The following is a 70,139-nucleotide window of genomic DNA, read 5'->3' on the forward strand; positions in this document are numbered from 1 at the left end:
AGGAAGTAAGTAAATGGGAGACGTAGACTTGCTGGGGTTCACTGACAAAGCTGATATCATTGGAGATAACCCACAAACTGCTGTCATTGATCCTGCTCAATATTTAACAGAATATAAACCAGTAAATAAAATATAAAACAATCTCACTTGAAATTCATTACATTAATTAACCTCGTTTTCATTACCGGTGACGTCAAGCTTAATTCGGTTGGCGAATAGTATATAATGAGTATCTGTAAAGGCCCAATCATGGATCATCAAATGATCTGGGATGTTGAATTCTTGCTTGTTTAATAACTTGAAATTCGAGTCAAATTCTGTAAACATGAGTAAAGAAATTACTTGGGGTGTGACAAGAAATATACAGTACAGACATAAAATTAGATTAATGGTATAAGCTTTACCATAAAACGTAAAATTGCTACGTGGCAGTAACATATCTTCTGCATTGCATGACACCGTAAGAAGTCTATTTCTTTGAGAGTCGAGTTTATAGTGAGACAGCAATCGCTTAGGTGGCATTTTAAACACTCCTGTGAACATTAGCATAGACCAAAATTCGTGAACCACTTCCTTAGTTTAAACATTATAATAATTCAAAACGCAAAATATTCCTACCATATAAAATGGGCCTCAACATCATCGCCGCTACGTCCCATACATCAGCGCTTTTATTCCCACCGTCCGGCAAAGAATCACAACCGTCCATCATGTCAAACCTCCCAACCGTATCCAACGTCCCGGATTCAATCTCATACGGGTCCCCACCTTCCCACAAGCACAACAACTTTCTACCCCACCTCAAAACACTTGTATTAGCCACATTTTTCATCACCTTTGTATTACCAATTTTCTTACCTCCTTTCAACACTGAAAACGGACCCCGATGAGTAAACCTCCATGAACGAGTCTCAGGATCATGCTCCTCTTCTTGTGCCTCCGTCTTAACGTACCTCGCCATGAACTTGACCTCTCCAGTAACGCCGTTAATGTCAAACGCTCGAAGGTAACCATGGCCATCAAGAGGGTGAACAGTGGAGCCGTGGTCGTCAGTAAACAGACCCGGACCGGCCAGATAGTACGTGCCGGAAGGAAAGTCAGTTGGAACTGAACCTTCAACGATACGAAGAGTGATGGGTTGGCTTGTTTCTGAGCGCTGTGACACAAACAAAAACTGGTAGTCCCAAAAGGCAGCAATAGAGTCGTCAACTTCAGGTGTTAAACTTGTTGAAACGAGGTTATCTGGTGTGGAAATTGATATAGCTCGTGGAATTTTAACTAAAGATGAAACTTGATGCGCCGTAGGGAGTGTTACCGGAAAAAGGAATTTTGTAGGAGTAAAACGACAGGGTATGGCCTGCATTTTCTGGCTATAATATAATATATGCTTTTGATGGTTTCGATTAATGAAGAAGCTGGGATATGGGTTAATATATAATACAAGAATGTTAATTAATTACTATGAGTAATCACCATTGATATTAGCGTTAATTACGGATTTGCCAGCAATGTCATGGTGGGACATACGTTGGATATGATCTGGAGGACACGAATTAAATTGCACAAAAAATGGCCGACATAAATTTTATTTAAAATCGTTTTGTTTTTAAATCTTATGACAAAAGTTTGTACCTTAAATATAAAAAATTTAAAACTCTAATGGCATCAGATACTACTTTTATCTTTAATTGATTGAGGTTATTTGAGTCAATTTACATATATCTTAACTAATATTTTAAGAGCTTGAAGTTAACAGTCGGGGGATCCTAAAACTAACAATTGAGTAATCTTTAGAGTGATCATCTCTATTAGCAACTAAGAGCAATCAAAGAGAATTAAACTCAATACCTTTAAGTAATAGTATATTTAAAAGTCTTTAGACGACCTCTTGGTCACCTAAGGGTAGGTTTGATTGTTTTTTCCTCTTTGTTGTGTTGCAGTTTCAAGTAATGAGCACTTGATGACTTGTAGTGGAGAATATAGGAATATCGCAAGTTGCAAAACAAATTGCTCCATTATTTATAAAATCAATGTAGAAAATCAGAATGGTATGACAAATTCGTGAATTAACATGTAATCATAGACGTGGAACTTTGTACTGATTAAATTAGAGTGATTGAATGAAATTTTGGGGTGACTTGGTGAGGTGTATCATGATTAAAATGGCACTTTGGTGGTTTAAGAATAACCGAAAGGCAATTGTGTGGTACACTAGTAATAATATTAAATGAATGGCACTAATAAAACAATGATTAGGAATTTGATACCAAGATTAGAGTTGTTGTGATACTGCCGGAATAACGACAAAAATGGGGCCAAATGTGTTCACATTCTTTAATGTGGCCGTCTATTGAGGAATCTGCTGAGCTCACCATCAAATCATTCTCCTATTGGACGGACAATAGTAGTTGTATAATATGAGCCCACAATAATCTCATATTATGCATGGTTTTCGGTTGAACTATATTGACATTTGACCGTGACCATATAGTAATTATTATTATTATTTCATCCATATTTTTCTCATTTACATTGCTTTGATGCTTGTTTTTGTTTTCTAATTAAGTATGATATTATTAAATTATAATTTGATCCACGATCAAGTGTATCACGAAATTGATATAATAATGAATATGCCATTGGAAAATACATTTCTTAATATTTTATTATTTGAATCAAAGTTATAGATTATTATTTATTGTAGAATATGGGGAATTAGCAAAAGTGAATATATGGTTAGGTATCAAAAGACCCCACCCTTGGGTAGTTTAGGTGATAGGTTGAATGCTAAAATATATGGTTAAGACGCATGGTCTTAGGTTCGAATTTTCATGGTTCTAAAGATTTAAGTTGATGATTATGATGTTGGGGTGCTATGTTAGTCATCTATAGGCAGTAGCGGATCCAGAAATTTCTTTTAGGGTGGGCCAAAATAAAAATTTATTATACGTTACTATTTTTGTCCATTAATATTTTTGTTAGGGTGGGCCAAAATATATAAATTATACATATTAATATTAAAAAAAAAATTTGAGGGTGGGCCATGACCCACCCAAAAAGTGGCTGGATCCGCCACTGTCTATAAGGATTAGTTAAGTTACGCACAAACTAAGCTAGACATCCTATTAAAAAAAAAATAATGTTAGGCGAACGAATGATATTTATGGAATTTGTGGGTGTTATAAGAATAGAATTTATTTTTAAAACCATAAAGTGGGGTGTATTAAAAAATGGGGTTTCTTTGATTTAATTGTGGGGGTGAATAGAGCCACTCAATTGGAAAATATTGGGCTACTTATGTCAGGCTGGGCTCATTCAAAACTAGGCCCATTAACAAATTCATCCATTGTAGTTGCTTATGCTTCACCTTCAAACTCTAGAACTTCCATACTTTTTATCTCATCTATATAGCCTCGTCCAAGTTAGAATTAGTAATAGTTGTTTTTATTTGTATTAATTTATGCATCTACAGCTTAACCTTACTAAAATAGGAACATCCCTCCGTGATATGGACGGACCTATACAGTCATGAATGGGGGCTGGTGACCCTGCTCAAAAATTAATTTTCATTAATTTGGTTTAGTTTACTTAATATACTTAAAAATAATTTTCTTGTATACTTTTCAGACTTGTAGTATTGTAATTCAGTTGAACATAAGTTGCATTAATTAAATACTCTAAAATTATTTAATTAGCAATTTAAAATTGAAGGTGAAAGCGCGAAACTCATGCCACGTTATTAATTACCTAAACTGACTCCTAACGGTACACTTTTCAAATTTAAATGTCGATGCAACTTGCGTCATTGCCACGCAACCACACAGCAAAGTCTATAACAATCCCCCCGCTCTCATTTCCCTCCACCCTTTCCCCTTTCAAAACACTGCCAGACCCATCTACCTCCATTCTCCCTCTCCCCTTTCAAAACAAACTCAGACAACTATGGAAGTCTTGCATCATAGTTTCGTGTCAGCAGGTTATGCATCGGTAATTTTCTTTTCCTTTTCTTCTTTAATTATCAAAGTGTTATCTCTATATTGAAAACAAAACAAAACCAAGTTTTTATCTGAAATTTTTTTACAAAATCAAATTAGGGTTTTTTTTTTTTTAATTCCAATTCTAAATCCCTTAATTCTGTAGCATTTCCGATTTGAACACGAATTGCTAATCGCTCTGTAATGCTGTAAGACAGACGCATGTGGAAATTTCTTGATTCTTCTCTCTCTTCTTCATTTTTTCTCACTTTAATGGTTGTTTACTACTGTGAATTTCTGAGTAAATTGCTGCTAGTTTGCTAAAATAAGACTAGACTCGAGTTGGTGAAAAGCATATTAACGGAGACAATCTCTTTGTCCTCTTGATTTTCATTGGAAAGACTTTAATGTTCAATCACAGTTCCTCTATAGCATCTTGAGAACATCTTCTTAGTCCCCACTAGAGCGGAGAGGTGGCTTGAATCTCGTGTTGCTGAACTGCGGTCTCTGAAATCTCTTTCTCACTGTCCTGATATGGAAAAGGAATTTTTTTTTTTTGGGTTCGTGTAAACTTACTTTACTCATGTAACGCAAATAACGTTTTGATTTTCATCAGTTTTAAAGTTGATGGTCCACGTTCTTTGTTCAGTTTTCAAATACTTCAGTTTTCAAGCGTTTGAGATTTATGGCAGCCATTAAGCATGCCATTAAAAGCTTGATGGAACTTGTTATATATATTATTTTGGTCCCTAAGCTCAAGAACTCGAATATACAGAAAAATACACAACATCAATAGAGTGTCTTGAGAGCTTAGAAGATCCAAAATACTGCTCGTGAGTTTGTTTCAATGGCTGGAGGTAATTCTTGATTCTTGGTTTTATTTAAGAATATTATATTCTTTGTATTTCTGTTTAAATTACGATAAATTCTTACAGTTGATATCAGAGCCTATAATACCTCTGTCTTGATGTTTTGCAAAAGAATTTTTTGAAGCTCTCTGTTCATGGTCGTTTGAATTTTTTTTAAAATCAAAGTTTGTCTTTTAGTTGTTTTTTAATGAAAATAAATGTACAAATCATTAGGAAATTAGATTTCTATCATTTCTGGGCTTTGAAACAATTATTTTGGAGTTTAAATAGTGGATTTCCACCTGGGTTTGGCTATTGGGTCATTTTCGGGTCAGGTATCCGGTTATAGGTCCGATCAAAGGTTGAAGACGCTATAGATGACATGTCATTTTTCCTTCAGTTTTGAAAACGACATGTCGCTTACTTTTCAATTAAAAAAAAAAAAAATTACTTGTCAATTAAAAAAAAAAAAAGTTTGATCTGGCGTTCTGAGACTTGAACCCGTGATCTCGTGTAAAGAGGTTTGCTACAAAGCCAAACAAGCAACTTAACATTCCTGTTATAAATAAAATTTATACTATTTCTAATTCTGCTCATTTTAATTATGCCTATTATATTAATTTTAGTTTAATTATGTCATTTTTTGGATAAGTTAAATTGTGCATAATCCTAAATTAATTATGCTCATATTTATCTTTCATGAGTTGATTATATCTTTCTACATGCAATTTTTGAATGATTATATATGGATAAAGACATAATATTAAATGTTATGCATAAATTATAGTTTTCATTATGCAATATTTTTATGCTTATGAGAATATTTTGTGCATAATAATAACATATTAGTATGTGATTATGTAATTCGTAATATTACACTAGTCTTTATGGGATTTAATATCTAGTGATCCATATAATTTTAAATTAATTGAATAGCCACAACATCTTAATTAATAAAATTATATATTATTATGGATCGCATAAAGAATATTAGACATTAATTGTAATTAATTATACTTAATATAATAAAATTTTTCCCACAGGAATTTTTATTATATTTATATTATTAATTAGGATAAAATATCAAGTTATTCATAATTTACCCACAGGAATTATGAATTTAGTAATAATTTGATAGTTTTATCATAAAGTTTAATCATAAATAATAAATGAATCTGCTTGATTAGAAATTTAGCCCACAGGCAATTTTTATGTCATTAGATTCAATTTTTTAAGCATGATTACATTGGTAAAGTATGATATTTTGTTTAGGCCTCAGTTTAAACATAAGCATGTAATCTATAATTTTATGCAGTCGTACAACCTGCAAATTTCTTTGATATTCGTTTTGATATCCCTGAACTTAAGGGAATAACTATAAGGTCTGGAAGGAGAGAGTTCTTCTTAATTTGGGTGGATAGACATAGACTATGCTATTAGGAAAGACGAACCACCACCACTCACTGATACTAGAACTGTACAAACATCATGCTTTATGAACAATGGGAGTGATCTAATCGTCTCAGTGCGATGTTCATTAAGACTAGAATCTCTGCTAGTATCCGTGGTTCTTTGATCAGCATGAAAGGTCAAGACTTTCTAAAAGCCATTGATGATCAATTTGTCACTTCAGACAAGGCACTAGCAAGCACCCTGATCATGATGCAACTTGCGTCATTGCCACGCACCACACAGCAAAGTCTATAACGTCCCCCCGCTCTCATTTCCCTCCACCCTTTCCCCTTTCAAAACACTGCCAGACCCATCTACCTCCATTCTCCCTCTCCCCTTTCAAAACAAACTCAGACACTATGGAAGTCTTCATATAGTTTCGTGTCATTCAGGTGGATGCATCGGTAATTTTCTTTTCCCTTTTCTTCTTTAATTATCAAAAGTGTTATCTCATATTGAAAACAAAACAAAAACCAAGTTTTTATCTGAAAATTTCTTTACAAATCAAATTAGGGATTTTTTTTTTTTTTTAGTCCCATTCTAAATCCCTTAATTCTGTAGCAATTTTCCGATTTGAACACGAATTGGTCTAATCGCTCTGTATATGCTTGAAAGACAGACGCATGTTGGAAATTTCTTGATCTCTTCTCTCTCTTCTTCATTATTTTTCTCAACTTTAATGGTTGTTTACTACTGTGAATTTCTGAGTAAATTGCTGCTAGTTGTCTAAAGTAAGACTAGACTCGAGTTGGTGAAAAGCATATTAATGGAGACAATTTTCTTTTTGTCCTCTGATTTTTCATTGGAAAGACTTTAATGGTACAATCAACAGGTCCTCTATAGCATCTTGAGAACATCTTCTTAGTCCCCACTAGAGCGGAGAGGTGGCTTGAATCTCGTGGTTGCTGATACTGCGGGTCTTATGAAATAATCTTTTCTCACTCTCCTGATATGTAAAAAGAATTTTTTGTTTGGGGTTCGGTGTTGTAAGATAGGTCTTGATCTTATTCTTTTTAATTTTTTATGAGATTTTACCAATTTGAATTTTTACTGCCGGTCATATTCTATGAGCTAGGTTGGAACTTGGAATCCTCAAGTGGACAAACAAGCTTTCTGCTGCAGGCCACCGGATTGGTCAAATGAATCATGTTTTGTTTATAACCTAGTAACCAGACACATCAGAGGTGATGCCTTTCACATAATTCTTTTCTTATTTTACAATGTTTGTTATTACATTATTATGCGAATAACAGAGGAAGTTGCAGTTTAGCTATAGTGTTGTAGGAGATGATGACATGATGTTAAGCACGGGAAAAAGAAAGCAACAACAGGAGTTAAAATGGGTGATTTGCTATCGATCATATTTGCATGTTGCAGCTTAGCCATTATGTTTGAGATGATGTTATTGATTCTATGTTCTTTCAGGGGATTTCAGAATTTGAAGCGTTTTAAGATCGATGGTCATCGCCACTCGCCAGCACATGTGAGAAGAACCTTTGCTAGCCATGAGTTAATTTTAACCTTAATTATACTACCATATTTAATTTAATTCAGAAGCTAGACAACTGCACTGCTTAATTTTTTTTTTTTTTTTTTTGGAACTTAAGTTGTATCCTTGATAGATATAAACTTGTGAAGATTTTGTTCGCTTTGTTTTACCTTAATCCATTTGAGGATCTTCAAGATTATTTGGGTGAGTTGATAAAGCTTCTATTTAAGTTTGAAAGTTATTGTGCTGGTTATCTTGGAAATATTTTGAGTTAATAACTTTACCTTGTTCTATTTTGTAGTATTTTTCGAAGTGGTTACATGCCCTGTAGGTGTCACAAGATGGTATCAGAGATTGCCAAATGCACACCGGAAAGTTCTCTGGACATGTGTTGGTAAGAAAGAACAACTACCTCGTCTGTGCAAGAAAATTAAATGACCATATGAAATAGAATTTCTCGTCATCTTATTTGATTTCTTGGACTTAGTATGTGGTTTTACAGATTAATAATAAAATATTGGAGGAATTAACTGTAAATTGTTTGAATTATGAATAACTTCGTCGCTGTTTATGGGAGTTCCAGCCTCTTTCATGGTTTACCATTCTAATACAAATGTTTATAATATCTCATTCTGTTCTTTCTGTTTTGTTTTCTTTTAAAAGATATATTTTTGTACTCCTTTTAGAATTTCAGACCAATAGGTTTGCAAAATTGAAGCACAGTCGTGGCCACTATTCAGGATAGAACTCTCAAGAAACCCCTCTGTTTTACGTAATTGGACTATTTTTATTTCGTTTGTTTATTTTTTTTTTTCATATTAGTGACGGGTTGGTTTTCTAATTTTCATTTTTATTTTTTAACGGTCCATTTCTGTAAAAATGATTTCAATTATAGTAGATGTGTCCGCCGGTTGGAATGGTGTTAAGGTATGTTTTTTATTTAAAGATGTGCCAGACATGAGCAGTTCAGTACCGGTGAATACAATTTCTTTCTTATTTTAAAGAAAATATTGTTTCTGTGTCCCGGTCTGAGTAAATTAAAAATTTTAATTTGAAAATTAGATTTCCATTACATTCCTATTTTATTTAGGGTTGATTTTAAAACCTTTACCACCGACATGGTAGTTTACGTGGCAACATAGCGTCTGACTCAACGGCTATAATATGCTGGAACTAAATTACACGAAACCGCTTTAGTTTTGAGTTCCATGTTTCAGTCATTCTCTCTTTAACAGGTAAAGAACTAAGAGGACAACCAAAGTATCCAAGTTCAGTTAGGAGACGGATAATAGAGATGAAATACAAGCAGAGGCTTCTAACAGCAGCAAAAATTATACTTGAAGAGGATGCACGTGGAGGACTCTCGTTTGGGAATTCTACCGACTTTGGCGTCACCGCCACGTTAAAACATCACCAAATGGAGGGAATTTGCTGGCTCATACGGAAATATCTTCTGGGGGTCAATGTTATTCTTGGTTAGGGTTTTCTTTTCAACTATGTTTTATTAAATGATTGTAAATTTTGAGTTTTACTCAACTCTTTTTACTGTATTTGCAGGAGATGAGGTATGAAATTCTATCTTGTTTACTAATTGGAGTAACATGCGTTTGCTATTCATAAGTAACATAACACCCAAGTTTCATATTCTACTATTTCAAAATTNAGCAGAGGCTTCTAACAGCAGCAAAAATTATACTTGAAGAGGATGCACGTGGAGGACTCTCGTTTGGGAATTCTACCGACTTTGGCGTCACCGCCACGTTAAAACATCACCAAATGGAGGGAATTTGCTGGCTCATACGGAGATATCTTCTGGGGGTCAATGTTATTCTTGGTTAGGGTTTTCTTTTCAACTATGTTTTATTAAATGATTGTAAATTTTGAGTTTTACTCAACTCTTTTTACTGTATTTGCAGGAGATGAGGTATGAAATTCTATCTTGTTTACTAATTGGAGTAACATGCGTTTGCTATTCATAAGTAACATAACACCCAAGTTTCATATTCTACTATTTCAAAATTTTTGAAATCGTCTGAGGTAATTTTTTACACGGTAGTTTCTTTTTGTTAATATCCTTATGAGTATTTTAAGCAGTGGCGTCTATAGAAATTAAAGAGTGAAATTATTTTGTTTTGTCTTGAATTCTTGATAAAATTTGAGTTGTACAGATTTTCGTTTTATTTGGCCTGATATTAGTTTTGTTTATCGTGGAAAATTCTTGAAGAATTATGGTAGAAATTCTACCTTCACAGTGACACTTGAATATGTGCACCTTGTTATTGTAGTCTACACCCACGAACTATCTTATATTCTTATTCGGTGCTTCCAGCCTCTTATCTGTTTTCATCTCCTTTGGGAATAATTGAAGACTGTTTTTATTTTATTGATCTTAACTGCCTTGCTTACAGTTTTTGAATCCCTGACAGATGGGACTTGGCAAGACTCTGCAAGCCATCTCTCTCTTGAGCTATTTGAAGATGAATCAGATGTCACTAGGGCCATTCTGTGAGTTAAAAAGCCTTTTATTCAATTTTGAGTCATGATACTTTTCATCTATGGAAATGGTTTCAGTGAATGGTTTTCCCTTCTTTTTTTCTGCAGTGGTTTTGTGTCCACTAAGTGTGACAGATGGTTGGGTGTTGGAGATGGCCAAATTCACGCCAAAACTTAAAGTTCTTAAATATGTGGGTGAGAAAGAGCACCGGCGCAGTATACGCAAAACAATGTATGAGCAAGTAAAAGAGAAGTCATCATCTGATGTGAGTTTTTATTTCTAGTATGTGTAAGATTAAAATTTTCTATGGATAGAATTATATCTTAAGTGTATTACGGAAACCTTTTCTCTTGTTGGTTCACAGGTGTTTATTATGGTCTACGCATTTCATTTGAGATATAAATATAAATGCTTTCCCTGACATCTTATGTCTGTTTTAATAGTTTATTGTAAGTTAAATTCTTTTGCAGGTATCATCATTGCCTTTTGATATATTGTTGACAACATATGACATAGTCTTGATGGATCAGGATTTTCTATCTCAAATACCTTGGCACTATGCCATAATTGATGAAGCCCAGAGACTTAAAAACCCTTCCAGTGTAAGTTTGAGATTCATATATTTAGCAACATATATTTTTGTGGTGGCAATTGTTTGCTGATAAAATTAATTTTACTTTTAGCAAATATAAGAGATGTTACTTACAAAAATCAAATTTAACAATTATAAAATGATGTAATGGTAGTAAGACAGCCGCATGTTCATAAATTCTTGATCTGTTCTCGCTATTCTTCTCTTTTCTTTTCTCAACTTTCCAGGGTGATTACTTGTGTGGATTCTGATTAAATTTCTGCTATTTGTCTAAAATAAGACTAGACCTGAGTAGGTGAAAAGTAATATTTTAATGCAAATTTTTTTCTCTATTTTCCTATGATTTTCTCATTCGAAAGATTTCAATGATTTAACCACAATAGGTTCTATATAAAGTCCTCAGAGAGCGCTTTGTCATGCCCAGAAGATTGTTGATGACTGGCACACCTATCCAAAATAATCTTTCCGAACTTTGGGCTTTAATGCATTTTTGTATGCCTTCAGTATTTGGGACACTGGAAGAGTTCCTTTCTACTTTTAATGAAGCAGGACATTCTTTATCAGGTTATTTTCTTATTTCGTGAATAGGCTGTACAACATTGATTAAAAATGTCCTTTTCTTTTCTCCAACTGTAATTCTGTTATGAATTATTTCTCTACTTGTGCTTCAGAAAAAAAACTTTATTATAACCCCAAGATGCAATTACAATTGGAAACAAGGCATCTTAAAATGAACTTATTGGCACAATTAGGTATTGGATACTGAAGTCAGAGTTCTATTAGATTGTTCATTATGTATTCTGCACCTTCATCTTGAAGCTCAAATTGGTAGATTGATGCGTATGCTTTTTAATCACTCTTCTTTCCTAAATTACCATCTTGAAGCTCAAAGTAATTACCATGTACTTTTTCCTTTTTATTCTGCTTCTTCTTAGGAAACTGGGCATTTGCACCTTTTTTGTGCCACAAAATCTGTGAATTATGTAGCATTATATTATTCACATTAAGACTTGGCCGCCTGATATCTGTTTGTCACTTTATTTATGTGACGAAAAGATCAGTGCTTGTGTAGTTTTCTATTTCTTTACTGTGTATTTATTTGTATAATTACTAAATCTCCATTTTTGTCTCCTATTATACTCATAATAACTGCTATCTTTGTAATTATTTAATGATTTTAAAATCAGCCAAGGAAGGTTTTAGGAGTTTGAAATGTATATTGCATGCCTTCATGCTTCGGCGAACAAAATCTAAACTAATTGAGTCTGGAAGTTTAAGGCTGCCACCTCTTACCGAGACAACAGTGTAGGCTTACTATCCTTTTTTGAATTTATACTCAAGTGTTTCCTCTTGGTTCCTGTTGTAACTACTTCTATACAGATTAAGCCATATTAGATTTCTGAGGACTTGGTCATTACAGGATGGTTCCTATGGTCTCATTGCAAAAGAAAGTGTATACTTCAATATTGAGGAAGGAGCTACCAAAACTTCTAGCATTGTCTTCTGGTGTTTCTAACCATCAGTCTTTACAGAATATAGTATGTCTTTGCTCCTCAAAATTTCCCTTGATGCCTTTTTCTTCATTGTCCTGCATATATTGCACTAAATGCTTTCTTCTCTTGGAAGACTTAAAGAGCAAACTATTATATTTCTAAGGAGAAGCTAGTTCGACTCAGGAAAAAATTATTTTCTCATTTTGAAGGAGGTTTATGTGCTTGATGACCTTAAGCCTAGATTCTTCCTCTGAAATATTTAGTTCCATATGGACTTTGGTGTAATTTAGATGACTATTCAATGGAAAATTTACTGAGTTGGTTCAGCCTAAAGACAATTATTATATGGTGAATGAAGGCAATGGATTGCACAACCTAAAGATATTCAATTTAATAAGGGAATCATGCAAATTCATTTGCATATCTTAAGTTTGAATAGCTGACTGAATTGTTGCCTCTTTTCACTGTTCTCCCTCATCACCTTATTTCTTATTGGATATACATGATGTTTTAATCATTAAATCTGCTTTCCTTTTCTAGGTAATACAACTGCGAAAGGCATGTAGTCATCCTTATCTCTTTCCTGGTATTGAGCCTGAACCATTTGAAGAAGGTGAACACCTGGTTCAGGTAGCCTTTTCATCTAGGTTTTTTAGACAAAGGATGATGAATGTGGAGTTGACATTTATCTGCTGCTTCTCTGAGTCTGCAAATTGTATCTTCCTTCTGCTGTATCAGATTGTTTCCTTCCAACCAAAATGCTGTTTTTATGACTTCTTGATCAGGCTAGCGGTAAACTTGTAATTTTGGACCAACTACTTGAAAAGTTGTATGCTTCTAAGCATCGTGTTCTTCTCTTTGCTCAGATGACCCATACACTTGATATTTTACAGGTTTGCTTTCTGAATCTTAATGATGTTTAAAATGTATGTCTTCAGCTTGAGTGCTGAAGTTGGTTGATTTTGACAACTATAGGCACTGCTTTTCACATGCAATGTAGGACTTTTTGGAGTTACGAAAATATTCGTATGAGCGTCTTGATGGATCAATTCGGGCTGAGGAGCGTTTTGCTGCTATAAGAAATTTCAGTGCTTCATCATCTACGGGGAGACTCAGTTCTGAAGCTGGTGGAAATAATGCTTTTGTTTTTATGATCTCTACAAGAGCTGGGGGAGTTGGTTTGAATCTCGTAGCTGCTGATACTGTGAGCGTTATGAAAATTCTCTATTAATTGATTATCTTCTGACCAGTGGAAGTTTTAATGTAGCTTCCAAGAAAGATTGTTTTTTTGCTCTAATATTAAAAGAAACATCTTTCTTTTTCTTTTTAATTTTTAATGACATTTGAATAATTTCAATTTTTTGTGCAGGTTATCTTCTACGAGCAAGATTGGAATCCTCAGGTGGACAAACAAGCTCTGCAGCGGGCACATCGGATTGGTCAAATGAATCATGTGTTGTCTATTAACCTTGTAACTAGACACAGTGTGGAGGAGGTGATGCTTCTTATATCAATTTTTTAATTTATTATTGCTGATACTGAATTGAAACATATTATTTAGGTTATTATGCGAAGAGCAGAGAGGAAGTTGCAGCTTAGCCATAATGTTGTAGGAGAAGATGTTGTGCACAGTGAAGAGAAAGAAAAAACAGGAGTTGAAACGGGTGATTTGCAATCTATTATATTTGGGTTACATATGTTTGATCCTAAAGAAATCAACAATGAAGAATCAGATGGCTTGAAGTTGTCTGAATTAAATACCATGGCAGAGAAGGTAATTGCAATGCGCCATGAACAAATACCAGTCAAGGCTGGCCAGAACTTCACAGTCAGTCCAGTGGATCTATTGGATGGAAGTGATCTTGGGCAGGGAAGTTCTGCTTCTGTGCATTTTGATCCTGGTCTTGATGAGGCTTCATATCTCTCATGGGTTGAAAAGTTGAAACAGGCATCACAAATAAGCAGTAATTCTCTTGTGGAGTTGGGAGGTAGAAGGAACTTACCTGATGATAAGGATTTGAAACTTGAAGCTGTGAGAAAGAAGATCGAAGAGAAGAAGTTGGCTAAATGGGAGGCCTGTGGATACCATTCATTGTCTGTTAAAGATCCTGTATCCCCAGCAGATGGTGATACACTTGCACGTTCAGGCTCTGTTCATTTTGTTTATGGAGATTGTACGGATCCTTCAAAAATTTGTCCATCTGAGCCTGCTGTTATATTCAGGTTATTCTGGTTCTTATTGTTATTATTAGTTAATTCTTCTAGTGAGAATGGTGGTTTTTCTTGTGCTGCTAAGAAGTTTAGTGGAATGTATATCTTACTGTCTTATATTCTATTTGTGGAAAAACTAGCACTGCTTGTGCATTCTTTCTCTACTTTGAATGGTATAATTGTATCTTTAAATATCTTATTAGTCGTGTTACTGAAGTTTTGTGCATGATTATATAAAGCCTGTTAAATTTTAATTTAATTTGTATCTCAGAAGCTGTAGGAGGAAAATCCTCTTAGATAATCTGCAAAACTGATTTGAAGTTGAAATTTTATCACTAGGCTCAACCCTATGAACTGTGAGTTGTTTTTCCGTTGAAACTGCCAAATACCAAATTTGGTGTCATTGTCATGAATTCTTTGTACATTGATTTTGCAGTTGTGTTGATAACTCTGGAAACTGGGGGAATGGAGGGATGTTTGATGCTTTGGTAAAACTTTCTACAAACGTTGCTGATGCATATCAGAGGGCTTCTGAATTTGGGGACCTTCATCTTGGTGATCTCCATCTTATAAGAATCAATGGTCTGCTATTTGTCCTGTTCTTTCTTATCATGTGTTATGTATTGTTTGCAGATAAATTGCTTTCTAGTGCACAATAAGACAGACTTATGAATTGTTCTATTTGTTTATCTTCTCTGTTCATTATCATATCTTTATCACTCATAACCATCACCTGTACCATGACTGCTTATGTTTGTTTTGAGGATGGTTTTGCTAATTGGTTTTGTTTGCTTATGTATATTATTTCTCCTACTTGTTTTTGTTTGCTTTATGTATATCATAGAGCAGTTATTAAGGGAATTAATACTTCTCCGGTAACAAGGGTGGTCAGTTTGGAACTCTTGCTGAAATTGATTGTCCTGGCTAGTCAATGTCATCTCAAACTAAGTCAAATGTCACTGAAATTTACAAGTTTCTTTTAGGATATCTCTTGTTTTCATCCCTTCTGCATATTCTAGCTACTGAAAAATTAAATTCCTAAATCAGATATTGAACTGAAAATGTTGTGTACAAAAAATTGTATTTGATGTTGGAAAAATAAGAATAAGGGAACTTGATTGGATGAAGATACTTTGGTTGGTCTGTTATAATTCTAGGGATTTTGTTTGAGAAATGCTTAAAACTAACCGGCTTCCTGCTGTTAAATGTAATCACTGAGAGTGATTTTCTTGAGTCTCTTTAGGAGAAGCTAAGCTTCATTTGAAGCATATGAGTACTTCAACTCATATGAGACATTTGCTCTAATTATTTTTGATGAGCTGAAATTGAAAATTTGTATTCTGACATTATGCACTTTTTTTATTCTGGTATTTGGAAATAGTATATTTCTTGCTGTCCTAACCATTTTATCACTAAATATCAACCATTTTGTTGCTATGTCTAGAGGGTTGTGATGAAGGTAGTACGAATAGTGCTCCTCAGTGGGTGGCTTTGGCTGTTGTACAAACATATAATCCTAGGCGTAAAGTCCCTCGGAGTGATATATCTATTCCTGACCTGGAATGTTGTTTATCAAAGGCGGCATTCTCAGCAGCTCAAAATTCTGGTTAGTCATTATGCACCTGTTTTAGTCTGATTTGAATTGAATATGTTTTTATTTATCTTGATGATAGATTAGATGGTCTAGTTTCTTCATGTTTTAATAACCAACTATAGCCTTCCTTTTTATATTGTCTTAATACTAAATTTCAGTGACAGATTTTCACTAGATGTCATTTGAGTAATTATATGACTGCTTTTAATGCAATATTTTATAAATATCTGTTTAGAAGCTTTCTATTACTCTTATATAACTATATGTTTCTTTGTCAATTTCCAAAAGCTTCAATCCACATGCCAAGAATTGGTTATCAAGATGGATCTGATCGATCGCAGTGGTACAGTGTGGAGCGGCTTCTACGAAAATATGCTTCTATTTATGCCATAAAGATTTTTGTGTATCTCTCTCTCTCTCTTTCTCTCTCTATATATATATGTGTGTGTGTGTGTGTGTGTGTGTATGGGCGCATATATAAATGGCACACTGATGCCCTTTTGTTTTTACACTTCTCAGATACTATTACCGGCAGCCCTCTTGAAGTTTGAGGTGGAACATCATTTTACAATGTCTAGGGGTGGTTGATAGTGTAAAATATGTTGTAGTTTTACTAATTCCTCTTTTCATAGCGCTTAGGAGCTATAACTCTAAGTAGCTTTTAACTTTTCTTATTTATAGTTTAGTCAAAGAGTTTTTGTTTGTTTTTATTTGTATTGATACCTTACTACCGAAAGAACGGCTCTCCCCTGTTGCGTATCATCTACAGGTTTCTGGTCAGTTCTTTCCTGTAGAGGTGTTACCTGAGATCTGATACAAGGTATTTGGAGTGCTCTCTACTAAAATATGCTTCCATTTATGTCATAAAATTTGTGTATATTTCTCTCCCTCTTCCTGTCTTTGTGTATGTTTGGGCACATATACAGATGGCACACTTATTTCCTTTTTTTCCACACTTATAAGAAAATAATACCCATGGTCATTTTGAAGTTTGAGGTGTATTTACTTTGTGTGGTGGTGTCTGTATACTACTCTTTTACACTAAACTATTGAGTTAGATGAGTTAGGCATATATCTTATTAGACTCAACACTCAAGTAGGATGTAATTGGCATATATCTTATCGTATTGTCTCCAGCAACGCAGTGTATTCTGTAAATTTAGATTGTATGCCGAAGGAATTGAGGCTTATTCGATGTTGTTGAAAGAAGTGAGCACAGAGGGTTCTTTGCCAAACCTTGCTATGTACTTGGAGCAGCCTAACTCAGTTTCCTCTCGTTTCTCAGTTCTCTCTCAGGTGTACCTCTTCAATTTTCTCCTTTTTTTGTCCTTTCTTTTCTCACTAACCAAACATTATCTTAACTTCTGCTGTTTATTATGATGGCGTTAAAATACTGTGAATATTACCTTAAACCTTTTCAGGTTTGCCTAAGACCTAAGTGATATAATTTAAGCCCTCTAATTTTGGATATAACTTTCCACTCCTTTCTTTATATACTTTTTTGAACCTTATTTCTTACAATACTTTAAGGATATTAAAATTTATTAAAAAAAAGAAAAGAAAAGAGAACCCATCTTCTAACACCACCTCTCACCCACATAGCCACCCGACTTGCGTACCCACGACAATCCCGTCCCAGCTGGCCAGCCCCACTACGTTGCAGTTGCACCCTTTTTCAACATCATGCAAATCCTCCCGCTCCTCTTGCCATGCTTGCCTCCATCTAACTCGAACCCATTCAACCGAAATCTCCCATCCACATTTAACCCAAAACCAATTAAAATTTAACTACATAATTAGATCTCACAAAATATTTTTATTAAGGCCAAACGTTAGGGGTGTTGGTAAATATTCCCAAAGAACAGTTATAAAGTCCTCTATATCATTTTTTTCGTAATATTCGAAATTTACTTAGAAGAACCATGTTTGATGTTGGAGAGACCATTTTCGAAGAAAATCCTTACAAAATTTAGATTAACTGTGTGAATGCTCAGGTTATGCAAACATAAAAGATTTAAGGTTCTAGAATCTGGACTAAATGTGGAGAAATGCAGAATTGATGGAGCTTAACTTCTTCCCTTATTAAATCTCTGTAGAAACCTGGATCCGGTAAATGGACTTTCACTTAAAGAACACTGCTCGTGATTATTCTCTCTTTATCAAATATAGGCTAATTAAACTCAAAACGCTCAAGGATCTATGATCTATCTTCACGATGACGAACACTTTGATGTCTGGCTATATCCATCCTAAATTTTGAGTGTAAATTTTTTGTATCTTAAATTATGTGGCGTTCATTAAAGACAATTGTTGTACGCAATGTGGTTAATTGTATAGGTTAGAAGATCGAATTATCCTAATGTTGACAAGAGGACAATGTATGAAACTACAGATATGCAAAGCTTTGGTTCCTTTGTAAACAAGATGAGAGAACTTTTGGTTGAAGCGAAAAAAGTTGGAGGATTGATTCCTGACACTTATACTCTGACCACAATAATAAGTCAAGCTAGATTCAGGTACACATATTATGTTCCGATAAGGGTTTGTGTCAGGGAGGAGACTTTGCCAGTTATTTGAAGAGCTATTAGAAATTTAGACTTGTTGTCCCAATTGTTTGAATATTTGCATTGAAAATGGGAAGATTAAGAAAGCACAGAGAAAATCTGAGGTATGAATCTTAGCCGTGACTGGTCAGTGCTTCTACAAAGATAGTTGTACATATTTGGTTTTGCTTTGAGGTTTTTATTTTATTTTATTATTTATTTATTTTTGTCTTCATCTCGGGAGATAAAAGCATGCACTTGGAGCCGTTGGTTTTCCGAAAAAATTGTATATTTGCTCATATTCTTTGAAAGGAGGTTTGCCGAGTAGTGAAAAGAAAGGAAAAGATTGTTTATCTCCGAAAAGCCTTCACACTTTAAACCCAAGTACCCAAATATTACCAACCTTGATAAACTATCATTTTTCTGTTTTCATGCTACTCTTCCTTGACACCAACCTCTCTCCAGAACACAAATAAGCTTCCATTTATATTCCCCTGTCCTCCATTAGCTTCTCATCCTCACCCAATTTCCCTCTTTAAGATGTCAAACACTCACAGTAATGGCACCTCTGGGCAGTGTTCTGCACAAGTCAGGCGGATTCCTACACCTGGGAAGGCAACTGTTCTTGCAATAGGGAAGGCCTTCCCTAGTCAACTTGTTCCTCAGGAATGCTTGGTTGAGGGTTACACTCGGGACACCAAATGTGATGATGTATCCATCAAGGAGAAATTGGAACGCTTGTGTAAGTGAATTTACTTCTACTCATACTCAACAAGTCAGTTAATTTTTTTTGCTTCTATTCATATTGAAACTGGACTCATTCTGTTTTTTTTTTTTTCTCTCCTTTGCTAGGTAAAACTACTACTGTGAAGACAAGATACACTGTCATGTCCAAGGAGATCCTTGACAAATATCCTGAACTTGTGACCGAGGGCTCACCAACTATTAAACAACGACTTGATATAGCAAACCCAGCTGTTGTAGAGATGGCCTTGGAAGCAAGTCTTGCTTGCATAAAGGAATGGGAAAGGCCTGTAGAAGACATCACTCATATTGTCTATGTTTCATCAAGTGAGATTCGCCTTCCCGGTGGTGATGTCTACCTTGCTAGCAAGCTTGGCCTTAGAAGCGATGTTGGCCGAGTAATGCTGTACTTTCTAGGCTGTTATGGTGGTGTCACTGGCCTCCGTGTTGCTAAAGATATAGCTGAAAATAATCCAGGAAGCCGTGTTTTGTTAACTACTTCTGAAACCACCATACTCGGTTTTCGTCCCCCAAATAAGGCTCGCCCTTATGATCTTGTTGGGGCAGCTCTCTTTGGTGATGGAGCTGCGGCTGTCATCATTGGAGCCGACCCGTTAACGGATAAAGAGTCTCCTTTCATGGAATTAAACTGCGCAGTTCAACAATTCCTGCCTGGGACACAAAACGTTATCGATGGGCGCCTTTCTGAAGAGGGGATAAACTTTAAGCTTGGCAGGGACCTACCCCAGAAGATTGAAGATAATATAGAAGAGTTCTGCAAGAAGTTGATGGCAAAAGCTGGTTTAAAGGAATTCAATGATCTGTTTTGGGCAGTCCATCCTGGTGGACCAGCAATTCTGAACCGCCTGGAAAACAAATTGAAATTAAACAATGAGAAGCTGGAGTATAGCAGGAAGGCTTTAATGGACTATGGAAATGTGAGTAGCAGCACTATTTTTTATGTTATGGATTATATGAGGGAGGAGTTGAAGAATAAACAGGTGAAAGTGGAAGAATGGGGACTTGGCTTAGCATTTGGGCCAGGCATTACATTCGAAGGCATTCTTCTTCGTAGCCTTTAATCAATATCATGTTGCAGTTAGCAGCTTTTCATTATCAACCTTCAATTACTGCCTCCATTTGGATTCAGTAATTCCGAAGATATAATATTCAAGAATTTCCATTTTAAGTTGAGCTTCCAACTTTTCTGCATTCGAGAAAGGCTAAAGCACCCTGCCCTGCAGCCAAAGCCGACTAGTTGTAATAAGTATATCCATTTTACTGAAATTTATAAGGGAAAAAGAAAAAGAAAAAAAATCAGTCAATTATGTTTACATTTCAACATTAGTAAGAACACTGTTGTCTTAGCCAAGGAGCAGCTATATACGTCATATAATTAAAATTTTTAAAATTATATTTTTATTTTATATATGCTGTGAATTTCAACTTAAAATCAATATAACTTTTTTTTTAATAATTGAGGTATTTGGGCGAGCATAAGCACACCACGTAAAATCAATATAATTTTTTTTAATAATTGAGGTATTTAAGCCAACATAAATGCACCACGACTAATCTTTAAAGGGGAATTAACTCGCAACAACCTATATGTTACATCATTTGCAGCTCTATTGATTCATCTTTATTGTTGGACTATTTATGAATGGGCAAATTTTAATAATATTGTGCCTAGGCGGAGAGAGTGTTTTTATTGGTACAAAATAACTTGGTAATAAAATATTTAAAAAAATAAAAATAAAAATAATTATTTTATTTAATTTATATAGTCCTATAATACGTAACACATGTCAAGCAAAACGTCATAGGCTTGCTTCTATATTGGTTAGTAGAGGTGGGCAAGGCCCCGTCCAGTCGGTCCCGGGCCTAGGCCCTCAAGGACCGGGCCCAAAATTTTGAAGGATCAGTATTGGGCCCATGAGTTTTTCTAGGGCTTGGACCGGTCCTAAGTCCAGTCATGGGCCCATAGAACTAGTCCTAGGACCGATCCTATGGACCTGAAATTTGTTTTTTATAATTTTTCTGTAAAATTATTTTTAACCTTTAAATTTATTATGTATTTCATATATTATAATGGGGTTTTGATATTTTTCAGGGGTTTGTGTAAGTTGAGGGTTTTAAAAATTAATGGGTCCAGGCCTGGAATCGGTCCCAGGCCCGGGTCCTTCTTCCTTGGGCCTGGTCCGGTCCCAGGACTTGGGCCGGGCCAAATTCCCTCGCCTATCGTTTACCTTCGATTGAAGTAAAGAATAATTTATTATTGGAATCTGTTCGTGTCTCTCTTTGAAAACGAATTTCGTGTTTATTGTCAGGCTTCTTTTTGTATCAGACACTTTAGGTAAGAATTTCACCTAAAGTTTCTAATTTAGGGTTTTTATTCTATCTTCAGTTCTTGCCAATTTTATCGTATCGATAACTATATCCATTGAATTTGTGAATGTTATGATTATTAACTGAAATTGTTCAATACGCGTTTTTTATTAAATGGAAGTAGAAATGGAAGAAAAGGCAATTTGATCTTTAAATATTGGCGTATCCAAATTTGCGTTTGAAGCATGACGGTTTTTACCAATTTACTTGCTTACTATTGCTTTTGTTTGTTAGAAAACTGATTTCAATGAGGGAAGCTGAAGCTGGAAGTCCTATGAGTAGAGAATCCAGCCGTCAATTGGTGGTATGTGTTTACTGGTACTGTGGTTAGGGTTTCCTTAATAGGTTTTATGAGATTTTAGTTGAAAGTGTAGTGCTAATTTTAGAATAAGCTGCTAATTTTGAGTTCAAAGGGTCGTGTGAATGTTGCATTGGTCAGTTACCTGGTCTTATCAGTTGTATTACTGGAGTGGTTGACTGATTGAAGCTGTTGCTTGGGAGAAGAGGAAGAAGCAAGTAAGATTTCGAGAAAACTGAAGGCAAACATATGAGAGGGAAATGGTGGAAACTGAAGGTGATGGGAGGAGCATGGATTTTCTAGCTATGATTTGAACACGATGTATGAGTATCTGTTAATGGACAGCTTTTAGTCACATATTAGGCAAAAGAGAAAGTGAATTGCACTTGATAGAGAAATATATGTTTAAGTAGAACCTATAAGATCGTTTTGAGTACCTACTATGGATATGTTTACTAGGTTTCTGTATTGTATGGCCCAAGAATATTGTTTATTGCACTTAGAAACACTTCCCTAGCATTGCTTTCTTTAATCATCTTCTTTGTTGTTGTAGGGATTATTTTTCAATTGAAATGATAATTTTTAAGGTTTTGATCATATACAACCTTTTGAAACTGCTTCCTTTTTGTCAGGGACAGAATGATAGTATTAGAAATGATGGACTCCTTCCTCAACTATTCACTTCTGTACCAGCTCTTAATGAAGCTGCTTCTTATCTTGCTCAAACAACCTCATTGATAACTGGCTGTTTCTCTGATTATTCTGGTGAGCTAAGAGTTTCTCCCATTCTCTTTTCTTCTTCCTTCCAAGTCAGTTTATATTATTGTGTTTATATGCTTGTTTGGTGTGGTTGGCTTGGTATTATCATTGATGTGACCATTACCATAGAGAATATTATACTTTCATAGTTTGTGTAATGACTGGACCTTGTATTTGAAGCTCATATAGAAGCTGAGGGACTTTTTATATACTCTTCTAATAATGAAGATCTTCCCTTTTCCCTCAAAAAGATTTTAGCTCTAAGTTTTCTCCCAAATTTAATGTTCTTGTTTTTGACTTGTTCATGATTACAATACCTACAGAAGCATTAACACTGTTGTATATATTCTCTAAGGATTTTTTTATTTTTTTATTTTTTTAATATCTTTCCAGTGGAACATTCTTCGGGAGATTCTGAGGATTCAATTAGACATGCCCAGGAACTGGTTACTTTTTCTTCTGGACAAACTGAGCAATCTCAGGAGTATTCGAGTAATATTCATTCAACTTCATCTGAACCATCTACTTCTGCAACTTCCCCTTTGCCTAATCCTGACGGTGTAACGGATTCTACTCATGTGCTTGTAGAATCAAATGATACTGGTCCGAATGGGATTTCAATTTTTAAAGGGTATGCATTGATTCTGTGGTATTAATGAATGTCTTTCACATTATGTAGCAAAAATGTATGAGATACCATGGGAAAATGATTTAAAGTTTAGTTCTTTGCTCTCCGTTCTAGTTCCTGTTATTGTTTCTGTTCCCATGATCCTTTCCTTTGTCACAATTTCGTAGTTGAAGATAATTTGAGTAAGAATAAGCAAAATTTATTTGTTACTTACCAGTAAACTTCTATCTAAAAGAAAATTGAATTTTTTTTTTTTTTTGGTGTCCATGACTGCTAAGTATTGATGCATAAGCTCTCTCAGTAAGGGCTACTTGACATAGGTGAATAAATCATCCTGTTTTTTTTTACCTGGAGTGGAAGTCATATGATGGTTACTTTCAGGCTTATTGAACGGGCACGGAGAACTGTTCATGGTTCTGCAGATGATATAGGATGGCTACAGCGTGATCCACAGATGCCTCCAGTTGAAGATGGAACGGAAAAGTTTTTGGAAATTCTTGACAATATCAGGTACTGGTAGCTTCTTTGCATCTTTCACATGCCTTTCTGTTCTTGACATGGATATGCAAATTGTTGATTTAATTGGTTTCCTCTATGTCAGGCATGGTCTGCACAAACTGCCAAACTCAATGGTCTACTTGTTAGTTCCAGGTAGCCATTGCAATTTACCTTTTTGAATTAGCATATTCATAAAATAAAAGTTGCAAAAATATCTTTTAAAGAATGTGGCAATCACCAAATTCATGATCTGCACAAGTTGGCCTTTTTGAGCTGCGAATTTTGACCCCATTGGATTCGTATGATAAAGGAGAGACTTTGGTGATCATGCCCCCGATTTTATTGTGGTATTTTTTAAGCATAGAATTGCACACAACTTCGTTCACCTATGTACTGGGTTCTTTTTATATTTGACAGGTCTGTTTAGCAATCATGGTCCACTTTATTTTGTTAATACAAAAATGAGTTTCTCAAAGATGGGTCTGGCCTGTCACATTGCCAAGATTCACAGCGAGGTAATTTTGGTTTATTTTGTATTGAATTCTATTGCTGTATATTAATATTTTATACTGAAAATAAAATGATATGTAATCAGGCTTCAGTTGAGAAAAATGCTAGAGAGATAAAAGAATACATTGAGGAAATCTATTGGGGTTCAAAGAAACGTGTTTTGCTTCTTGGACATAGCAAAGGGGGGGTAGATGCAGCTGCTGCATTATCATTGTATTGGCCTGACTTGAAAGATAAGGTTGCTGGGTTGGCATTAGCGCAGAGCCCATATGGTGGGAGCCCTATAGCTTCAGATATTTTACGAGAAGGACAACTTGGTGATTATGTCCATTTACGGAAACTTATGGAGATTCTGATCTGTAAAGTGATCAAGGTACATAAGTTGTTTGTTCATTTTAATTTTTGATTTTTGTGATTACATTTTTTTTTATTAATATTTTGCATGAAGATGATTGTCTCTTACTATATATATCTTTTTAGTGTCACAATTATTTTCTTTTCCTCCTTTTTTGGGGGTACATTTTGGAAATGAATCACCTGCTGTAGCAGAATGAATTTATTTCGTCCTCTGGAATGTGATGTTAATGGAACGCTTGGAGTTTAGTTTTTCAGTTGTGTCTGTCATATTTTCTTATTATCTGTAATTGTGAAGGGCGACTTGCAATCTTTAGAAGACTTGACTTACGAGAGGAGGAAGGAATTTTTGAGGAAACACCAACTACCAAGAGAACTTCCTGTCGTCTCATTTCATACGGAAGCTGGCATTACTCCTGCAGTTCTTGCCACATTATCTCATGTTGCTCATGCAGAGCTGCCCTCCCTATCAGCAGGCGAACCTGCAAAAGTTGCAGTGGTAATGCCCCTTGGTGCGGCAATGGCAGCATGTGCCCAGCTTTTACAGGTGAGGTATGGTGAGAAGAGTGATGGGCTTGTCACCTGTCGTGATGCGGAAGTACCTGGATCCATTGTAGTGCGGCCTAAACGTAAACTAGACCATGCTTGGATGGTTTATTCTTCATTGAATGATGATCCTTCTGAGGCAGATGCTTCCCAAGTTTGTGAGGCACTTTTGACTTTGCTTGTGGAAGTTGGGCAGAAAAAGAGGCATGAACTTGCAATGAAAGATGAATGACATGTATTATTCCATTCCACATCTCATGTTATCATGCCGTGGTGAACTGTTATAGTTATACCCTTTTCTATTTTATTATTCCATATTTTCTTTCCTTATCAACATGGCGTCATTTTTTATTGAATTGGACACTTTTTTGTGTGTATATAAATGGACTGCAGACGCTCAAGCTTAGAATGTAAAGATCAAAAAGAAATTTACTTTGAAACCAGCAATAATAATAATAAAAAGTCAAGAGATATAGACAGATGAAATTTTTGTTAATAAACTGGACGCCGGTTCTCTCTGTTCTTCATCTGTAGTAGCTTTCTGAACAATTTGTGAGATTCAGAATGGGACTTCATCGACTGCGATCAGTACTTTTTTTTTTTTTTTAATGGGGGTTGTTTGACAAGTTTACGTATTTTTTGATTAATTTTTTGAAATCTTGAAATCAATGATCGACTAAATCCTCCAATGATCACTTTTAATAGTAATCAAGAGTATGTCAAAATTCTTTAAGGAAAAATTATATGACAATGTATGTTCCAATATTGTCAGTACTTCGTCAAAATTCCTTAGGAAAAATTATATGACATGTATGTTCCAATACCATATAAATTCTTTTAAATGAGTTTAATAAATATTCTACTAATTTAAAACACATAAGTAAATAGGAGCTCGTGTACTGCACGTGGACTGCTCAAACCGACTACTCATTCTGCCGGTTTATATCAAACAAGGGAGAAACGACCTATCAAGTAGTTTAGAATTCCATGTGGGCCAAAACTTAAAATAACAAAAGAAAAGCCAATAAAATTTCAAGTCTGGAAAGAAAACAAAAGTCAAACCTAGGACTCCATAGTCCTTTCACTTCTTTTTCCAATGAAATTCCACCCGTCACTCAAATTCATACCCTGCCCGTGACACAATCACTAACCTGGATTCTTCCAACAAGTGTAACATTTTAATCCCCAAAATAACCTTAACATTTCACAAAATTCCAAGCTCCTTCTCACTACATTTTATTTCCATTTACGAGGTCCGTTTGCTTTTCTTTCTTCGAGTATTTGCAGAGACAGAGACAGAGAGATGGAGAGAGATCAGATGACTACATGCCTTGCTTAGAGATTGAAACTACAAAGAGATAGTGCCTAAAAACCTGTTGAATTAGGGTTTTTGAGTCCACAATAAACTTCTTTGTTGAGCTTTTGAATTAGGGTTTTGATAAATTGATTGTTTCAGGGTTTGGTGTAAAATACTTAGGGTTTTTATTTCAGTGTGCATTTGATTCAGTATTCATTTTTTGTACGGACTCTTAGTGGGTTCTAATGAAAGTGAGGCTATTATAAGGGTGGTCCTAGGGTTTGGTCTGGTTGTGTGTAGTTTCTATGGGGAGCACGGGTGAGCCAGACCGAAAGCGGCGTCACTTTACCTCCATATCACCAACGGCCGCTACCACGAAGAAGCACCCATTCTTTTCCTCTTCTGAGGACAAAAAGGTAGGATTTTTCAGTTTTTTTAACCTTTAATTTTGTGTGGTTTGCTTTGTAGTCGGTGTAATTTTGTTCTTTTGTCTTAAAATTTTGGTTTTTAAGCCTTTCTTGAAAGATTTTATTAGTTTGCGGATCTGGGGTTATTAGAACAAGAAATAAGTTCATATGTTGATTATTTGCATTATTGATCCGTTAAAATACCTATTTGTTGGCAGTTGAATGTTAGCGGTTGTACAATACATTTTTCATGTTGGAAAGACTCCTGTGGTATCAAATTTTCTCTGGGCTGTGAATTGAATGCTTGTTTTCAGTTTGACTGTAGCATTGTTTATTTACATTTAATGTAAGGATTGAATTTTGATTTGTTAAACCCCTGTTTTCATCAACTGGTATGTTCTGTTTAGCTACTCCAGACCATGGTGCATCTTGTATTCTTTTTTATATTTTAACGTGATGATATGCAGAGATATCTGGTCCAGCAATGTTGAATGAGTACCCAAACAGTTTGTAATTGCTGTGTACCTTTTTTCATGTTTTGCTTTTATTCTGTAGTATAATTGGTTGAATCTCTTGACTGTTTGATTCTTGGTTTGAAATGTAACTTCCTACTGTGCTTGCCACTTGTTGTTAGAATTCATTTAGTGTTCTTTGCTCTCGATCAACATAAGAGAAGCATTTCTTGACTGAGTATTTTGGCTATATTATAGAACATGTTTTTTTGAACCTGTTTTCCTTTACATAATGCAGATTGATACTGCAGTTCTTCACTTCCAAAATCAAAAGCTTGTACAGAAGTTAGAGGAGCAGAAGGTTGAGTATTCTGCTCTTGATAATAAGTTCACTCAACTGAAGGAGAGACAACAGCCTTATGATTCCACATTAGAGGTGGTGAATAGGTCTTGGGAAGAGGTAATGCCGGTCGTTGTCATTTCTTTTTTCTACTTTCAATGATTTATGTCATTTATATTTGTCAAAAAATTATATTAAGTTGATATGTAGAAAAGGAGGAAAAGAGAAGAGAAGAATTATGATAATTCTATGCGATATCTTTTACCTTTATTGTTACAGTGTTGTGTTTTGCTTAATGGGAAATTGAATTTTGCTTTTACAATAGCTGGTCACTGATCTGGAATCACGTTCCATCCAAGCAAGAGAGTCAAGAAGTGGACAAGATTTTAGATGTTTATCAATTACAGACGGTGAGTTTATGAAACATAGATGTCATTTTTATTTTTATCATTATTATTATTTCTTTCCTTATCATTTTCTGATGAACTGCTAATTTTCTATTGTCAGATGAGACACGTTATCCTGCAGAAGATGCTTTTCTTAGTCGACTTACGGAAACCGGTGCAACTGAAAGTTCCTCTTCTGATAACTGCCCTAGTCAGATGGAAGAAGATCGAGAAACTGCCTCTGAAAAGACTAGGAACATCTTATGTAATATGTTAGTTGCAGTTAACAGCCTTTGTCATCTGAAGGATGGACTATATGCTGCTGTTTTGAAAGAGGCTCCGGGGGATGGTTTGTATTGTTGCAAAATTCATATTGTGTAATATCAATTGTAAACTTTTCTTGCAAGATTTATCCCTCAGTTCCCATGTACATTGCTCTTTTGCTTAGGTTCATGCAGACAGAAATCATCTGTTGACTTACAGTCTGAAGTTAAAAATCTGAGATTAGAATTAAGTGATCTTCACTTGAAGCACAAATCGTTGGCTAGGAAATTGCAGAACCGTCAAGACATTGATGCAAAAAATAAAGCTGAGCTTAAACGTTTAAGAGGTAATTTTTTACGTGTGTTTCATCTAGTTGGTCACCAACATACGAACTTAGACCCGACACTGTTATATATGGAAACACATCATTCCTGTTTATGTATGTTATTGCACATTAAATATACATGAATAACTATCTTTTGTTGCTCATATTAATTAATTTCTATGCTTGGATTATAAGGTTCTATGATATAGATCACAACATGTTTCCTGAATTTTTAATGTGTCTGTATAGCCATTTTTCTTTCTTTGATGGTTTTGAGAACTATGTTTTCCATATATTTATTGGTATGTATTTTTTTCAATTTTTTCTTAAGCTTGGGAAATAGATGTTGAACTGATCAAGTTAAAGCCATTTTAAGTTTTGGTTTCTGTCTTTGTTCCCTTGAACCTGACTGACTATGTTTTGAATGTTCATCAATTTTCATGACATGAAAGGTTTGTGAATGATATGATTGGTTTTTTGTAAAGGCGAATTGGAGAGTGCGGTTACAGAATTAGAGGAAAGTAATTGTAAATTGGCAACTCTTAAAGCCGAAAGAGATGCAACGAAAGGGGCATTTTTCCCTGTTTTAAACCTAGGTAATAAGCTTCCTGGTGATAAGGTCAGAGATGAAGAAAGAGATGTGCGACATATGGAATCTTCTCTCAAAGAGCTAAGGGTAATTTATGAGTACTTTTTCTCTTTGGTTTATGCTTGAGAAAACCTCTCAAAGTAATTAACTTGGCCACTGCAGGACCAAGCTTCACATAGACTGTTAGAACTGAAAGGTCTTCATGATGAGAGAATAAAAATACTAGAGCAGTTATTTAAGTTGCAGGTTTGTTTTTTAGCTCTGAATGTAATTACTGGTTTTCTTATGAAGAACTTTTGAGATGCAGCTCTCCTTTTTGGTAATATGCATTGAACAAGAATATTTTATTGACAGAGCAAATTGAAGAGTGTGAAGTGTCTTACTTCTTCCCAAGCTTTCATATTGGTTAGAGATCAACTAGAGAATTCAAAATCTGAAGTTATCAAGTACCAGGCATTATTTGAGAAACTACAGGTTGTAACTGGTCGGTACTTTCATTTATGCCTTTTTCTATCCTTTTCTCATAGGACTTTGTTCTGATGCTGACTGTACCTTTTTCAATGGAAATTGTAGGTTGAGAAGGATAATCTTGCATGGAGGGAGATGGAATTGAATATGAAAAATGATTTGGTTGATGTTTTTCGAAGATCTTCGGCTGTTTCAGATTCAAGAATTGCTGATCTAAGGATGGAGATACAAAATCAAATTGATGAAAAACTCAGGACTGAGACAAGACTGGGAGAAGCATCAAGAGAACCTGGTAAGAAAACATGTGATGCTTTCCTTTGATTATGTAATCTTTGTTTTCTTATATCTTCTTTTATGTTTAATAACTAATTGAAATACTCTGCATTTTAGGAAGAAAAGAGATTATTGCAGAATTTAAAGCCCTGGTTTCTTCATTTCCTGAGGAAATGAGCTCTATGCAAAGTCAATTAAGTAAGTACAAAGAGACTGCTCTGGATATTCACACACTACGGGCAGATGTGCAGTCCCTTTCTAATGTACTTAATCGGAAGGTTGGTGAACCTGTATGTACTTTATTCTAAGATTCAATTGATAGACTTAAAAGCATTATTATAATATATTTTTTGGAACAGGTAAAAGAGTGTGAAAGTTTATATGCGAGATCAGCCAGCCAAGTTGCTGAAGTACATAAGTTGCAAGCTATGGTATACATATTTCTGTTTCTCCTTTTTCTTTTTTTTCTGTTTTTTTTAAACATCTGATTATATTCAGGGCATATATATTTGAAATGCAGTTGTGGAAAAACGTGTCCAGAAGTTTATGATATTTAGCTCTGAGAAGCTTTCATAAGTATGCCTTTTCAATATATTCATGCATCTGCTGTATAGATATGATATCGAATTTCTCAGTTATGTGATTGTCATCATTCAAATAACTGATTAAAGCATAGCAGAAAGGAGAAAATAATTGTGTAACAGCCATTATGGGTTGAATGAAACGCTATAGAACATTACGTATTGGATAATGAAAGAAAGTGGAAAATAGCTGGTCAAATGCTTAAATAGAGTATCTTCATTATGTTGTTTATTTGTTCAAATGAATATCTACATCTGTCACGTACTAGTGATATTTATTACTCCATCACTGTGTGTTTTCTTAGGGACAAATAAACCTATTTAGGAGACATGCAAGTAACTTGTGGCACTTAATTTTGTTTGTTTGGCTTCAACTTATAAATAAGACATCCTAATGGGATTGACCAAAATTAGAAAGGAGATCAAACAAAATGGGATGAAAAAATATTTTTTAATACCAAGTTAGCCAGCTAGATCTTAAATTTGTGTGAATGCCATGTATCCCTGCCGTCACATTAAAAACAAAAATTATGATTTTGGTTTCAATATTCATTTATGGAAGCTTCAGGAATTTATTACATTTTGTTAATTTCCCTATACTTAATTTAGTTGATTGCTGGTCCCGAATCGTCTATCTTTTTCATATCTAGTTTAATCAAGTTATGGTTCTTATGAAGTAAAATGATTTTCCCCTTCCCTATTCTTTGGCATTATTCATTTGGAGAGTTGTAAAATGAGAGAGCAGAGGTTAGCAACCGTCACCAAAATTTTGAAGGTTGTTATATGTTTGTTTAATGGATAGCTAGAGAAGGTTTAGGATGCTTCTTGACAGATATGGATGCATAGCATATTTTTGATTTTGTGTTCAGCATAACATGTGTTGGTTAGCATGTCTATTGCTACTTAAGTGGAGTAACAATATTGCAAGCGTTAATTTCACTGTTAAGTAATTTGTGAAATTTTTTTTTTTTTTTTTTTTTTTGGAGTGCAGGTTCAAGATTTGACAGACAGTAATCTGGAATTGAAATTGGTTTTGGATATGTATAGACGTGAATCCACAGATTCGAGGTTAGAGAACCTTAAAAAAAAATTATTCTTTTTGTTTTGAGAACAAAATGCAGCTAAATTTTAGATTATTGTATTTGATAAATCGAATGTTCTCTTTTCTTGCTTGTATTAGAGAAAATGCTTGTATTTGTTTTATGTGCTAGATGTTAAGTTAAATTCAGTTGCTTTTTCACAGTTCACTAAATTAATTATTGCAAGTGTTTTCCTTTTTCTTTTGTTGCACCTGCTATGTATTTCTGGCTTGTGCTTTCGTTCCTTGCTCCAATTGGGTTGTAGGACTGAATGGTGCATTTATTACTATGGTTTTCCCCAATTTAGCTCATTATCTTGTCATGAGGTTTACACAATGGTCAATACAGATGGTTGATGTGCACTCAAAATAATTTTGTCGCTCTTATGGATTTAATTTACAACTGCAGGGATGTCATGGAAGCTAGGGATTTGGAATACAAAGCATGGTCTCATGTTCAAAGTTTGAAATCCTCTCTTGATGAGCAAAACTTGGAATTACGAGTGAAGACAGCCAATGAAGCTGAGGCCATATCCCAGCAAAGGCTAGCCGCTGCAGAGGCTGAGATTGCTGACATGAGACAGAAGTTGGAGGCTTTTAAAAGGTTAACCATGGATGTAGTTCAGGAGAAGTGTACTCTTATTCTTTCAAATTATTTGATTATTTTTTAGATATTGATACGTAGCTGTTAATTTTTCAGGGAAATGGTTAGGCTTTCTGATGCCTTGAAATCCAAAAATGAAGAGATTGAAGCCTACTTGTCGGAAATAGAGGTTGCCTTCCTGTTATCTCTTGTAGCTTCATTCGTTTGTTCTATTGCAGAGTTTGTTTTAAGGGTGTTATTTTGGTTTTTTCTCAGACAATTGGACAGGTATATGATGACATGCAAACACAAAACCAACAACTGTTGCAGCAGATTACGGAAAGAGATGACTATAACATTAAGGTAATTAATCTGGCTCAACCCTTTTTGTATAATTTATTTTTCCCCGTAATGTTTGGCTTTAAATTGTAACAACAGTATTGTGTAAACCTGATTCAGTTAACACAATCATATTATATTTTTCTGATCTATATTGTACCTGTGGAGGAGTATAATACATTAAGATGGAGGGATTTTATTGGCAAATTTGAGCTGTTTCACTGGTAAGAATGGACGCCTTTTTTGGAGATAATACCCATTCTCTCTCTCCAGAGTATGTGGGCTAGGAAACTGTATGGCTTGGAAGCAATAGATCAGTCAATTATTGTGTTGAAATATAGGATTTTGAGAATTTTTTTTTTTCCTTTTGGTTCTTTTTTAATCTTTACTACTGTATTTGTGGACATTAATTATTATTTTCTTATGCTGTCTTCTTCTTATTCCCTTACTAGATACAGGCACCCCCTGTTCTTATAGTTTTACTTACTAATTACCAAAAAAATGGTTATATTTTGTATGATGTAAATAAATGCTCTTGCAGCTTTATGTTTTTTTCTTCTGTTGCTTCCCCAACACTTTGGATAATTTACACTACTGTATAATAGAGAAGAGTATATTCTAATGAAGGATGTATGCATTTAATGAATAAAAATGTACAATAATATTAAGTTTTTAAAAAGATATCTGCCTACATTCCATGTTTATCATATTTTCTTCTAAATTAATAACAGTTCCTGTGAAAGGTGAAATAATTTTCATCAAAAAATGTTTTGACAAATAAAACAAAGAGGGTTTCTGTCCAAGACTGGGTATGAGCAATAATATGTTATCATCTGAGTGCACTTAAGTGTATGTATATGTGTGCATTGATTAAACTGTCAAAGTTTTTAGGCAGTTCTATAATTTCTCCTTAGAAATTGATTTTGTAGACTCTTCCTTTTCAGCTTGTTTTAGAGGGTGTGAGAGCAAGACAAATGCAGGATGCTTTACTTATGGAAAAGCGTACCATGGAAAGGGAGATTCAGCGAGCGAATGCATCTTTTAATTTCTATGATATGAAAGCTGCAAGAATTGAAGACCAGGTGTGCCTTTATCTCTTTTAGAAATAGAATGCTGACTGTTGGAGAATTTAAAACTTAATGTTGTGGGTCCTTGCAGTTGAAATTTTGTGTAGATCAGGTTCAGAAACTTACGGAAGACAGATTTCAAAATTCGGTTACTTTGGAAAATACCCAAAAGAAATTGTTAGATGTTAGAAGATCATCTGTACAAGTGAGGGAGTCATTGGAAGAATCTCAATTGAAGGTTGATGATAATCGATTGGCTCTTATGAAGCAGCAGATAGAGTTAGAAAGAGAAAGGTAATGTATTTAGTCTTACTTTCCCTCAATTTTATGTGAACTGGATGAAATGGATTAATGTTTCTTGTATATCAGATATTCCAAGAAAAGAATAGAGGAGGAATTGGAAGTTGCCAGGAGAAAGGTTTTACGCCTTCAAGCCCCGACAGAGGGGTCCTCAATTGTAAAAGAGCTACGAGAGGAACTTAAAGAATACAGAGAAATACTCAAGTGCAGTGTTTGCCTTGAAAGGCCAAAAGAGGTACATGTGCTGTGCTTATATGTATGATTGAATGGAGTGGAGTTAGTTTGATGATTGAATATGAAGTTTTGCTTGTGAACAAAAGTTTGTTAGGTTTGTCATATGTACCAAGTTCCTTTGCGTAAGTGAACAATGTCGTGTGTTCACTATTATTCTTGATGGTTAGCAATATGTTGCAGCTTGTCGAACCTGTAGTTGAGCTATGCAACGCCAATGTGGTGACTCCATGTTAGTGGTGCCACATGTATGCCTTCAGGCATCAGGTGCTCCCATGGTTGACTTTTGTATTGTCAAATGAGATGCTGTGTGGAGTAGGCGGGCATGTTATTTAGATACTAAATGTGACAATCAGTTATTCCGAATTTCATCTGGAATAACTAAAGAAGAAGAAAAGAAATAAGCAAATACCAAGCAAATACTTCAGTTTGGACATACCATGTAGATAGCTATTTTAATTACTTTTTTCCTTGGAGCAATTGTTTTCTATCCTTCTTGTCACAGTACTAAGATATTTTCTACCTTCAGGTTGTCATTACAAAGTGCTACCACTTGTTCTGCAACCCTTGTGTACAGAGAGTTACCGAAAGTCGTCACCGCAAGTGTCCAATGTGTGCTGCAAGTTTCGGTCCTAACGATGTTAAACCTGTTTACATCTGATCTGCTGCTGCTCAATAACGTACTGTCCATCTTGAAGCACTTGTGACCTGGTTCCTTTAACTTGACATAAGGATGCCCAGAGGATTACATTTATTACTGTATTTGAGAATTGTGGAGGTAAAACAGATATCAACGGGGACCAGAGTGGCTTCTCCTGTCCACTTACTAGCTGGTCAAATCACCGTGGATTTGCTGGTTGGTTTTCTAGGTTGTTAATGTTGATTATTTGAGTTCACTGTATTTATTTTTTTCACCCTCTTCATTTCAGAGCCTCTGGAATCTTTCAATTTATTGTCTGCAGATTTCAGAATGATCCAATGCTATTTTCAAAGGTCATGGAGGTTGCATGACATTATTATGATTAAAAATTATGATGCTAGGCCTCAAAAAACCAAAAAAAAAAAAAAAAAAAAAAAGAGGCAACCGGGCACGGTGCGTAGGCAGTTGTTCTCTGATACTTAAATCAATGGGTTTGTCTTTTGAATGATAACATCTGGAGCATTAATGGAATTTTTGGAATGGTTAGATGTTTTAGTCATTTTCTGTTTATTTGTTGTTTGATAAGGGTAGTAATGTATATAGTAGTTGTTTGTGTCCAGATGGAATTCGAATTTGTTGGAAGATGTAATAGTTTTCGGAAGTGAATAATGATAATATAATGTTGAAACGAGTCCTTTAATAGTTTAATTGTCGCTTTTCTATTTAAGGGGTATTTTTGGGTTTTTCTCTCTTTTTATTGGCTTGTGTTAGAAAATGTCTTTATTTATGGAACCATGTACAATCGCAGTGAGGGAGCTGGTAAAACACCGCATTTGTTCCAGCATCATACTTTGATGGCCCGCAAACATATTCAAATTATACTTACTTCTATTTAATCATATTACTTTTGCAAGTGATTTGATTATTCCTCTTCGGTATCTCCTTCTCTCCAACCGAATCATATCATCTGACTGTATTTGTTAAGGTTTTTCAAAAGAAGCTTCTGCCGAACCGAGCGGATGCGTTATGGGTCTTAATCTCGCATATATCATAGCCTCCACATGGTTATAAATTAAGTTAGGGTTTTGGATTTTTGATGGATCATAAAATGGGGTCTTAACATTTTAATATTGTCAGATTGATCCCTGAAACACCTGTCATCTCCTAAATGTTACAAGGTAAAGTAAACATTATTGGGCCAACTTTCTGCTTTTGTCCCTCAAATTATTGGAGTTACAGTACAAACAAATTATAAGAGTCAATGAAAAGTGAGAACTGTTCCTTCTTCACGTTCCTCATGCTACTGAAAAGTGTTGTGGAACACTAGAAGTACGATAGGACAAAGTAAATTAAAGTAAAAGATTAATGGCCCATAAACCATTTTACATTTAAGTTGGGATGAAATATGTCTATATAAAATGTACAAACTTGCAAGGCCAGGGCAGAGTCAATTTGCCAGACTGCTTAAATTTCAGTCGGCCAAGTGCATGCCAAGCCAAAACTCAAAATATCGATTTTATTTTTAATGTGGTCCTTCAGGAATTCAACCCATATACAAAATTACAAATATATGTCTCTTCCGGGGAAGCAGCCAAGCGATTCCGAGCCAAACTGGCTTAAATTAATTGGAGCATTGAATTTGTGAAATGTTAGCATCTTCATAAATCGATAACTTAATTGTAATATGAGGTGTGAATAAATATACACGTGCTTAATTGTTTGGTTATTCAAACTTTGATGGGTTGGGTTGGGTTGGGTTGAGGGACATAGGATTCCTAGATTATGTGGTTGTAAAAGAAGCAGGGTTGTCATTTATTGTCATATTTCCATCAGACAAAAAAAGGAAAAAAAAAACAAATGGTATATGTGTTGTTTGCTCATTGAATTTAGATTAATTCGGGTATGAAATGTTACATAATGCATACATACATACATACATACATACATACATTTTAAGTCCAGTCTGTGTTTCAAAGTTGAGCACATGGAGCATGCATCATATTGGTTGGCCTCAGTGTCTTTATCCTTATAAGTATCTTCGCAACTTAACTTGTTTATATTACCATTACTTTTATTGTCGTCGTTATCATCATATTCAGTCTAAGATATAAGATTTATTTAATTAAATATCTATATGTTAATAATTACTGCACTTAAATTATTAATATTATTTATTGGGTTATTATAATATGAAGATGAGATGTTTCTAAAATAGAAGAAAGGAAAAAGGCAAAAGCATGAAATACATTACAAGAAGTATCTTATGATTTGAGCAAAAGCAATTGATGCATTTCTCGAGGTTCGGACCAAACCTTACAGCTATATAATAAAGAGATATAAACTTTTCTGTCTTTTTCTAATCCAAATAATGGCTTAATGACTAATTCTCATACTTTTAAAATACTATTTTTTTACCCAAAAAATATATTTTCTAACTAAAAAATATATAATAAAGAGATGTCGACTTTTCGATTTTTTCTCACCCAAATAATGACTTAATGACACGTTCTTATTTGTAAACTTTTAAAATATTATTTTTCTATCAAAAAAATATATTTTCTGATTCGGTGACAAACAATTAGCAAACTCAATCCATTATGTTGAAGCTTTTGAAAAGAGGAGACCGATGAATCTTTTGGTAATGGAATGTTAGATTTTGGTGATCGTGATTGGTCAAAATTTGACTTAGAATGGGTAATTGCGAAACCCTAATCACTCGATTGTTGGCGATTGATAGAGTCGATAGGAGTGAGGTTTGAGGGGTTTTGATGAGTGATGATTGAGAAAGAGAATAGTGATGATTTGGGGTCTCAACGGTACCTGAATTTGCTGGTGATTAGCGGGGTAGGTGGGCAAGTGGTAATTTCCAAAGTTTGTGGGTGGAAACGTCATGAAGCCATTATTTAGGTGGAAAAAAGTTGTTTTCTCTATAATAAATAATTAATTTTTAAACACACAAGTTAATTAACTAATCACTGATTACCCTATCAGACCCACCTCTTATCATTAGCTTCTTCATGTCTAATTCAGGCTCTGGAGATTGCTGAAACTGTGATCCCCTCATGTTACATGTTTCATTTCTCATTAATTAATCACCCCACTTAGAAAAGAATCACAGAGATTTGCTTGTCAATAAAGAGGTTGGATGATCTCTCTTAAGAGGGGTATTCAAGAAATCGTCAAAGATGATGAACCCATCAATCATTCAGAAATTTAAATATAGCCAATTATAAGTTAGCCCAACTATATATAGTATCATCACATGCAGTATTATCATTACTAAACCTGGATTCAACAAGTTATAGAAAGAAATGAATCTGAATTACTCCATTATTGAAGTACCAATCCAGATTCTTTTGGTTCAGCCAGCTGCTACCAGACAGTGAACATCAATTCTATGCTCTTCTATATCTTTACTAGTGTAACTTTTGCCATTGATTTACTTTATTCCAAAGAAATAAATGAGCTGTAAAAACTTTACAATGGTCTGGATATTGGCTTACAAACCTGATAACATGTGATCCACATGGAGAAAAGAAGAAAGAAGATGCAGACACTCCTAGATGTTTCTGCTATGACTAAATTTAACTTTGATATTAATAAATAAAGTATCGTTTTCAAGAGGTATAGCTCTCATTTTCTGTCGTTTTAAAAAATAAAAAAGTAAAGGTGAAGAAAATCTGGAATTCTTAATTATATAATTTTTACGAGATTCCAAAATCAACTACTCGTTCTTTGTCTCTTGTTTTGTCACGAACTTTTATAAGTTGCATTATTGTTGCTGTAAACCCAGAGCCAGATACAATAATCAAAGAGTTTGCGGACGGAGATGGGTTAGGTATAGGAAATGTATACGGACAAAGAGATTTGTCTCTTTCTAAAATGGTGTAGCCAATTAGTAATTGAAGAGTGGTGCTAAAACGATGGAGGAAAAGAAGAAGATAAAGTTAGATAACGATGGTGAGGTCACATATCACTAATACATAGTGGCTTTGAATAAGTGTATAATGAAGAAGAAGAGGAGGGCCCTTTTGCTTTGCTAAATGGCATATACATTTACTTAAGTGTTAGAAAAATTTATATAACTTAGGTCAGATTATATTGTCACCTTCTTTCAGTACTTACATGTGTGTCCAGACTGGATGGGAATCCAAATTAAATTTCTCTTCATCAATCATAAAGTATTCCACCACCGCCATCTTTCTTTATTTGCTCATACAATACACTAGAAGTTACAGTATTTTCTTCTACTTTTTTTTTATTTATGGTACAGACAGGCAATAAAGTGAAAGAGCTTGAGATCCCATTATCACCACCCAAAGGGCCAAAGATCTAGCTTTATATTTGAAGGTCAAATATTTCATGATAAAGTCTGTTTCATCAAAATGCGGCATCTAAGCTAAGATTTCTAGTAATTTACTAATTTAGCAAGCTGGTTAAGTTTAAGTCAACAGCTCAAAACCCCATGAAAAAGCTGTAAAAGAAATTCAAAGAAATTTAAGGAAGATTATACAAGATGATTTATTATGTATATATACTGCCTGATGATCATATATTTGTAATAATACATTGGAGTAAAAATCAATGAAGCAAAGGTAGAAATTAACAAACCAAATGTGATTCCAACTGGGTTTAATCTTTTTTCAGGTGTTAGCTACAGATTGAAAGACAGTGTTGTGACCAACTGTGGAAAGTCGGAACGAGATTTTTGTGTTGGTTTGAAAATATTAAACGGTTTCTCTCATTCTCTACTGATACTCCCACAAGAATGGTTCCTCAAGGCGGAACCCTGTATCGGCTGCACAAAGTTGCCATGTTGATGATGATAAGTAATTGCAAAATCCATCGCTACGATCAGAGCCATTGATGAAGAGATCAGGCAGGTCAAACAACGTGTCTTCGTCATCAGTAGAAGGAGAAACAGGAGGAAGCTGAGGTTGGCTCGGCTGGGCTTCACCTTGAGCTTCAATTTGAGTACATGAAGAGCTTGAGTCTTGAAATGTGAGGGCGGCTGCTTTGGCTGCGGCAGCTTGGATATCTTTGGGACAGGTGGTGAGTGGACGAGGAAGTTGATGAATAAATTCGGGGAAATTCAGAAAAGCTGAGCGGCCTTTGATAGCTAGAGCGGCAACATCATGTGCTCGAGCAGCCATTTCTGCAGTAGGGTAAGTTCCAAGCCATATTCTGGATTTCTTTCTTGGTTCCCGAATTTCAGAAACCCATTTGCCCCAACTACGCATACGTACTCCTCTGTAAGTGAGGTGTCTCCCGTTGTCATCACTCTTAAGTTTCTTGGTAGCTTCATGGCTGGTTTCATCATCTTCTGCTTTTCTCGAAGCTTTTTTAGCTACACAAGTTGATGAACTAGTTTTTGAATTGTGGTCTGAAAGTGAAGAAGTAATGGTGGATGAGGAAGAAGTGGAGGATGAAGTTGTGGTTGTGGTGGAAGATGATTTAAAGAAATTCTGTTGATGATTATGAGCATCAATATTGTTTATGTTGATATATTTTCCCATCATAGAGGTTGAGCTAATTTCTAGCTAAAGAAGAAGGTGGGTGCTTGGCACAAAAAAGAGAAGTGTTTGAGCTTTTATGATTCTCTTAGAAATTTTTATTTTTTTGAAAAAAAAAAAAAAAAATCAAATAATATATAAAGAAAAAGAAAAAGAAGGTAAAGAAACCTGTGGAGGGGGGGGGGTCCATAACACAAAGGAGAGGACTACGGTTCATCTAATTTGTTACCATGTGGAAAAAATTAAATAATTGATGCTTTGAGGACCATATCCTTACTCTCATTTCTTACTTACTTCGGTTTCGACTTTGGACTATTGTGCTTTCAAGGTAATATGTACCTGTGTATGTTTAAAGTGTACCCATCTATAGATGATGAATGATGTTACGTTTTTAGCGTATTTGACAGTAAATTTTGCATCATTTCTGATATTTTCTTCACCGGTTTGAAGAAATGGTAAGCCATTATGTGAGGTCACTCTCAAACCACCAAAAAATTCAAATGGAAATGGAAGGGCTCTGCCTCCTGTATCTGATCAATTTAACATACATGAATAATTCTCTTTTCTTTCTGTGCTTTGCTTTTGAATGGCTTTCAACTTACAAAAATCAAAGAATATTAGGCTGGTTGATGTGTCATCTTCAAGTTGAAAAAAACTAATGCATCAAACCTATCTGGTCTTTTGCTTCGGTTTCATCTGTCCCTACTTGTATAAATTTATTGATTTCTTAAGCGGTGAGTTCTGTTCTGTTGCTGAGTTCACCAAACACACACAGATAGTAAGGCTTCAATAATATAAAGGCAAAATGACCAATAGAAATCTTACTAATGCGATTAGGGAGACAAATCAAAGCAATAATTAAGTGTCAAATTAAACAAATATGAAGCAGCCATAGAAACTGAAGCATGTGGATTCTGTTATTAGAGAAGAATACAATTGATGTAACGCACAAACAGATCGATCTACATGTCATTAGCTGATATAATCATCATTAGTTGAAAGTTTAAAGGAGTATAAGACGATTGGGGAATTTTAATAATGTATTATTATCACAATCAGACAAACACATGGGGCACATGGCAGTGGCAGTAGGTCCGTAATACGCCAGATTTTCTACCCAGTGGGTCAACTACGCAGGCAATTTTAGTTTCCTTTTTTATTTCTCTCTAATCATTTAAATAATTACAACCTGCAAATTTTAGAAGTTAATCTACTGTCAACTGGGTTTGTCTTTACCCTGGAAACTTGTTTTATATGTCGTTGCACTGTAGGCTTGAATTTTTTTTCTTTTATCAATCTTATCATCGACCAAAATCACCCAGATTTCCTACTGGGTTTATTCATTAAATATGTTTAACCAATACCAAACTTCTGCTTAATGCAAGAATGGTTTGATTTGAGCAATAAATAATAATGAACCTCTGGCAGAGGGGCCACCTCAATTATATCTCTGTCTCTCAGCTCTAAATGATAAGCCGCTGGTTCTGATTTCACATTTCTGTGTTTGATAAAGAGTGCTGTATTTGTGTCAGCAGTTTACTTGTTATGAGCAAACCAGCTAAACCATTAATGCAATAGTTAATAGTTGGATATGTGTCATTAATGATGAAAGTTGCATATCGATAATTAAGACCTGGAAATATAAAGACTGAGGGCCATCTTAATTATATCTCTGTCACTTATTCAATCTTGAGTTGAGTGGTTAACAAGTGATCTGTCGTCGTGGTCCTAGACCTCCAGTTTCCATTTCCATTTCTTGTAACTTTCTATAATCAGTGTTGTCAGTCCCATTTCCATAAAATAATAATGTGAAGTTTCGCCTTTCAGTTTCAGATTTCATTGCTCCAGAGATCCTTCTTGGAAACTACACTGAAAAAGAGCTATTTATTTATTTCATAGCTCTAGAAATTTCAACTTTACTTTGAGTTTGGGCCATCCCATTCCCATATCTAACCTTCCAAATAATTTCGTGTATGTAATCTAATATTTTATTAGCTATTTGTTTGTGCCCTTTGCTTTGCTTTTATATATAAATTAATTTTATGGTCAAAAGAAGGAAAAAGGAAACAGTGATCTAACTAACTATGACTAGTTGAGACTTGAGAAGCACTTTAGAAGGATAATGGGCTAACTTTTAGAATAAATCTGCCTCAAATTATGTGCACTTTAATTTGTTTAGTTATAATCCAGAGTCTAATCAATTAAAGGGGCTAAAACGCAGGCTGAACTATCCCAAATCTGGAAACTAAACAAAAATTCTCTTTCTATTGATAATTAATGGTCAAATATAACAAACTTTTCTTTTGCTTGCATACAATGGAGTTTCTGTATCACTAATTCCTTTACTAATGGCGAAGAAAATATTATAAATCTGTACCAATTTGTTTCAGAATATTTAAAAATCTGTAGTTTGCTTCAGGTTTTCCTGGAGAAATTGTAGTTGGAAGTTGGAACAGTCATATAAACTCAACTTAAAATTAATTGGCTCCGTACAAGTAGGTTAAGTGTAGCGAGATTTTGAGGAGGCTGGAATGATCTACACGTCTCCAGCTTTCCAAATTGAGCTTGACATTTCCCTTAAATAATAATGGAGGTGATTATGACTTGATGATTCCACGTTTTTAGCAGGATTTCCATGACAAGTGATTGGTCAATTTATTTAAAAACCTCCTGATGACCAGTCTCCAGGCTTTTTTCAGTTATCCTATTCCATGTTATCTTCATATCAGGGTTACACCATTGGCTAATGCACTGGAGATATCTTAGGGTGTGTTTATTTTAGTATTTAGAATAGTATTTTTGAAATAGTAAAAGTTGGGTGAGAATAATGAGATAGGATTTGAAAATTAACAAAAATACCTCACAGGTTTGTTAATTTACTAAACACCTATGTAATAAAAACATTAAAAATTACAAAAACACCTCCATCCACCCATAAAATATCGACAGCTGGCTACCATAGCCGGAGGATGACAAGAGTCTCCGTATCGGAGCAAAACCGATTGGATATGGTCGATCGTGCGTCGAAATGACCTTTTCCAGCCAGATCCACTATGGATTTGGCCAGAAAAGGCCAAATCTGACCATTGATGGTCAGATTTGGCCACGTTTGGTCGTCAACGACCAAAGATATGACTGTCGTTGACAATTAGCTACAGCCAAAGATCTGGCCATCAACGACTAGATCTTTTGCTGTAAATCTACGGTAGATCTGGCCAAAAAAGGATATATCGGCACACTATCGACCAGATCCAACCTGTAGCGCGTTATTATACCAGATTCCGGCCACCTTTTGGAGGTAGTGGTCGGAATCTGGCAAATGTGGGTGGTGAGGGTGTTTTTGTCAATTTCTAAACTTTTTTTAGGGGGTGTTTAATTAAATTAACAAGCTTAGGGGATTTAAAAATAATTGAATAAAATATAATAGTATTTTCAGAATAAGGAAATAAATTTGTATTTTGAAAATAATAAGAATAGGATAGGGAAAAATATTAAAACAAACGAACCCTAGTTATTGGTATAGAAATTAGAAAGTTTTAATTAACTTTTCAATATTATATAATATGATAATAAATCGTGTTATGCATGGAATTATATTAGTTCAAATTCACAATCAAGATGAATTAGGAGACGATATGGTTGATTTCAATTAGAAGTAGGAGATTGATTGAGTGGCTTAAATGTCCACATCAAGAGTTTCGCATTTGCCCTCCATATTTGCTATAAACAATTTCTTGAATAAAACCCAGATGGGATGGGAAACATTTTTATATGAGTGTGTGTTCATATAATTGTTGTGTTGCGTGTCCAGATATGCCGAGTCAATATGAAAACCAACCTTCATAGTAGCCAAGGCTTGATTCAGTGGTTGGGTTTGAACACGATGGATAAATCAGGGTTTATGCCTAGTTATTTTTATTTATTTATTTATTTATTAATTAAAACTAAGACCAAGATTTTCTTTTTAAATTATAATATATAATTTGATAGAGACTGCTTAACCATCATATAACTGAAATTTCTCAAGGATGATAACTACTTGCAAGTTGAACATAACATTACTTGCAGTTGCCACACACAAACACAAGATCAGGTCTAAGTTGCAGGAAAACACTCTTAACAGTACTCACTGCTTGCAGGGGTTACACGTGTCCTTTTTCTTTTTAACTGTTTTACAGCTTAGCCTATTTAGAAAAATAAATAATGCTATATATACGGAAATTTTATACCGAATCTTTATACCGAAAGACATGGTAACCAGTCAGATGCGATCATGCTGGAGTCTTTCGTAATTAAATGATTGTCCAATATTTATGGACACCCACTCATACTTAATGGACTATCGTTCATATTATATGGACGAGTATCTATTTATTACAAAAGATAGGCGTCCGTCCGAAAGTTTTTAAATGAAAAATAATAAACACCTATCTATCTTATATGGACAAGAGTATATTTACTATAGATGGGAGTCCACATAAAATGGACATCCGTCCATACGCAAAGAAGCTTCCCTCAACTTCTTTGACTTTGACTTTGACTTGGACGCCCATACTAAATAATAGCATTTTTCTTTGCAAAACGTCTGCAAGCATGAGATCAGATTCATAAACTGCAGAAAGAGCACCAATCAAAGTTGTGTAAGCTGAAAAAGCAGGCCTCAATTTGAGTGTTGTTTGTTGAAAATGTCAGAGCAACTTTAACCGTTGAAAGAGTCTTCTTCAAGAATGACTCTTTACAGGTTTGGGAATACTTCCATGGAAAAAAAGTGAAGAACCAGCTGCCATGAAAATAAAGTGAAGAAACATGTGCTATTAAATAAAGAAATGGACGGGTGTCCATCTAAGAGGACGCCCGTCTAATAAATTTTCTTTTTAATTAAAATAATAGATGGATGTTCATCTAACAAGGACATCCATCCATTCATTAGGAAGGCGTCCATGATTTTTTGTTTTTAAATTTTTTTTAGTTTAAATTGTGGACAGACGTCCATATAATATGGATAGGAGTTCATTTAAAATAAATGATCGTCCAATAATAATAAACGTTTATCTATATTTGATGGACGACCGTTCATTCGCGAAAAATTTATTAACGTGCTACATGATTCGTCTAATTTAGTAAACATATCATTCGATGTAAAAATTCGGTGCAAAACATTGATATCCATATCATTTTTCTTTTTCTAAACGACTAAAAGTAAATACAAAATTAACAACATTTAACATTGATGTCCATATCATTTTTCTTTTTCTAAACGACTAAAAGTAAATACAAAATTAACAACATTTTATTGTTATCATCTCTCTTCTGAAAGAGCTGATTAGTAATGGAGGGAGAAAAGGACTGCATTCAAATCACCACCTTCAATTTTTAATCGATCTCCAAAACTATAAATCTTTTTTACAATATCACTTCCTACTATTTTATTTACCTTCTCAGTAGTTTTTTTTTTTTTTTCCCAATAACCAATCGAATTCAATACCTCTTAATAATAAACAACGAATTCCTATCGCCACCCAACTACCCCCAATGGTGGTTAATGGTTAGATCTAAAGCCAAAAAGATAAAAACCTAAATGCTGCATCCCAGAGGCCAGAAGATGGACGCATGTAAGTCAGAACCACAGATTTGAAACACATGACGCACCACAAGTAATTTTATAAGCAACAAAGCCTTTAATTTATAAATAACTATTTTTCCAACTTTGAGTTTTGATAACACTCAACCAATAAATATTATAGGTAACACAGCATCTGAATTTATATGTATTATCAAAAAAACACCTATATCACCTACTGAGAATGTGCTATGTCAATAACCTGTTTTTAGAATCAAACACAAAAATGCGGGGCAGAAACAATACATAATAATAGACACCAACTTCACCAAGGCAACTTAATAGAGCGCAGACAAAGACAACATGACAGCCTCTGCCACATCAGCAACCGGGGAATACGTATATTCTTGCCCTACTGCTGCGCACATTGAACTCGGGCATCGATGTTCATCATCTCATCATATGCCTCCTGTTGATGCTGATGCTGTTTCCGTCTCATCTCATCGTCAATGTTGACATGTGCAGGGTGGTCTCTTCACAATCATCCGCCCATATCTGACAATTGCTTGCTTGCTCTTGGGGGTAGTATAGTCTCCAAAGTCCGGCACTGATCTGGGGAAAGAATCCCCGACTCTGGAAATTCCACATTGAAATGGATGTAGAGTCTACCCTTCATGAAGGGCCTTTGGTGGTGGGGCATTCCCTCATCGTTAATTGCTTTGTATTGACCTGTATTAATAGTAATAATTACTAAGAGAACAATAAAATGTGATAGGAACAGAGAGTACCAAAACCATCAAAAAGGTTCCCAATAATACCAGGCTTAATGATCTCGCCAGGATTTGATTTGAAAGTAGCAGCGCCATCCAGATGGATCAAAGCAAACTGAAACCCGCAGAGAGCCTCAGTGAGACTAAGGGTGTGTTCTATACAGATCATCGAGCTTCCGCTTAAACTTGGGATGCTCCTTGTGTGCACTACAAACACTATGCCCCTGTAATTGTATCAGGCGCAAGGAGTGAAATGAAAAACATTAGAAAACAATTCAAAACAAGGGATACTCAAAAGCAATTTGGAATTAATGAATAAAATCAACATCTTCAAGCCAGGACCACTGAGTTAAGAAAAAAACACTGCCTGGACAATCTTAAAAAGGGATTAGGAGAGGAGGAAATAGAAAAGAGATACTCAAGCCTATATACCCACAATGTGCATCAGATAGCACGATTTAATAAAAGGCGAAATCAAGATTGCAATTAAAAGCCTCAACAAGAAGATACATTTAACATTTTTATGTATAGTTCATCAAAATTTAATTTAATATCTGACTTACAGCTTCATCAGCTTGCCCTCAAACACAATTTTTTGGCCATGTTGCATTCCTTTCTCCACATTCACTTCCAGCACCTTCTTTTCCTGAGAAACCTTACTTCCTTTGCATTGCTGGCATTTATCTCTTTCACTGATGACCTCACCTGCACCAAAGAGGAAAAGTTCAGAATAACAGACATTATCAAGCAATGAAATTATGAAAAAACAGCAACAAATATGTTATGGAAAAGCACCTGAGCCTCTGCACTCTGGACAGACATGTTGCATCTGTTGAATCATGCCCCATCCAATCTGTCGTGTTGTTATTTTCATTCCAGTACCTTGGCATCCATAGCATTTCCCAGAGGCCCCACTTTTTGAACCTTCCTGATATATATAAATTCCATAAGAGAAAACAATCAGTCTGTTCAAGCATTATGCACATTGTCGTAAAATATGAAGGCCTTTTAAGTCATTCAAAAAGTTGAAAGTCTACATGGCCCATGACATAAATATTTTAAAATCATAATTCACAAGAGTGCCAACAGCCACTTAAATCTTTTCCTAAAAATTAGGACTATAATGGTTCTCCAAAAATTTAATATGAATAAAAAATCATGAAATTAGTAAACACAGACAGAGAAGCATGCATTATGAAAAAATACCAGTGTTGCAAATCAAATATACAATGAAATGAAAAGTCCATACAGTAAACACCAGTAACATGGAACTGAAAAGAAAACCAATGGAATTAAATGGCTATAAAGAATACAGCATCAATACGTATGGTATCCAAGACAAGAATAAACACATCTACCGCATATCAAGAGGAAAGCTCAAAAAGACTTAAAAATGCGAACAGTATTGCGAGTCATGCTAAGTGAAAGATTAACAAATATATTTTTCAATCAAGCCAATATAAAACACAATAAACAAAACTCTCCTCTTCTAGTTCGAGTAAACAGCTAAATAAGAAGGACATACCCTTACACTTTAGGGCACAGAATATTCCTTGAAAGAGAAAGTTTCTTAGTTGCCCATTGTACAATTCCTCCAGAGACATTTCAGAGTATGCACAACATCTTCACCGCTTTTGCCTTCTTACTCTTGAGCTAACACGCCACAATACAGAATAATTATCTAAGAATTTTTTTCCAGAGAAAATATGAAGATACAGTAATAAATATTCAGCGAGCTGCCTCACCACCAAAGGCTCCTCCACCAAAAAAAGATTCAAATATATCAAATGGATTATGCGAAGGCCCAGCTCTCCCATTCCTTCTTTAAGAGCATCTTCACCATATTGACATAAATCTCTCTTTTCTCAGGATCGCTAAGAACCTCATACGCTTGAGCCAGCTCCTTGAACTGATTCAGAATACAGCAGATAATAATAGTTAAAAAGATTGCAACCCCTAGCACAGGTACAAGTCCATACCTACCCATTAAATATTTAATTTTTCATTCGCATAAGAACTTCTACTCATTAAGCTATCGAGGAAAACATTTTCTAACAAAGCAAATTATTGCAAACATTTATCTACAACCCACAATATTCATGCCCAAAACATCTAAATAGTCTTCTCCAAATCCGATAAAACACATTGTTATAAACACGATGCTCTACCACCAAGGCTTTCTGCATGGCATTATAAAAGATGCATAACCCATAGAATAACATGCAAGGAAAAACACATGGATTGCACCATCTCACCTTCTCAGGATCTCCACCCTTGTCCGGATGGTTCTTTATAGCAGCTTTTCTATATGCCTTCTTCAATTCATCTTGACTTGCACTTTTTGATACACCAAGAACCTCATAATATTTAGTGCTATCACTCTTCCTTGGAGCACGCCCAAACATGATTAAATCACCTCAGTAACACTGCATATTTAATATAGCACAAGTTAGCAAACTAAACATAAAATAATCTAGAAAGGCCCATATAAATATGTGTTCGTTGTATCTAAGTTAAAAGAAAGTTGATCCACAAGTTAACATGCTTTTTATAATTTTCTGCTTACACGGAGTTGGCGTCACAACAAACTAGCTATTTCCCAAGTTTTCTCTTTCTTTACGAAAGAACATATGAATGAAAATAAATCTATAAACAAACGATCGTCTTCATGCATCAAATATTCAACAATTTAAAAAAAAAAAAAAAAAAAAAAAAAAAAAATTCCTAAATCATCGATCCGACGAAACCCTAACATCAAATCGCATCCTAAATTCCAACCAAATTCACTAAAAGCAAGCAGAGTGACACAACTATCGCAATCATTACTTAAGAAGAGAAAAAGAAAACCCTAATTCAACATCTAACAAGATAAATCTAACTAAATAAATAAATAAAATAAAAATAACTTCCGTATAAATTTACAACATAAAATTCCAATCACTCATAGCAGTTAGAAAGAAAGAAATAAGAAAGATCTAAACATTACAGATCGAAACATGTAGATAGAGGATGTAAAACACTGAGTTGCCACAGAGATACTCAGAAAACAAAGATACTTACAACTAAAGAAGCTTGGGAGAGAGAAGAGGGAGTAATAAGAGACAAAAGCTTAAGAGGGGAGTCTAAGATCGTCCCTCAACTCTCTCTCTCTCTTCAAGTCCCAACTCTCAAGTCTCCTCACAAAGCGCAGAGAAAATTTGCGCTTCAACTTTGACGCCCTACCCTTAATATTAGTAATACTTTTGCCAGATATATGTTTCCTACTCCACTATGAATCATGCCAGTGGAATTAACATAGACCAATGGACCTTGTTAATGGGCTTGGAATTAGTAATTCCTTCGTCAGAAAGGAATAGATTAAAGTTACCTAGAGGTGACGAGGTCACGTGCCCCGAGGATGTAATCATCATTAAAGAAAAATCAGGGCTGTCGTCATAGATAGATATTGTGTCGTCCGATGTGAATATTGACGGTGGATATTCAAGATAACATATTGACGGATATTCTCGAGTTTTGGGTCTGGGCCTGTGAGTATAGTATACCAGTGTGGGTCAATGGTCATATAAGATGGCTAAAGAGCATACGGCGTCGTTGTTTTAATTTATTAGTTCATGTACAAAAATGTAAACGTAATCTTTGATATATAGCAGTTAATGCAGCATTGACTCACACGTGATCTAAATGAGTAAATGGACAATTAAGCAGTTACTTTACAACAGTTGAACAACTTGCACTAATCCAAAAACGCTGTAATCTTCAACTTTCCCGTTAAGTCATTTCTGAAAAGACATGATGATTGAAATCCCTGTGTTTATATACGCCCAACTTCATGCACGACTATTCAGCACACAGTTTTATCGTCCACAGTACAAAAAACACAGTCCTAATAGCTCTTTCTCGTCATGGACGCACTAGTAGGGCTATTCTTCCCCACCCTCTGGAGAGGGAACTAGCCAAGGGCTGAACCCAGTAGTGCATCAATGCCCAGATTAAACCCTTTTGCTAAAGAGTGGATCTGTGAATGATAGGGCACCCGAGGAAGATAGATGTTTGTTCCTGACATTTTCTAATGGATATCCCCTCACGAGAACCAAATCACCAGATTTTTCAATGAGTATATATATGTTACTCCTTTGAACTTTATTATTTTCAGTATATATGGTGTGCTTTAAGTGTGCTCAATGTTATTATCATGCGTCCAAATATTTCGCTTCATTTATATAATTAAGATTAACGGACATTATATATATTCAGTGTTTTGCATTTGCATGTATATTTTTCTTATATTATATTGTGTGTTCCTGATGATCAGCAAATATGGGCCATGCGTGGAAAGGGTGTACGTGCACTCGCCAGTTCCGAGAAATAGAACGCGCCCCCGTTATTTGGGAAGGTAGTATCAAAGTGTTTATATACCCGCCGCCATTTTGAGCGGACATAAGCAGACCAAGTTCACGGTCGATGGCAAGCCTCTTTGGTGCAAGAAATTCGAGGCCAAGAAGAAGGAAGACCATCACCATGGTTCCGAAACTAGCTTTACTTGTTTTTTCAGTTTTTCTGGAAATTGATCCAAGTATAACAATAAATCAATAAAGTATTACTGGATTGAGAAATCAATTAGATTGTTTACTTTTTAGATATAATCCTCGGATATTCAGATGGAAGTAATCAAATATCCCATTGGAGTTTGGAAGACTGGGACAAATGATTAATCAATAGAAATAGTTCTTTCTACCGCTCCACCCTTTCATATATGTCTTCTAACTTGAAATCTAGAAGTATATGATAGCCATTACAATAAATAAAATTGAAAGGAAATTAACTTATCCACTTATATTCAAATTAACATTTCATCTGATTCTTCCACTCAAGAACCAACTTTCCCAGTGCCTGAATAGAAGTTCCATCTTCCTGAGCGCCTTTGCAGCTGCATCTTTCAACTCTTTCATACGTCTGTCAATTTTATCTCCTTCTTCTCCTTCCATTAGTTCCTTCACAATTCTTGCAATCTCCTCACGAATCACTAATCCACTTTCATTCGGTTTTGGTCTCAACGCCTTTAATATCTTCTAACATCACAGCATTCAGTTTTTGTTCAGCAAAAAGTGGCCCAGCTATTAGTGGTACACCATTCACAACACTCTCTAGGATTGAATTCCAACCACAGTGGGTCAAGAATCCACCAGTGGAGCCATGGCAAAGCACTTGAACTTGAGGTGGCCAAGAAGATATTATAACCTCTCCCCTTGGTCTCTCGCGAAATCCCTTCGGTAAAAAATCAAAAGGGTCTTGCTTGCTCTGGACACCAAGATAGGTTGCGCTAGCAGATTGTCATTTGGGCTTCTTAAAAACATAGAAATCTTGTCACTCATCTCCAAACCCGAAGCTAGTTCATTTAATTGAGCGCGAGATAGAGTCCCACCACTTCAAAGGAAACGAATAAAACAGAACCACTCGGGTGATTGTCTAACCATGTTAAACAGTCGGACAGACCCATCATCGGGATCAATTGAAGCGGCCCGTGTGAGCGGCCAATCGGGTAAATGGGTGGCTTATGGGTTCATCATTTTCTGCCCAAGCTTTAAAGTTGCTTCCATGTCCATGAAAGTATTAACCACAATACCTTTAGCCGAACTATATCGTTTTGTGATATCAAGAAAACATCTGTATACTTCACTCGTTCGATCTTCAACTGCGTCCACAAGATCTTTTCCATGAACTGTACAGCCGGGAATTTCAATGGGTTCACGGAGGTCTCTATACTCGCATGAAACCATCTTATCCAGCTTTTGTATATAAAAAGCGAATGACAAAGTCATAGCACTTACTGGAATAAAAACATAAGGTGAAAGATTGAATTCTTGCAACATCAAATAAATCAGTGCCAAAATGGTCAACAACAAGAGCAACTAAACGAGTGGCTGTGATTAATGACTTTAACCATCTTCGTAAAGAAGGAGAGAGCGAGTCATTGCAAGTGCAACGAGGGTTGTGGTACTGGTGCTCTCCGGAAGGTCATCGAAAATAACAGGAGGAAGAAAGATGTGATTTATAGTGGCAGGAAGCGCTTCAAGAGTGGCTTTCATTGCGTTGATGGAGTCTCAGTAGTGGGAATAATGCATATAACATGAAAATCGTGAAGCTTAACTAGTTGCTTGGCGAACTCAATGATTGGGATGAGGTGACTTATACCTGGATTGTGTACGATAACAACATGAGATGTTTTTTCCATGGTTGATAGATGCTTCAGCGTTGGCTTTGTTGCAAAGAAATGCACTAGAACTGGAGGATAGATCCGTAAACGGTGTTTTAATTGAAAAGAAAGTCATAGTTTTGTTAAATACAAATGGATCATATTCAATCTTAGAGCAGTGGGCGATTCAGTAATTTTAAATTCTTATTTAATTACAGGGTTTGAAAATGGAATCCGTGTGCTACAATTATGTAACGACAATTTAATTATAAAAAAATTTAAGTTGCTCCAAAACATTCATATATAAAGGTTTAGGAAATTAGGTTAAAAGTAACGGGTACAGTTATCGCCACGACGTCCTCTTCCGTTTGGTTTACAGTGAGCTTTACGCCAATATCTCATTCTGACTTGTTGCACAGCCGGCGGCTTAATTATACTAAATTATTAATTAGAATAATATACACATACATCATTCTCATAAACATTACGTGGTAAGATATAATTGGATGAAAGTTTAATTTTAACTTTAAATTAGTCCATTATATCTTGCCACATAATGTTGTATGAGAAATATTGTATGAAAATATGTATGTGTAGTATTACTCAATTATTAATCAATCCATTACAACCAGTTTTTTATACTAGAGCTAGACCCTGTTAAAGGTCCGATCCTCTTGTCGGACGGTCCAACACGGATTTGACTAGTAACGTCATATGCTGTTAGCATGATGTAATAAAATTTTAAAACTTTAATAATTTAAATTTATAAAATAAATCCATTAGTTTTTTGACTCGATGGTTGAATGGCGGTTCGACATGTTCCCACTGATTCAATCCGAATCAATCTGGTCATGACTAAAATGAGGTTTAGCCATTTAGTGGACCGAATAGGAAATGACCGATCCGATATGGGGTTTAAAAACATGATTACAACTTATGGAGTCAGATTCTATTAGTTGACAAAACAAGGTTATATTTTCTCTCAAAACCATTGAATACATACATTAATTGTAATTATCATTATACTACAATTTAAATTAAAAAAGTAAATTGATATATGGTTATTGTTATTTTATTCTCCCGCTCAATGGTGTATAAGAATGTAGACAATTACAACGGACAAGAATCAGAATTGAAAATGAAAATGTGCAGGCAGACAACAAGCTTGTAGATCCAAAACCGATCAGACGCAATAATCCAATATCAAGAAGAAATACAAATACCTAAAAAATAATAAAATAAAGAAAGACCGTCTTTCATAATTGTATTAACGGTAGTTGTTATTTATTAGTAATGCCTGTCTGATTCTCCACTCAAATACCAATTTTGATAGTGCAGTTATGAAGATCCATCTTCCATTAAAGCCTTTGCAGCTGCATTCTTCAACCCTTCCATACGCTTCCGAATTTTATTCCCTTCATTTCCTTCCATTAATTCTTTAATAACTTTTGCGATTTCCTCTCGAACCACCAAGCCACTTTCATTAGGTTTGGTCTCAATGCCACTGAAAATCCTCAGTTAAAATTGCCAGCATCATTTTTTGTTCTGCATAAAGTGGCCAAGCAATTAGTGGTACACCATTAACAACACTCTCCAGAGTTGAATTCCAACCGCAATGCGATAGGAATCCGCCAGTTGAGCCATGGCTAAGAACTTGAGCCTGTGGTGCCCAAGAGGATACAACTAGACCTCTTCCTTTGGTCCTTTCCAAAAACCCATTTGGTAAGAAGTCAAAAGGGTCCTTTAGGGATTGGACACTGAAAAATGTTGCATCAGAAGATTCATCATTTGGGCTTTTTACAACCCATAAGAATCTTTGCTCACTCATCTCCAAACCATAAGCCAGTTCATTGAGTTGAGCATGAGACAGGGTTCCACCACTTCCAAACGAGACAAACACAACTGAGCCACTGGGCTGATTGTCTAACCATTTTAAACAATCAGACTCATACTCATTAGTGGGATCAATTGAATTGGTCCTGATGAGTGGCCCAATTGGATAAATAGGTGGTTTGCTGGGTTCTTCTTCTTGCAAAACTTTCAAAGCTCCAGTCTCCATTTCGGTAAATGTATTCACCACAATACCTTTGACCAAACCAAGTCGTTTTGTAATGTCAAGAAACAATCTGTAAGCGTCACTCTTTCGGTTTTGAAGCGCTTCTAGGAGATCCATTCCATGAAGTGGAATGCATCCAGGAATTTCAATGGGTTCGGGGTGGTCTCTAAACTCACATGAAACGATCTCATCAAGCTTCGGGAGATGAAAAAAGAGTGACAAAGACATGGCACTAGATGGGATGAAAAGGTAAGGCGCAAGATTATATTCCTTAGCAACATCAAGTGCATCAATGCTAAGAAGGTCAACAAAAAATGCAACCAATCTTGTATTCTTGATTAACGACTTTAAAACAACACGTAGAGAAGAAAGTGAACGATTTATCGAAAGGGCAATGAGCACTGGAATCTCGATGTCTTCATGCAGATCATCGAAACTTACTGGAGGAAGAAAAATTAGGTCTATTTTCTGAGGAAGGTCTTGGAGAGCAGCTTTCACGGCGTTGGGTGGAGACCCTATAGTAGGAATAATGCATGTGACATGAAAGTTGTGAAGATGAACTAGATGTTTAGCAAATTGGATGAATGGAATGAGGTGACCCATCCCTGGACTTGGTAGAATAACAACATTATGTGTTTGTGCCATGGTTGGCTGTTGTGAAAAAGTTTCAACACAGCAGAGTATTTAGCTCTTCTCATATTTTTTTGGTACGTGAACAATAAATAATACAACATGCTCTTCTCATATTTTTTTCGTACGTGAACAGTAAATATTACAACATGCTCTTCTTACGTTTTTTTCCTACGTGAACAGTAAATATTACAGCATGCTCTTCTTACGTTTTCGTACGTGAACAGTAAATAGTACAATTGTTGACACGTGATTTTGATACCAACTAAACGCACGTGTGAAATACTGAGTTTGCCCAAAAGACATACATGATTGGGGGATTGAGAATGTAAATAATGGCAAAATAATATTTAAAGTGGTTTGGATGCTTAACCAAACGAATCCTATATCCACTGATATTTTATTTATATTTGAGGGATCAGGTCGCAGACTAGTGAGCTGATGAGAGTACAACTGAGAGAGAGATAGAGAGATATTACAGAGAGAAAATAGCTAATCAAGTACAAATCCTCATTTGCGTCCCGTTATTCACCTACTCGCGCGATCTCCAGTCTTTGTGCAGGGATTGGACATGTGGACGTACTTCAGCCTTTCGTCAGTCTGGCATGCACCCACTACACTGACAAGAGCATGCTACTCACTGGTCACTTGCGTTGACTAGACTCTACGTCAACCCTATTTTTCTAGGTATAACAACAACATTTATACATACAGATCATTCTTCTCCACCGTTTGATCATTAACAACTAACTAAATTCAGTTCGTTTGATCTGCAACTTGCGTCTTCCCTTCCAGATCAACTTGTATTCTGTTTTGCAACATCCACCTGCATGCTGTTAGTTAAGGAAAATGATAGAGTTACTGAAAAGTTTACATCGAATTTGTACACCGAATGACGTGACAAAATCCTGACCGTTGATTAATATTTACTGATAATAAATCAATGATCAGGATTATGTCACGTCATTCGATGCATAAAACAGGCTGTTGACTTTTACTCTGAGCTACCACCGCTACAATATCAGAATAATTATCTAAGAATTTTTTTCCCAGAGAAAATATGAATGATACAGTAATAAATATTAGCGAGCTGCCTCACCACCAAAGGCTCCTCCACCAAAAAAAGATTCAAATATATCAAATGGATTATGCGAAGGCCAGCTCCTCCATTCCTTCTTTAAGAGCATCTTCACCATATTGATCATAAATCTCTCTTTTCTCAGGATCGCTAAGAACCTCATACGCTTGAGCCAGCTCCTTGAACTGATTCAGAATACAGCAGATAATAATAGTTAAAAAGATTGCAACCCCTAGCACAGGTACAAGTCCATACCTACCCACTTAAATATTTTAATTTTTATTGCATAAGAACTCTACTCATTAAGCATATCGAGGAAAACATTTCTAACAAAGCAAATTATTGCAAACATTCTTATCTACACCCCACAATATTCATGCCCAAAACATCTAAATAGTCTTCTCCAAATCGATAAAACACATTGTTATAACACGATGCTCTACCACCCAGGCTTTCGCATGGCATTATAAAGAGCATAACCCATAGAATAACATGCAAGGAAAAACACTGGATTGCACCATCTCACCTTCTCAGGATCTCCTGTCAGGATGGTTCTTTATAGCAGCTTTTCTATATGCCTTTCAATTCATCTTGACTTTCACTTTTTGATACACCAAGAAACTCATAATATTTAGTGCTATCACTCTTCCTTGGAGCACGCCCAAACATGATTAAATCACCTCAGTAACACTGCATATTTAATATAAGCACAAGTTAGCAAACTAAACTAAAAATAATCTAGAAAGGCCATATAAATATGTGTTCGTTGGATCTATAAGTTAAAAAGAAGTTGATCCACAAGTATAATGCTTTTTATTAATTTCTGCTTACAGGAGTTGGCGTCACAACAAACTAGCTATATTTCCAAGTTTTCTCTTTCTTTACGAAAGAACATATGAATGAAAATAAATCTATAAACAAACGATCGTCTTCATGCATCAAATATTCAACAATTTAAAAAAAAAAAAAAAAAAAAAAAAAAAAAATTCCAAATCATCGATCCGACGAAACCCTAACATCAAAACGCATCCTAAATTCCAACCAAATTCACTAAATGCAAGCAGAGTGACACAACTATCGCAATCAACTTAAGAAGGAAAAGAAAACCCTAATTTCAACATCTAACAAGATAAATCTAACTAAATAAATAAATAAATAAAATAACTCTCCGTATAAATTTAACACAAAATTCCACAATCATAGCAGTTAGAAAGAAAGAAATAAAAAGATCTAAACATTACAGATCGAAACATGTAGATAGGGATGTAAAACACGAGTTGCCACAGAGATACTCAGAAAACAAAGATACTTACAACTAAAGAAGCTTCGGGAGAGAGAAGAGGGAGTAATAGAGAGCAAAAGCTTAAGAGGGGGAGTCTAAGATCGTCCCTCAACTCTCTCTCTCTCTCTCAAGTCCAACTCTCAAGTCTCCTCACAAAGGCCAGAGAAAATTTGCTGCTCACCTTTGACGCCCTTTACCCTAATATTAGTATACTTTTGCCAGATATATGTTTCCTACTTCCACTATGACTCATTGCCACGTGGAATTAAAATAGACCAATGGACCTTGGTAATGGGCTGGAATTAGTAATTCCTTCGTCAGAAAGGAATAGATTAAAGTTACCTAGAGTGGACGAGGTCACGTGCCCCGAGGATGTAATCATCTCATTAAAGAAAAATCAGGGCTGTCGTATAGATAGATATTGTGTCGTCCGATGTGAATATTGACGGTGGATATTCAAGAAACATATTGACGGATATTCTCGAGTTTTGGGTCTGGGCCTGTGAGTATAGTATACCAGTGTGGGTCAATGGTCATATAAGATGGCTAAAGAGCTACGGCGTCGTTTGTTTTTTATTAGTTCAGTACAAACATGTAAACGTAATTTTGATATAACAGTTACATGCAGCATTGACTCACACGTGATCTAAATGAGTAAATGGACATATAAGCAGTTACTTTACAACAGTTGAACACTTGCACCTACTCAAAAACGCTGTAATCTTCAACTTTCCCGTTAAGTCATTTCTGAAAAGACATGATGATTGAAATCCTGTGTTTATATACGCCCCAACTTCATGCACGACTATTCAGCACACAGTTTTATCGTCCACAGTACAAAAAACACAGTCCTTAATAGCTCTTTCTCGTCATGGACGCACCTAGTAGGGCTATTCTTCCCCAACCCTTGGAGAGGGAACTAGCCAAAGGGCTGAACCCAGTAGTGCATCAATGCCCAGATTAAACCCTTTTGCTAAAGAGTGGAATCCGTGAATGATAGGGCACCCGAGGAAGATAGATGTTTGTTCCTGACATTTTCTAATGGATATCCTCACGGAGAAACAAATCACCAGATTTTTCAATGAGTATATATATGTTACTCCCTTTTGAACTTATTATTTTCAGTTCATATATGGGTGCTTTTAATGTGTGCTCAATGTTATATCATGCGTCCATATTTCGCTTCATTATATACTTAAGATATACGTACATTATTATATATATTCAGTGTTTTGCATTTGCATGTATATTTTTCTTATATTATATGTGTGTTCCTGATGATCAGCAAATATGGGCCATGCGTGGAAAGGGTGTACGTGCACTCGCCAGTTCCGAGAAATATGAACGCGCCCCGTTATTTGGGAAGGTAGTATTCAAAGTGTCTTTATACCCGCCGCCATTTTGAGCGGACATAAGCAGACCAAGTTCACGGTCGATGGCAAGCCTCTTTGGTGCAAGAAATTCGAGGGCAAGAAGAAGGAAGACCATCACCATGGTTCCGACAAATAGCTTTACTTGTTTTTTCAGTTTTTCTGGAAATTGACCAAGTATAACAATAAATCAATAAAGTATTCTACTGGATTGAGAAATCAATTAGATTGTTTATCTTTTTAGATATAATCCTTCGGATTATTCAGATGGAAGTAATCAAATATCCATTGGGAGTTTGGAAGACTGGGACAATGATTAATCAATAGAAATATGTTTTCTACCGCTCCACCCTTTTCATATATGTCTTCTAACTGAAATCTATAGAAGTATATGATATGCCATTACAATAAATAAATTGAAAGGAAATAACTTATCCACTTATATTCAAATTAACATTTCATCTGATTCTTCCACTCAAGAACCAACTTTCCCAGTGCCTGATAGAAGTTCCATCTTCCTTGAGCGCCTTTGCAGCTGCATCTTTAACTCTTTCATACGTCTGTCAATTTTATCCTTTTCTCTTCCATTAGTCCTCACAATTCTTGCAATCTCCTCAGAATCACTAATCCACTTTCATTCGGTTTTGGTCTCAACGCCACTTATATATTCTGATAACATCACAGCATTCAGTTTTTGTTCAGCAAAAAGTGGCCAAGCTATAGTGGTAACCATTCACAAAACTCTCTAGGATTGAATTCAACCACAGTGGGTCAAGAATCCACCAGTGGAGCCATGGCAAAGCACTTGAACTTGAGGTGCCCAAGAAGATATTACTAGACCCTCCCCTTGGTCCTCTCGCGAAATCCCTTCGGTAAAAAATCAAAAGGGTCTTGCTGCTCTGGACACAAGATAGGTTGCGCTAGCAGATTCGTCATTTGGGCTTCTAAAACCCATAGAAATCTTTGCTCACTATCTCCAAACCGAAGCTAGTTCATTTATGAGCGCGAGATAGAGTCCCACCACTTCCAAAGGAAACGAATAAAACAGAACCTGGCTGATTGTAAACATGGTAAACAGTCGGACATAGACCCATCATCGGGATCAATTGAAGCGGCCGTGTGAGCGGCCCAATCGGGTAAATGGGTGGCTTACTGGGTATCATTTTTGCCCAAGCTTTTAAAGCTCCTGCTCCATGTCCATGAAAGTATTAACCACAATACCTTTAGCCGAACTATATCGTTTTGTGATATCAAGAAACCATCTGTATACTTCACTCGTTCGATCTTCAACTGCGTCACAAGATCTTTCCATGAACTGGTATACAGCCGGGGATTTCAAGGGTTCACGGAGGTCTCTATACTCGCATGAAACCATCTTATCCAGCTTTTGTATATAAAAAGCGAATGACAAAGTCATAGCACTTACTGAATAAAAACATAAGGTGAAAGATGAATTCCTTTGCAACATCAAATAAATCTGTGCCAAAATGGTCAACAACAAGAGCAACTAACGAGTGGCTGTGATTAATGACTTTAACTCATCTCGTAAAGAAGGCAGAGAGGAGTCATTGCAAGTGCAACGAGGGTTGTGGTACTGGTGCTCTCCGGAAGGTCATCGAAACTAACAGGAGGAAGAAGATGTGATTTATAGTGGCAGGAAGCGCTTCAAGAGTGGCTTTCATTGCGTTTGATGGAGTTCAGTAGTGGGAATAATGCATATAACATGAAAATCGTGAAGCTTAACTGTTGCTTGGCGAACTCAATGATTGGGATGAGGTGACTTATACCTGGACTTGTACGATAACAACATGAGATGTTTTTTTCCATGGTTGATAGATGCTTCAGCGTGGCTTTGTTGCAAAGAAATGCACTAGAACTGGAGGATATGATCCGTAAACGGTGTTTTAATTGAAAAGAAAGTCATAGTTTTGTTAAATACAAATGGATCAATATATCTAGAGCAGTGGCGATTCAGTAATTTTAAATTCTTATATTACAGGGTTTGAAAATGGAATCCGTGTGCTACAAATGTAACGACAATTTAATTATAAAAAATTTAAGTTGCTCCAAAACATCATATATAAAGGTTTAGGAAATTAGGTTAAAAGTAACGGTAACGTTATCGCCATCCGACGTCCTCTTCCGTTTGGTTTACAGTGAGCTTTACGCCAATTTTATTCTGACTTCTGTTGCACAGCCGGCGGCTTAATTTATACTAAATATAATTAGAATAATACTACACATAAATCATTCTCATACAACATTACGTGGTAAGATATAATGGATGAAAGTTAATTTTAACTTTAAATTAGTCCATTAATCTTGCCACATAATGTTGTATGGAAATTGTATGAAAATAATGTAGTGTAGTATACTCAATTATATCAATCATTACAACCAGTTTTTTATACTAGAGCCTAGACCTGTTAAAGGTCCGATCCTCTTGTCGGACGGTCCAACCAACGGATTTGAATAGTAACGTCTACTGCTGAGCATGATGTAATAAAAATTTAAAACTTTAATAATTAAAATTTATAAAATAAATCCATTAGTTTTTTGACTCGATGGTTGAATGGCGGTTCGACATTGTTCCCACTGATTCAATCCCGAATCAATCTGGTCTAATGACAATGAGGTTTAGCCATTTAGTGGACCGGATAGGAAATGACCGACCGATAGGGTTTAAAACCATGATTACAATTATGGGTCAGATTTATTAGTTGACAAAACAAGGTTATATTTTCTCTCAAAACCATTGAATTACATACATTAATTGTAATTATCATTATACTACAATTTAAATTAAAAAAGTAAATTGATATATGTTTATTGTTATTTTATTCTCCCGCTCAATGGTGTATAAGAATGGAGACAATTACAACGGACAAGAATCAGAATTGAAAATGAAAATGTGCATGGCAGACAAAAAGCTTGTAGATCCAAAACCGATCAGACGCAATAATCCAATATCAAAGAAGAAATACAAATACCTAAAAAATAAATAAATAAAGAAAGACCGTCTTTCATAATTGTATTAACGGTAGTTGTTATTTATTAGTAATTGCCTGTCTGATTCTCACTCAAATACCAATTTGATAGTGCAGTTATGAAGATCCATCTTCCATTAAAGCCTTTGCAGCTGCATTCTTCAACCCTTCCATACGCTTCCGAATTTATTCCCTTCATTTCCTCATTAATTCTTTAATAACTTTTGCGATTTCCTCTCGAACCACCAAGCCACTTTCATTAGGCTTTGGTCTCAATGCCAATTGAACATCCTCAGTTAACATTGCAGCAGTTAATGGTTAGATCTAAAGCCAAAAAAATAAAAACCTGAATGCTGCATCCCAGAGGCCAGACGATGGACGCATATAAGTCAGAACCACAGATTTGAAACACATGACGCACCACAAGTAATTTTATAAGCAACAAAGCCTTTTAATTTATAATATAACTATTTTTCCAACTTTTGAGTTTTGATCCAACACTCAAACCTAATAAATATTATAGGTAACACAGCATCTGAATTTATATGTATTATCAAAAATAACACCTATATCACCTACTGTAGAATGTGCTATGTCAATAACCTGTTTTAAGAATCAAAACACAAAAATGCCGGGGCAGAAACATAACATAAATACTAGACACCAACTTCACCAAGGCAACTTAATAGAGCGCAGACAAAGACAACATGACAGCCTCTGCCACATCAGCAACCGGGGAATACAATATATCTTGCCCTACTGCTGCGCACATTGAACTCGTGGCATCGATGTCTCATCATCTTCATCATATGCCTCCTGTTGATGCTGATGCTGTTTCCGTCTCATCTCATCGTCAATGTTGACATCGTGCAGGGTGGTCTCTTCACAATCATCCTCCTCCATATCTGACAATTGCTTGCTTGCTCTTGGGGGTAGTATAGTCTCCAAAGTCCGGCACTGATCTGGGGAAAGAATCCCCGACTCTGGAAATTCCACATTGAAATGGATGTAGAGTCTACCCTTCATGAAGGGCCTTTGGTGGTGGGGCATTCCCTCATCGTTAATTGCTTTGTATTGACCTGTATTAATAGTAAATAATTAGCTAAGAGAACAATAAAATGTGGTAGGAACAGAGAGTACCAAAACCATCAAAAAGGTTCCCAAATAATACCAGGCTTAATGATCTCGCCAGGATTTGATTTGATAAGTAGCTGCCTGCCATCCAGATGGATCAAAGCAAACTGAAACCCGCAGAGAGCCTCAGTGAGACTAAGGGTGTGTTCTACATACAGATCATCGAACTTCCGCTTAAACTTGGGATGCTCCTTTTGTTGCACTACAAACACTATGTCCCCTGTAATTGTATCAGGCTGCAAGGAGTGAAATGAAAAACATTAGAAAACAATTCAAAACAAGGGATACTCAAAAGCAATTTGGAATTTAATGAATAAAATCAACATCTTCAAATGCCATGGACCACTGAGTTAAGAAAAGAACACTGCCTGGACAATCTTAAAAAGGGATTAGGAGAGGAGGAAATAGAAAAGAGATACTCAAGCCTATATACCCACAATGTGCATCAGATAGCACAATTTAATAAAAGGCGAAATCTAAGATTGCAATTAAAAGCCTCCAACAAGAAGATACAATTTAACATTTTTATGTATAGTTCATCAAAATTTAATTTAATATCTGACTTACAGCTTCATCAGCTTGCCCCTCAAACACAATTTTTTGGCCATGTTGCATTCCTTTCTCCACATTCACTTCCAGCACCTTCTTTTCCTGAGAAACCTTACTTCCTTTGCATTGCTGGCATTTATCTCTTTCACTGATGACCTCACCTGCACCAAAGAGGAAAAGTTCAGAATAACAGACATTATCAAGCAATGAAAATTATGAAAAAACAGCAACAAATATGTTATGGAAAAGCACCTGAGCCTCTGCACTCTGGACAGACATGTTGCATCTGTTGAATCATGCCCAATCCAATCTGTCGTGTTGTTATTTTCATTCCAGTACCTTGGCATCCATAGCATTTCCCAGAGGCCCCACTTTTTGAACCTTTCCTGATATATATAAATTCCATAAGAGAAAACAATCAGTCTTGTTCAAGCATTATGCACATTTGTCGTAAAATATGAAGGCCTTTTAAGTCATTCAAAAAAGTTGAAAAGTCTACATGGCCCATGACATAAATATTTTAAAATCATAATTCACAAGACAGCCACTTAAATCTTTTCCTAAAAATTTAGGACTATAATGGTCCCCCAAAAATTTAATATGAATAAAAAATCATGAAATTAGTTAAAACACAGAACAGAGAAGCATACATTATGAAAAAAATATACCAGTGTTGCAAATCCAACTATTACAATGAAATGAAAAGTCCATATAGTAAACACCACTTAACATGGAACTTGAAACGAAAACCAATGGAAATTAAATGGCTATAAAGAATACAGCAATCAATACGTATGGTATCCAAGACAAGAATAAACACATCTACCGCATATCAAGAGGAAAGCTCAAAAAGACTTAAAAATGCGAACAGTTATTGCGAGTCATGCTAAGTGATAAAGATTAACAAATATATTTTTCAATCAAGCCAAATATCAAACAACAATAAACAAAACTCTCCTCTTCTAGTTCGAGTAAACAGCTAAATAAGAAGGACATACCCTTTACATTTAGGGCACAGAATATTCCTTGAAAGAGAAAGTTTCTTAGTTGCTCCATTGTACAATTCCTCCAGAGAACATTTCAGAGTATGCACAACATCTTCACCATGCTTTTGCCTTCTTACTCTTGAGCTACCACCGCCTACAATATCAGAATAATTATCTAAGAATTTTTTTCCCAGAGAAAATATGAATGATACAGTAATAAATATTCAGCGAGCTGCCTCACCACCAAAGGCTCCTCCACCAAAAAAAGATTCAAATATATCAAATGGATTATGCGAAGGCCCAGCTCCTCCCATTCCTTCTTTAAGAGCATCTTCACCATATTGATCATAAATCTCTCTTTTCTCAGGATCGCTAAGTACCTCATACGCTTGAGCCAGCTCCTTGAACTGATTCAGAATACAGCAGATAATAATAGTTAAAAAGATTGCAACCCCTAGCACAGGTACAAGTCCATACCTACCCACTTAAATATTTTAATTTTTCATTCGCATAAGAACTTCTACTCATTAAGCATATCGAGGAAAACATTTTCTAACAAAGCAAATTACTGCAAACATTCTTATCTACATCAACCCACCATACACTTGAAGTAGAAGACAGAATATTCATGCCCAAAACATCTAAATAATCTTCTCCAAATCCAATAAAACACATTGTTATAAACACAATGCTCTACCACCCAAGGCTTTCTGCATGGCATTATAAAAGATGCATAACCCATAGAATAACATGCAAGGAAAAACACATGGATTGCACCATCTCACCTTCTCAGGATCTCCACCCTTGTCAGGATGGTTCTTTATAGCAGCTTTTCTATATGCCTTCTTCAATTCGTCTTGACTTGCACTTTTTGATACACCAAGAACCTCATAATATTTAGTGCTATCACTCTTCCTTGGAGCACGCCCAAACATGATTAAATCACCTCAGTAACACTGCATATTTAATATAAGCACAAGTTAGCAAACTGAACTAAAAATAATCTAGAAAGGCCGATATAAATATGTGTTCGTTGGATCTATAAGTTAAAAAAAAAGTTGATCCACAAGTATACATGCTTTTTATTAATTTTCTGCTTACACGGAGTTGGCGTCACAACAAACTAGCTATATTTCCTAAGTATTCTCTTTCTTTACGAAAGAACATATGAATGAAAATAAATCTATAAACAAACGATCGTCTTCATGCATCAAATATTCAACAATTTAAAAAAAAAAAAAAATTCCTAAATCATCGATCCGACGAAACCCTAACATCAAATCGCATCCTAAATTCCAACCAAATTCACTAAATGCAAGCAGAGTGACACAACTATCGCAATCATTACTTAAGAAGAGAAAAAGAAAACCCTAATTTCAACATCTAACAAGATAAATCTAACTAAATAAATAAATAAAATAAAATAACTCTCCGTATAAATTTAACACATAAAATTCCAATCACTCATAGCAGTTAGAAAGAAAGAAATAAGAAAGATCTAAACATTACAGATCGAAACATGTAGATAGAGGATGTAAAACACTGAGTTGCCACAGAGATACTCAGAAAACAAAGATACTTACAACTAAACAAGCTTCGGGAGAGAGAAGAGGGAGTAATAAGAGAGCAAAAGCTTAAGAGGGGGAGTCTAAGATCGTCCCTCAACTCTCTCTCTCTCTCTCTCAAGTCTCAACTCTCAAGTCTCCTCACAAAGCGCAGAGAAAATTTGCTTCACCTTTGACGCCCTTTACCCTTAATATTAGTAATACTTTTGCCAGATATATGTTTCCTACTTCCACTATGACTCATTTGCCACGTGGAATTAACATAGACCAATGGACCTTGACCTTGTTAATGGGTTTGGAATTAGTAATTCCTTCTTCAGAAAGGAATAGATTAAAGTTACCTAGAGGTGACGAGGTCACGTGTCCCGAGGATGTAATCATCTCATTAAAGAAAGATCAGGGCTGTCGTCATAGGCAGATATTGTGTCCGTCCGATGTGAATATTGACGGTGGATATTCAAGATGACATATTGACGGATATTCTCCAGTTTTGGGTCTGGGCCTGTGAGTATAGTAACCGGTGCGGGTCAATGGTCATATAAGATGGCTAAAGAGCATACGGCGTCGTTTGTTTAATCTTGATTAGTTCATCTACAAACATGTAAACGTAATCTTTGAAATATAACAGTTACAGGCAGCATTGACTCACACGTGATCTAAATGAGTAAATGGACAATATAAGCAGTTACTTTACAACAGTTGAACACTTGCACCTACTCAAAAACGCTGTAATCTTCAACTTTCCCGTTAAGTCATTTCTGAAAAGACATGATGATTGAAATCCCTGTGTTTATATACGCCCCAACTTCATGCACGACTATTCAGCACACAGTTTTATCGTCCACAGTACAAAAAACACAGTCCTTAATTAGCTCTTTCTCGTCATGGACGCACCTAGTAGGGCTATTCTTCCCCAATCCTCTGGAGAGGGAACTAGGCAAAGGGCTGAACCCAGTAGTGCATCAATGCCCAGATTAAACCCTTTTGCTAAAGAGTGGAATCCTGTGACTGATAGGGCACCCGAGGAAGATAGATGTTTGTTCCTGACATTTTCTAATGGATATCCCCTCACGGAGAACCAAATCACCAGATTTTTCAATGAGTATATATATGTTACTCCCTTTTGAACTTTATTATTTTCAGTTTATATATGGGTGCTTTTAATATGTGCTCAATGTTATTATCATGCGTCCAAATATTTCGCTTCATTTATATACTTAAGATTATACGTACATTATTATTATATATTCAGTGTTTTGCATTTGCATGTATATTTTTCTTATACTATATTGCGTGTTCCTGATGATCAGCAAATATGGGCCATGCGTGGAAAGGGTGTACGTGCACTCGCCAGTTCCGAGAAATATGAACGCGCCCCCGTTATTTGGGAAGGTAGTATTCAAAGTGTCTTATATACCCGCCGCCATTTTGAGCGGACATAAGCAGACCAAGTTCACGGTGGATGGCAAGCCTCTTTGGTGCAAGAAATTCGAGGCCAAGAAGAAGGAAGACCATCACCATGGTTCCGACAACTAGCTTTACTTGTTTTTTCAGTTTTTCTGGAAATTGATCCAAGTATAACAATAAATCAATAAAGTATTCTACTGGATTGAGAAATCAATTAGATTGTTTATCTTTTTAGATATAATCCTTCGGATTATTCAGATGGAAGTAATCAAATATCCCATTGGGAGTTTGGAAGACTGGGACAAATGATTAATCAATAGAAATATGTTCTTTCTACCGCTCCACCCTTTTCATATATGTCTTCTAACTTGAAATCTAGAAGTATATGATATGCCATTACAATAAATAAAATTGAAAGGAAATTAACTTATCCACTTATATTCAAATTAACATTTCATCTGATTCTTCCACTCAAGAACCAACTTTCCCAGTGCCTGAATAGAAGTTCCATCTTCCTTGAGCGCCTTTGCAGCTGCATCTTTCAACTCTTTCATACGTCTGTCAATTTTATCTCCTTCTTCTCCTTCCATTAGTTCCTTCACAATTCTTGCAATCTCCTCACGAATCACTAATCCACTTTCATTCGGTTTTGGTCTCAACGCCACTTTAATATCTTCTGATAACATCACAGCATTCAGTTTTTGTTCAGCAAAAAGTGGCCAAGCTATTAGTGGTACACCATTCACAACACTCTCTAGGATTGAATTCCAACCACAGTGGGTCAAGAATCCACCAGTGGAGCCATGGCAAAGCACTTGAACTTGAGGTGCCCAAGAAGATATTACTAGACCTCTCCCCTTGGTCCTCTCGCGAAATCCCTTCGGTAAAAAATCAAAAGGGTCTTGCTTGCTCTGGACACCAAGATAGGTTGCGCTAGCAGATTCGTCATTTGGGCTTCTTAAAACCCATAGAAATATTTGCTGACTCATCTCCAAACCCGAAGCTAGTTCATTTAGTTGAGCACGAGATAGAGTCCCACCACTTCCAAAGGAAACGAATAAAACAGAACCACTCGGCTGATTGTCTAACCATGTTAAACAGTCGGACATAGACCCATCATCGGGATCAATTGAAGCGGCCCGTGTGAGCGGCCCAATTGGGTAAATGGGTGGCTTACTGGGTTCATCATTTTCTGCCCAAGCTTTTAAAGCTCCTGCTTCCATGTCCATGAAAGTATTAACCACGATACCTTTAGCCGAACTATATCGTTTTGTGATGTCAAGAAACCATCTGTATACTTCACTCGTTCGATCTTCAACTGCGTCCACAAGATCTTTTCCATGAACTGGTATACAACCGGGAATTTCAATGGGTTCACGGAGGTCTCTGTACTCGCATGAAACCATCTTATCCAGCTTTTGTATATAAAAAGCGAATGACAAAGTCATAGCACTTACTGGAATAAAAACATAAGGTGAAAGATTGAATTCCTTTGCAACATCAAATAAATCAGTGCCAAAATGGTCAACAACAAGAGCAACTAAACGAGTGGCTGTGATTAATGACTTTAACTCATCTCGTAAAGAAGGCAGAGAGCGAGTCATTGCAAGTGCAACGAGGGTTGTGGTACTGGTGCTCTCCGGAAGGTCATCGAAACTAACAGGAGGAAGAAAGATGTGATTTATAGTGGCAGGAAGCGCTTCAAGAGTGGCTTTCATTGCGTTTGATGGAGTCTCAGTAGTGGGAATAATGCATATAATATGAAAATCGTGAAGCTTAACTAGTTGCTTGGCGAACTCAATGATTGGGATGAGGTGACTTATACCTGGACTTGGTACGATAACAACATGAGATGTTTTTTCCATTGTTGATAGATGCTTCAGCGTCGGCTTTGTTGCAGAGAAATGCACTAGAACTGGAGGATATGATCCGTAAACGGTGTTTTAATTGAAAAGAAAGTCATAGTTTTGTTAAATACAAATGGATCATATTCATATCTTAGAGCAGTGGGCGATTCAGTAATT

The 70,139-nt window shown here is 35.6% G+C and overlaps 8 protein-coding genes and 2 pseudogenes across 13 annotated transcripts in view; 4 read left to right on the forward strand and 6 right to left on the reverse strand.

Moving 5' to 3' along the window:
• Positions 1-1,388, reverse strand: part of LOC116117739 (carotenoid cleavage dioxygenase 7, chloroplastic) — a 2,629-nt gene extending 1,241 nt beyond the window's left edge. The window contains exons 1-4 of the mRNA XM_031403752.1: positions 619-1,388; positions 405-533; positions 186-317; positions 1-92 (exon numbers count right to left, since the gene is read on the reverse strand). The exon at positions 1-92 is cut by the window's left edge and continues 184 nt beyond it. Of these exons, the coding sequence (XP_031259612.1) occupies positions 1-92; positions 186-317; positions 405-533; positions 619-1,363 (1,098 nt within the window). The 5' untranslated portion in view covers positions 1,364-1,388. The remainder of the gene's footprint in view (positions 93-185; positions 318-404; positions 534-618) is intronic.
• Positions 1,389-8,976: 7,588 nt separating this feature from the next.
• LOC116117741 (probable helicase CHR10) lies at positions 8,977-17,310 on the forward strand. The gene is made up of 17 exons (XM_031403754.1): positions 8,977-9,238; positions 9,321-9,328; positions 10,190-10,268; positions 10,365-10,522; positions 10,728-10,859; positions 11,233-11,416; positions 12,022-12,154; positions 12,270-12,387; positions 12,883-12,972; positions 13,128-13,235; positions 13,343-13,546; positions 13,712-13,837; positions 13,904-14,565; positions 14,990-15,135; positions 15,998-16,159; positions 16,436-16,550; positions 16,667-17,310. Exons 1-17 carry the CDS (start codon positions 9,058-9,060, stop codon positions 16,689-16,691), a joined length of 2,631 nt encoding a protein of 876 aa, XP_031259614.1. The 5' UTR covers positions 8,977-9,057; the 3' UTR covers positions 16,692-17,310.
• Positions 17,311-19,230: 1,920 nt separating this feature from the next.
• On the forward strand, positions 19,231-20,635 carry LOC116117734 (type III polyketide synthase A-like). Its single transcript, XM_031403749.1, has 2 exons — positions 19,231-19,432; positions 19,543-20,635. Exons 1-2 carry the CDS (start codon positions 19,231-19,233, stop codon positions 20,514-20,516), a joined length of 1,176 nt encoding a protein of 391 aa, XP_031259609.1. The 3' UTR covers positions 20,517-20,635.
• Positions 20,636-21,714: 1,079 nt separating this feature from the next.
• Positions 21,715-25,900, forward strand: LOC116117769. 5 transcript variants are annotated; one of them, XM_031403794.1, is made up of 10 exons: positions 21,715-21,790; positions 22,057-22,126; positions 22,753-22,885; positions 23,273-23,371; positions 23,468-23,510; positions 23,889-24,017; positions 24,109-24,158; positions 24,423-24,520; positions 24,601-24,888; positions 25,168-25,900. In XM_031403794.1, the coding sequence occupies exons 2-10, from the start codon at positions 22,070-22,072 to the stop codon at positions 25,645-25,647; spliced, it is 1,377 nt and encodes a 458-aa protein (XP_031259654.1). In that variant the 5' UTR covers positions 21,715-21,790; positions 22,057-22,069; the 3' UTR covers positions 25,648-25,900. The 5 variants fall into 5 exon arrangements, with proteins under 5 accessions (XP_031259654.1, XP_031259651.1, XP_031259649.1 ...); XM_031403792.1 differs by adding an exon at positions 22,262-22,396 and having other exon boundaries at positions 21,760-21,790; positions 23,273-23,510; positions 25,168-25,722; XM_031403793.1 differs by adding an exon at positions 22,262-22,396 and having other exon boundaries at positions 21,760-21,790; positions 22,759-22,885; positions 23,273-23,510; positions 25,168-25,722.
• A 786-nt stretch (positions 25,901-26,686) lies between these two features.
• Positions 26,687-35,474, forward strand: LOC116117680 (E3 ubiquitin-protein ligase BRE1-like 1). 2 transcript variants are annotated; one of them, XM_031403696.1, is made up of 19 exons: positions 26,687-27,128; positions 27,870-28,031; positions 28,237-28,321; positions 28,419-28,646; positions 28,746-28,907; positions 29,372-29,562; positions 29,638-29,721; positions 29,830-29,949; positions 30,049-30,235; positions 30,334-30,494; positions 30,576-30,647; positions 31,789-31,865; positions 32,285-32,479; positions 32,576-32,648; positions 32,735-32,821; positions 33,742-33,879; positions 33,956-34,158; positions 34,234-34,399; positions 34,925-35,474. In XM_031403696.1, exons 1-19 carry the CDS (start codon positions 27,018-27,020, stop codon positions 35,054-35,056), a joined length of 2,634 nt encoding a protein of 877 aa, XP_031259556.1. In that variant the 5' UTR covers positions 26,687-27,017; the 3' UTR covers positions 35,057-35,474. The 2 variants fall into 2 exon arrangements, with proteins under 2 accessions (XP_031259556.1, XP_031259557.1); XM_031403697.1 differs by lacking the exon at positions 34,925-35,474 and adding an exon at positions 34,579-34,915.
• Positions 35,475-39,451: 3,977 nt separating this feature from the next.
• LOC116117681 (ethylene-responsive transcription factor ERF034) lies at positions 39,452-40,613 on the reverse strand. The gene has a single exon (XM_031403698.1). It carries the CDS (start codon positions 40,552-40,554, stop codon positions 39,784-39,786), a length of 771 nt encoding a protein of 256 aa, XP_031259558.1. The 5' UTR covers positions 40,555-40,613; the 3' UTR covers positions 39,452-39,783.
• Positions 40,614-46,520: 5,907 nt separating this feature from the next.
• LOC116117722 lies at positions 46,521-49,298 on the reverse strand (annotated as a pseudogene).
• A 2,422-nt stretch (positions 49,299-51,720) lies between these two features.
• Positions 51,721-55,772, reverse strand: LOC116117669 (annotated as a pseudogene).
• Positions 55,773-62,989: 7,217 nt separating this feature from the next.
• On the reverse strand, positions 62,990-66,892 carry LOC116117714 (chaperone protein dnaJ A6-like). Its single transcript, XM_031403722.1, has 8 exons — positions 66,727-66,892; positions 65,929-66,099; positions 65,385-65,550; positions 65,156-65,297; positions 64,410-64,543; positions 64,176-64,318; positions 63,646-63,844; positions 62,990-63,553 (listed from the first exon to the last, which is right to left on the reverse strand). Exons 2-8 carry the CDS (start codon positions 66,076-66,078, stop codon positions 63,231-63,233), a joined length of 1,257 nt encoding a protein of 418 aa, XP_031259582.1. The 5' UTR covers positions 66,079-66,099; positions 66,727-66,892; the 3' UTR covers positions 62,990-63,230.
• Positions 66,893-68,542: 1,650 nt separating this feature from the next.
• LOC116117755 (hydroquinone glucosyltransferase-like) lies at positions 68,543-70,062 on the reverse strand. The gene has a single exon (XM_031403775.1). The coding sequence runs from the start codon at positions 69,978-69,980 to the stop codon at positions 68,562-68,564; it is 1,419 nt and encodes a 472-aa protein (XP_031259635.1). The 5' UTR covers positions 69,981-70,062; the 3' UTR covers positions 68,543-68,561.
• Between the last annotated feature and the right edge of the window lie 77 nt (positions 70,063-70,139).

This window comes from Pistacia vera, unplaced genomic scaffold, assembly GCF_008641045.1.
Source record: "Pistacia vera cultivar Batoury unplaced genomic scaffold, PisVer_v2 Contig820, whole genome shotgun sequence".
NCBI classification, from domain to species: Eukaryota; Viridiplantae; Streptophyta; class Magnoliopsida; order Sapindales; family Anacardiaceae; genus Pistacia; species Pistacia vera.

Coding starts and splice junctions, on each gene's coding strand:
- LOC116117714 (XM_031403722.1), bottom strand. CDS start 66,078: ATGTTTGGGCGTGCTCCAAGGAAGAGTGATAGCACTAAATATTATGAG. Junction 65,551..65,928: donor AGGGTGGAGATCCTGAGAAG/GTGAGATGGTGC, acceptor ATTCTGAATCAG/TTCAAGGAGCTGGCTCAAGC. Junction 64,319..64,409: donor TCCAGAGTGCAGAGGCTCAG/GTGCTTTTCCAT, acceptor TCTTTGGTGCAG/GTGAGGTCATCAGTGAAAGA.
- LOC116117734 (XM_031403749.1), top strand. CDS start 19,231: ATGTCAAACACTCACAGTAATGGCACCTCTGGGCAGTGTTCTGCACAA. Junction 19,433..19,542: donor GGAGAAATTGGAACGCTTGT/GTAAGTGAATTT, acceptor CTCCTTTGCTAG/GTAAAACTACTACTGTGAAG.
- LOC116117741 (XM_031403754.1), top strand. CDS start 9,058: ATGAAATACAAGCAGAGGCTTCTAACAGCAGCAAAAATTATACTTGAA. Junction 10,860..11,232: donor GACTTAAAAACCCTTCCAGT/GTAAGTTTGAGA, acceptor TAACCACAATAG/GTTCTATATAAAGTCCTCAG. Junction 11,417..12,021: donor AGGACATTCTTTATCAGGTT/ATTTTCTTATTT, acceptor GTAATTATTTAA/TGATTTTAAAATCAGCCAAG.
- LOC116117769 (XM_031403789.1), top strand. CDS start 22,070: ATGAGGGAAGCTGAAGCTGGAAGTCCTATGAGTAGAGAATCCAGCCGT. Junction 23,511..23,888: donor GGGATTTCAATTTTTAAAGG/GTATGCATTGAT, acceptor GGTTACTTTCAG/GCTTATTGAACGGGCACGGA. Junction 24,889..25,167: donor TGATCTGTAAAGTGATCAAG/GTACATAAGTTG, acceptor GTAATTGTGAAG/GGCGACTTGCAATCTTTAGA.
- LOC116117680 (XM_031403696.1), top strand. CDS start 27,018: ATGGGGAGCACGGGTGAGCCAGACCGAAAGCGGCGTCACTTTACCTCC. Junction 28,032..28,236: donor TGAATAGGTCTTGGGAAGAG/GTAATGCCGGTC, acceptor CTTTTACAATAG/CTGGTCACTGATCTGGAATC. Junction 28,908..29,371: donor TGAGCTTAAACGTTTAAGAG/GTAATTTTTTAC, acceptor TTTTTTGTAAAG/GCGAATTGGAGAGTGCGGTT.
- LOC116117755 (XM_031403775.1), bottom strand. CDS start 69,980: ATGGAAAAAACATCTCATGTTGTTATCGTACCAAGTCCAGGTATAAGT.
- LOC116117681 (XM_031403698.1), bottom strand. CDS start 40,554: ATGATGGGAAAATATATCAACATAAACAATATTGATGCTCATAATCAT.